At 42.6% G+C, this 72,089-nt stretch overlaps 2 protein-coding genes and 1 long non-coding RNA gene across 3 annotated transcripts; all 3 read right to left on the minus strand.

The window, feature by feature from the left end:
- Positions 1 to 13,938: 13,938 nt before the first annotated feature.
- Positions 13,939 to 35,143, minus strand: LOC120942789 (pancreatic secretory granule membrane major glycoprotein GP2-like). The gene is made up of 12 exons (XM_040355715.1): positions 35,056 to 35,143; positions 34,954 to 34,986; positions 32,960 to 32,992; positions 32,222 to 32,254; positions 27,795 to 27,818; positions 27,417 to 27,509; positions 25,469 to 25,677; positions 24,606 to 24,766; positions 22,255 to 22,494; positions 19,199 to 19,361; positions 15,784 to 15,874; positions 13,939 to 14,009 (listed from the first exon to the last, which is right to left on the minus strand). The coding sequence occupies exons 1-12, from the start codon at positions 35,141 to 35,143 to the stop codon at positions 13,939 to 13,941; spliced, it is 1,239 nt and encodes a 412-aa protein (XP_040211649.1).
- A 9,368-nt stretch (positions 35,144 to 44,511) lies between these two features.
- LOC120942790 (pancreatic secretory granule membrane major glycoprotein GP2-like) lies at positions 44,512 to 51,807 on the minus strand. Its single transcript, XM_040355716.1, has 4 exons — positions 51,709 to 51,807; positions 47,419 to 47,637; positions 46,577 to 46,739; positions 44,512 to 44,604 (listed from the first exon to the last, which is right to left on the minus strand). Exons 1-4 carry the CDS (start codon positions 51,747 to 51,749, stop codon positions 44,512 to 44,514), a joined length of 516 nt encoding a protein of 171 aa, XP_040211650.1. The 5' UTR covers positions 51,750 to 51,807.
- Positions 51,808 to 62,550: 10,743 nt separating this feature from the next.
- On the minus strand, positions 62,551 to 63,328 carry LOC120942551. The gene is made up of 2 exons (XR_005750190.1): positions 63,102 to 63,328; positions 62,551 to 62,752 (listed from the first exon to the last, which is right to left on the minus strand). It is a non-coding gene; the product is annotated as an uncharacterized LOC120942551 (long non-coding RNA).
- Positions 63,329 to 72,089: the final 8,761 nt, after the last annotated feature.

Here is a 72,089-nt window from a genome sequence, read left to right on the forward strand (position 1 = left end):
ATAGGGATGGACCTGCGAACCAGTAGCTGAGATTGGTGATGCTGGTACAGTAATGAGCCGAGAGCCAGAAGGTCAACCAGAAGCTGAAATACGTTAGGAAGTAAATGAATATATTTCTAAATATGTAGACTTCCTCAATTTGTTAGACTGCAGGAGAAAAGACATAGAACATTCCCTGTAGACTCATCACACACTGGAGGAGAATATTCACAATTCCCTTCCCCAGAAAGATCACATCGGAGGGACTCAACTTCCCTTTCTTTCTGATGATGTCCAGATTGCCCATCACAATACAAGTGTTAGAAGGGATTGCCAAGACCAGTCCCAAGACTGAGGAGACTAAACAATACATGGAGTGAGGAGTCAGCATTTTTGTGTCTTCGTTGTGTGAGCCCTGGACAGAGATGACGGGACGGGCTCAGTGAAAGCCGACAGATCGATGGATTTGAATTATGAAAATATTCTTCAGAGATCCTTCCCTTGATGGACTTTGCATGCACAAGTTGGATTTCATTTCAATGCCGACATCTAAATAACTTAGCAAAGTGTACAAACAATTTTACAAACAATGCTGTTACACCAACATATTCAACGCAGTCATTTACAGCTACTGAGCCAATCAGGAGAGAGAGAGAGGGGTTGGGGCCGAGCTGCGGCTCTGTGTATAAATGGACATGCAAAGCTGCAGCTTGGAATTATGCCGGCTCGGGTGCTCCCATTGCAAGCTACTTGGTCTGGGGGCACTCGGCAGGAGGGAGGGGCTAAGAGCATTATCTGACAAAACACGTCTGTCGGACAATTGTTGTTGGAATATCCGATCGTGTGTACGAGGCTTGATGATTAGAAACAATACCTGAGGAATCAACTGACAGACTATGACATTTAATTTCTCATAAATTTGAAAACAACAATTAAGAAACAAAATAAATCATATTATGCAAACACATCGAAATGTTAAAAAAAAAAAAAAGGACTTTGTATTCTTGAATTTAAAAAAAAAATAACATTGAAATTGGTTCCATCGGTCTCGTCCGGTGACGTCCAGTTCTGGGCGGTGACTACAGAGATTGTATGAGGATGATCAGAGCCGGGATAAGGAGAGTACAGAATATGTGAGCGTCTGGGAAAAAAAATCCATAATTAATATTATTTTTATTTTCTAAGACAACCTGCGGCAGAGCCTGGTCTACATTGGCCGCCGTGCTGGATGAATCTCCATGAAATCAAGTGTGAATACGTAAAACACATAAAGTGGTTCCTTTAATTGGCGCATGAAGACATAAAATTACATTGTGAATTTGTTTCTACAATGACAATAAATCTTATCTTAATAAGGTATCAGATGTGTCCTTCTAAGCCAGAAAGTCGGACCTTGGCCCTGGTTAGAATTTTTTTTTTTTTTTTTAGGGAGGGTGTGATACGTACTTATTGTCACTCACTGTTACTTATATAGTCACACAACGTTCATACGTTCATACGCAAATTGCTAATGATCCTAAACTGTTTAAGTCTTTAAGTCTGTATATTTACAGACAATTAGCTGAAATTTTTTTTTTTTTTTTTTTATATATAGTTCGATTGGGTATACAAGGAAACTTGCACTATAAGATTAATGACACTAAATATTCCACTTTGAGGTTTTCTCTTCTTGCTTTAGGGAGAGGGAGAGGGGGTAGGTGGTGGGGGAGGGGAGAAGGAGGGGGACCCTTCATTTTCTATAAAGGGATGGGGGGTATTTGGGGTATAGAGGGTGTTGCTTTGAATTGATTGACACTTTATTGACATTTTTTTAGTTGTATTATGCTTATTCATATATTATTAGAGGTTCCAGTCTGCCTGAGCCACCACATACACGGATAATTGGTTTACCCAACTAACTGGGGGGTGGGGGTGTACTATGTTCACTTTTATTACGCTAATGATTCCATTTATGTAGGTTGGGTAAATTGGACTAATTGGAACAACTGTGGTGTCCCCCTTCCTCTTCCCTCTTTTTTTTTTTCCCCCCCCCCCTTTTTTTTTTTTTTTTTTTTTTTTTTTCTCCTTTTTTTTTGGGGGAGGGGGGGAAGGCAGATATTCTCTTTTTTGGCCCTGAGAGATGGAGGCTCGGAATTTGAATTTGACTGGGGGATGGGGGGGAGATGAGAGGCTCTCGCTCCTCTGCTGAGGGAGAGAGGTGAATAAGTGTGAGAATGGGAGGATGGTCGCGGTTAGGTGAGGGTGGTGAGGTCACAGGTGAAGCCCTATGGGGAAGCCCAGGTGGGCAGGGGGGAGGGGGGATTGGGGAGGGGGGAGGTTGGGAGGGGGGAGTGGAAAAGTGGGAGGGAACTTTGGGGGAAAGAGGTATCTTGGTCATCATAGAGGAGAGGAGAGGTCTTGGTTTTGATAAGTGGCAGAGAGATGGGGAAGGGGAGAGAGAAGGGGATGAGAAAAAATTGGTTGCTCTATGCTATGTTATCCTATTTTATGTCATTGCTACTTTATTTGGTCCATGGCTTTGAGGATTAAATCTTGGAACGTACGAGGGCTAGGGGACCCCACTAAGAAAGCACTGGTGCTGGCTTCAATGGAGGGAAGAGGGCCAGGGATACTCTGCTTACAGGAGACACACCTGACCAAGGACACGATGACCCAGCTGGGTCTACGAAAATTCCCGTTTCGCTACCATTCTGTACACTCCTCATATTCGAGAGGAGTGAGCATAATGGTGGGGAAAGGTGTGCCATTTACATGTGAGAGAAGTTCGATAGATGAGCAGGGGCGGTATGTATTCCTGGCCTGCTCTATTGAAAATAAACAGTATATTATAGCCAATATTTATATCCCCCCCCCCATTTAAGTTTGATGTCTTACAGAAATTAGTGGAATTTATGTTGGACAAAACTGACATTCCCTTAATAGCAGTGGGTGACTATAATGAAGTGCTAGACAGAGCCTATGATAGATTCCCCTCGACATACGATCCAAATATGGAACAAGGGAGCCGACTGGCCCATTTTCTGGATGAGATGGGATTAAAGGACATTTGGCGTACTCGACATCCTTGTATCCGACAGTATTCTTGTCTATCTAGCTCCCATGCTACTTTGTCCAGAATCGACATGGCCTTGGGAAACGAGTTGGCTCTGGGCATGGTTGAGAAGATAGAATATGGGCCAAGGGGAATCTCAGACCACTCACCATTGGACTTAGTGATTAGGAGGAGTAAGAACACCTCTCTAAGAGAGTGGAAAATTAGTCCATACTGGCTTGAGCTGTTGGGAGACTCACAGGAGCTGTTAAATAGCTTGAAAGAATATGTCGAAATAAACACAGGCTCGGCAAAGCCTGGAGTGGTCTGGGATTCGCTGAAGGCTTACTTGAGGGGTTTGCTGATCCAGAGAGTGGCAAGAGTACAGAGAGAGTCTAGGACATGGGAGGAGGATCTTAGAAGTGAAGTGATGCTAGCTGAACAAAGATATATTGAGACCCCGTCCCCAAGCAGGCAAAGAGAGTGGCTCGACAAACAGAAGGTCTATAAAATGGCTACTATGAGAAAGGCAGAGAACCATCGAATATTTCAAAGACAAACCCAATTTGGGGAGGGGGAGAAAGTGGGGCGAGTCTTGTCCTTGCTGACTCGGGCCAACTCCCCCTCTTCAAATATTTTGGCAATTAGGTCCTTAACAGGTGATATTTCTACAGATGGTAGTGAGATAAGACAAATATTCCATGGCTTTTATAAATCTCTCTATAAATCAAGGGGAGGAAACAAAGGAATGGAAACCTTCTTCCAGGGAATTCCAGCTCCAACACTGTCAGATAAAGATAGGGAAAAGTTGGATTCTCCAGTTACATTGGAAGAACTACAGTTGGCAGTAGCGGGGATGTCCAGCCACAAATCACCCGGCCCGGACGGGCTCCCAATAGAGATCTATAGGCGCTTTGGTGAAGCTTTGCTACCAGAATTGCTTCAGACATTGAAAAGTGCTTTTTTAGAGGGGCAGCTTCCCTCCTCTATGATGGAGGCAACGATTGTTGTAATCCATAAAGAGGGAAAGGATAAACTAGACCCGATTTCCTACCGCCCAATATCATTGCTCTGTACAGATGCAAAAATCCTTGCCAAAGTACTGGCAGATCGCTTAAAAGGGTGTATTGAGAGCCTTATCCACTCTGATCAATCAGGATTTATCCCAAACAGGTCAACTAGCAAAAACATCAGAAGAGCCTTCTTAAATATACAGATTCCCATTGACAATGAGGGCCCTAGAGCTCTGTTGGCTTTAGACGCCGCTAAAGCTTTTGATAGCATCGAGTGGCCATACCTATGGAAGGTATTAGAAAGCTTTGGATTTGGCCCAACATTTATTAAGTGGGTCAAACTCCTATACAGCGAACCACGAGCAAAAATTAAAATTAACGGTGAAGTCTCAGATATATTTGAGCTCGAGAGAGGGACGAGACAGGGCTGTCCCCTTTCACCGCTTCTGTTCGCACTTGCTATGGAACCTCTTGCTATCAAAACCAGATTAAATAAAGACATACAAGGGTTTAGAAGAGGTATAGAGGAGGACAAGATATCGCTTTTTGCGGACGACGTCCTGTTTTTTATAGGAAATGTGGATAGTTCGCTGATTACAGTGGTCCAAATGGTTAAGGAGTTTGGAAGATTCTCGGGGCTAAGTGTTAATTGGGATAAGTCGGCCCTACTCCCATTAGATCCGCTGGGGGATCAGACAATTGCCGAAATGCCCCAGCTGAAAATATCAACAAAATTGAAATATTTGGGGGTTTGGATCACTAGTGAAGTTAAGGAGTACACCACCAATAATATAGCTCCACTATTGTTGAGACTGAGATTAAAGAAGGATGTCTGGGGCCGCTTCCCCCTCTCTGTAGCTGGGAGATGCAACCTGATAAAAATGATCTGGCTACCCCAGATACTGTACGTTCTCCACAACTCTCCAATTTGGGTGAACCAAATATGGTTCAAACGAATGGAAACATTATTCAGGGAGTTAATGTGGAAGGGAGGCCAGGCCAGAATTAGATTGCAGACTATGCAGCTCCCGGTGAAGGAGGGGGGGATGGCGGTCCCACACCCTAGAACATATTTTTTGGCATCTCAGTTGCAACACATTGTGGGTTGTGGTATTCAAAATCCGGGTAATAACGACTTTAGATTAATCCTATTAAGGTCCCCACATAAAATCCTAATAGAAGCCCTGGAGGCAAACTCATTCCATCATCAGTGCCCAACTGTAAAGCTAATCAACAAGGTGTGGCAAACTACTAAAGCTTTGCTGGGATATACTGGTGTAACTGAGTATGCCCCCCTTGGGCACAATGAAAATTTGACAGAACTCAAAGATATCGAAATCCCTAAGATCTGGGAGAATCAGGGGATAACACGGGTATTACACTTGTATGAGGGAAACTTAATTAAAACGTTTTCGAAATTGAGGGGTGAATTCAACATACCAAACAAAACATTCTTTAATTATTTACAAGTCAGGCACGCCCTCCAAACCCAGTTTAAGATCCATCCGATGGTTAGGACCCATACCCCTGCGCTCCTTAAAATGATTCAGACTAACATGACAAAAGGTCAAATCTCTGTACTGTACGGGAAATTGGGGGCTAAAGCCATAAGTCAAACCGGGGTCTCTAAAAGCCGAGAAAGGTGGGAAAGAGACATTGGATTGCTAACCTCTGAGCAGTGGAGCCAAATCTTACAGAGAGGAACATTGGTGTCAATTGCCCCTGCACAGAGATTGTCCCATTTATTCCTACTGCATAGGGTCTATCACACCCCTAAAAAAATGTTTGTACTAGGCTGGAATGCAAATGATGAATGCCCCAGATGCAAAGCAACAGGGGATTTTATCCACATGTTCTGGAGATGCCCCAAGCTTTTTAGATATTGGATAGAAGTGATAAATAGGATTAATAAAATCTTTAAGACCTCTTTAGAGCCGGAGGCCAGAACTTGCCTCCTAGGAGACACGGAAGACCATAGAATCCCGGCAGGAGCATTGGAAAGCGTGCTTAGGTGCCTTTTCCAAGCTCGAAAGCTAATAGCACAGAGATGGCAAGCGCATGTTCCTCCAACAGTCGAGAACTGGGTTGAAACCATCAATGCTCTGATTTGGTGCGAGAGGGTGGCCTTTATTAAGCAAGGAAACTACAACAGGTTTAGAAGAGTGTGGGAGCCCTGGCTGACAGAAATGGGAATACCCGTGGAGAGATAGTCTCTATAGGGGGACCACAAACCCTCCCCTTATCCCAGTAGATGATAAAGCCGAACGACAAGGATAAATTAATCCAATAGCGCTCTATCCAATTCTGGATATGCTGGATTCCCTTTCCAGGTCTTCGAGATTAGACCTTTTCTCCCTTCTTGTGTTCCTTCTCTCTCTTTTCGCTCTCTTTCTCAGTCTATTTTTTTTTTTTTTTTTTTTCTTTTACCCTTTTATTTTATCCCATGTCAACCAATCAAAAGACAATCTAGACCAAGATATCTGCCTCTATTTTTTTATAACAAATTCATAATATTAATAGGGAGGGTGGGAGGGGGGAGAAGAGAGGGTGGGGATGGGGTAAATTAAGGAATTCAAATAATATTTGCTTGGCTATATGTAGAAATATAATGTAACTGTACCAGACAATGTAAACTATAGTCATGTAAACATATAAATCTGTAGATATGTCTATTCTTTGGAAAACAATAAAGAAAAATTAAGATAAAAAAGAATTTTCTATCCCCCTACTATCCCATAATACCTTAAATCAGGGGTGCCCAACCTTTTGAAGAACAAGGGCCACTTAAGCAACTTGGTAACCACAATGAGCAGAGGGAGCAGATGACAGGTCACAGCTACTCTATAGGTCCTCCGATCCGATTCGCCCAGATGGAAGGGGACGAATTCCCTTCTATTTTTTTTTTAGAGGATCGAATTGGAGATAGGCGGGGGCGTAAACGGATTAAAGTCTGTTTACATCTGCCGCTCTGTAGAGGTGAATTGAAAGTCCAATTGGGTTGGGCCGATCGTGTGAAAAGGGCCTAAGACTGCTTTCTCACTGATGTGCTGTGGTTTACCCACACCGCGGGTGCAGAGTAGTGCAATTGTGTCTATCCTGCGGGTTAGCTGAGCCTTGCCAAATACTCCGCTTTGTGGCAAAATCCGACGCTGTACAGCAAGCATCGGCTTATGGGGCTCTACTCCGCAGACGCTTTCTTCCTCTACCACTAGCTTCATTCACAATATTGATGTTGTGGTATGACGGGTCGGCAACCTGCGATCTGGGGTTGCCAACCCCCCATTCCAGAGCATGGGGTTGCGGGCCACATCAGAGGGCCCCACGGGCCACATGTGGCCCCCAGGCCACTGGTTGGCCACCCCTGCCTTAAATTATCATCCTATTCTTATAATTACCCCCCAATTCATATTTATATTTGAATATTGATTTTATATGATTGATTTATTCTTTATTCAATGTCTATTACTTCCAATATGGTAAATCTAATATTGAAAAGCATTATTTAATATCCATTCTATCTTTATATAATCCTGTATGACTTTATTTGACAAATCTTTCTGCAAACGAGAAGCTTTGTTGTATGTTTTGACTTCATATTGTAAAAATATGTTGTTACGATACTGATTTATTCTGACTTGTAAAAACCAATAAAAATTATTTAAACAGATATGTGTCCTGCCCCGGACCATTATGCAGGTAAAGGACCTGGCTCCTTTTTGCGATTCGGCACTGTGTCGCTTTAACTGATAAATGCGCGGTCGTGCTGACATGCACCATCTGTCCACAGTGTACCTCAAAATCTGTCACAGTATACCAGTGCACAAAAACATTTTGTGAGTGTAAAAGAAAATAAAGAAACCGTGTAAAATAAAAAATAAAAACTCACTTACTCATCTATTCAAAGAAATGTAGCAGTATAAAGTTTGATCAAAATGTATGGAGACAAATTACTTATTTGCAAAATTGTATAACAGCAACTAAGAAAAATATGTTTTTTCTCAAATTTTGGGGTATTTTTTCATTTATAGCACAACAAAAAAAACTGTGGTGATTAAATACCACCAAAAGAAAGCTCTATTTGCATGAAAAATATGATAAAAATGTCATATGTGTACAGTGTTACATGACCGCGCAATTGTCAAGTGTGAGAGCGCTGAGAGCTGAAAATTGATCTGGACAGAAAGGGGGTGAAAGTGCCCCCCGGTATTTAGGTAGTTAAATAACAAAATGATTGTCAGATTACTCTCATTCCCTATTTATAAAAACATTTTAAAGAAAATACGAAAACTTACTAGTGATGGTGGAAGAATCGGATTCTGTAGCGAATAAAAACAGATGACGTGTCAATGGGATATACATTTTATAATTTACAGTACATCATATTACCAGACATTACACAACTGATCAGTCCAATTATTCATGAAATGATCAATGAACTCTTAAGCCCTGTACACACGATCGGATATCTGATAGAATCTAATCCGATGGATTTTTTCGTCGGATGTCCAATGAAGCTGACTTTCATCAGTCTTGCCTACACACCATCGGTCAAAAATCGGATCGTGCCAAAACGCAGTGACGTACAACACTACGACGTGCTGAGAAAAATTAAGTTCAATGCTTCCGAGCATTCGTCGACTTGATTCTGAGCATGCGTGGATTTTTGACCGATGGACTTCCACACAGACGATCGTTTTTTTCTAGCGTTTTTTTATCCATAGGAAAAATTTAAAACACGTTCTATTTTTTTTTTGTTCACCGATGGGGCCCACATGCGATTGGTTTGTCCAATGAAAACGGTCCATCGGTCTGTTTTCATCGGACAAACCGATCGTGTGTACAGGGCTTAAGACACTATACCGTATGACAGGTGTAAGGCATGATTTATGATTCAGACAAGTGTGAAAAATTACATGTCTGCTCATTTCCAGACAAGACTCCCACCATTGTCATTGACCACTGGTAGTGGCAATTTTTAGACTTTCTCCAATAAAAAGGAAAAGAGTGAATTGTTACACATAATGATTGGGGAAGAGAACCAATTGTGGATCCAGCTGTTACAGCCTAATTAATACCAAGGAAATGGTTCCGATTTACCCAGATCACTTGTTGGACCCCAAAGCCTTTCTCATATCTTGCAGAGCGCTAGGATGGTCCATAAACACAATGCTTTAGTATACATGTTCCTGTGGTTCAGAGCTCAGGGCTGTTTCTTCCTGTCTCTCACATCCTATTGGCTCATATATATAAAGAGCAGCTTCATCAACCAATTAACAGGGGCAGGGAAAGGTCAGCTCCAGGGTCTTGTAGACATTGGCCTATTATAGTAACCTGGGGGTTGGGGGTTTTCACAAGGTCTCTGCAAGTTATGAGTCTTCATGCAGGTATAGAACACACTTTGGATAAAACAGCCCATACATATTTTTTTTTGTGGATTGAACATAAAAAAAGGCCTGATTACCCCATCCACACATTGGCAGTGGATGAGGGAATCCTGATATTTTGTATTCTGACAACAGGAACACCTGCAGGTATAATCATCACCATATATAATGTAAAAAAAGAGCAACCAATCAATGATATGATCATCACATTATATTGTACAAGTATAAAATAATCCACAGGACTTCCACCATTGTGATCTGAGAGAAGAATAAAACACTTACTAGGAGTGGTGATGGTGGTGGTAGAAAACGGACCTGGAAAATAAAATAAAAATTATAAAATTAATACATATCATTAGACACTTTGAGATGATTTGTTGTTACTTGTATGTCCGGTTGGAATGTCTGAAATTGGGGGGGGGGGGGGGTGGGGGGTTTGGGAATTTGGGATTGAAGCAAATGTGATAATCACTGTACGTCCTCATGGATAGTCCCCCAACTTTATCCATCCCTAACTATTATCATTCACCTGTCCCTTCCCTAGACATAACACTTGGCCCACCTGTAACGTTTAACCCTTAACAATTAAAATGCTTCCCTGACCTCAGGGGTGTTCCTTCCTGCCTCTTACATCTTATTGGCTCATATCTCTGAAGGGAAGTTTTATCAGCCAATTGGCAGGAGCGAGGAGGAGTTGGCTCAAGTGTTCAACTTCAGGGTCTTGTAGACATTATGTAGACATAAAATAATCAGAGGCTGGGGTTTTCATGAGGTCTCGGGAAGGTATGTGAGTCTTCATACAGGTATAGAACACACTTTCCTCTAGAATATTCCCTTTAGGAAACTTCTCTAGATTTGTATTGAGGGACAAAAATAGGGGAACAGTGTACGGAATGTTGGATGGTTTTCTCCTCACCATATATAATGTTCAACAAGAGCAACCAATCAATGATATGATCATCACATTATATTGTACAAGTATAAAATAATCCACAGGACTTCCACCATTGTGATCTGATAGAAGAATAAAATACTTACTAGGAGTGGTGACGGCGTCGGGCAATGGATCTGGAAAGTAGAAGAAATTGTCAGACATGTTGACATGCTTCATTGTTGGGTTTGGAGAAAATATGATATTCACTGTAGGTCTTCATGGCCCCCCATTTTGACCCTATTCCTAACAATTATCATTCACCTGGCCTATTATAGCAACTGCGGGTTGGGGGGCTTAATGAGTCTCTGCAATATAAGTGAGTCTTCTGTGTATTGAGGGACATTTTTTTTTTTAAAGTGTACGGAATGTTGGATGGTTTACTCCTCATCATATATAATGTACAACAAGAGCAACCAATCAGTGATATGATCATCACATTATATTGTACAAGTATAAAATAATCCACAGGACTTCCACCATTGTGATCTGATAGAAGAATAAAACACTTACTAGGAGTGGTGATGGTGGGAATTGGATCTGGAAAATAGAATAAATAACATGAAATGAATACATCTTATCAGACACATTGATATCCCAGATATCAAGGATAACTTGCTTCAAATTTGTGGCAGTGATGAATTGTAATTCCCCATACACACGATCGGAAATTCCGGCAAGAAAAGTCCAATGTGAGCTTTTGAACGTCAATTTTGACCGTGTGTAGGCTCCATCAGACTTTTGCTGTTGGAATTTCTGCCAAGAAAAGATTGCGAGATGGTTCTCAAATTTTCGTCTGTAGCAATTCTGACGTGTAAAATTCCGATGCATGCTCAGAAACAATTTGATGCATGCTCGGAAGCATTGAACTTAATTTTCTCGGCTTGTCGTAGTGTGGCACATCACTGCGTTCTTGACGGTCAGAAGTTCAGAGAACTTTTGGGTGACCGTGTGTATGCAAGCCAAGCTTGAGCAGAATTCCCGTCAGAAAAACCATCCAAGGTTTTTCCGACGGAAAATCCGATTGTGTGTATGCGGCATAAGTCTGGTAACTTTCTGCACGTTTCCCTGGTAAGTTGTACACTTGCAGAGCACTTGAAGCACAAGTTCTAGTTGACACTTTTGTGTGGCAAGTCTCTAGAAACAGCAACGTTGCAGTGGTGAGTCTACAGCAAGAGCTCTCGAAGTCTACAGCTTTAAAAATTAGCCACAGTGCCCCCCTGTGGTGGAATGACTATAGCACAATATAACTGAACCAGAACTTGCAGCAGACTTGCAGAATGTTTGCAAAGAAAGTTAATCTGGAGTCATGCAATGTGGCCCTGTGGTGTTGGCCCGTGCAGTATGGGTGGTCATTGACTCGGAGAAGCCCGGGCTATGGGGATAGATGGAGAGGAGGAGGCAGTGTTTAATCTTAACCAGTTCAGCAGGGACTGCCTAAGATACAAACTGTCTATGGGCAGGCTGATTAATTAATCAACTTGGGTACAACCAGTACAACCAGTCCCTAGCTGTGTGTTCTCCCAGAAAGGACGTCTTCCTCTGCCCCCCACTGGAAGAACACAATAGCTCCACGGGAGGAATTACCCCACTGTGTTGATGGGGGAATTGGCCACAACTGGATATGGTTTGGCCACATCTGGAGTACTCCGTCCAGTTCTGGTAATCGGTCCTCAGAAGGGATGTGTTGGAACTGGAGTGAGTCCAAAGAAGAGCAACAAACCTAATACAAGCAGTCCCCAAGTTACGAACATCTGACTTGCGAATGACTCCTACTTACGAACGGGAGGCGGCGTGATGTCTCTGCCGTTCTGCGCATGCGCAGCCACTTTTCAATGGCTGGCATTTTCGACAGAACATCGGAAATGACGCCTCTGCCGTTCTGCACATGCTGTTCCGACTTACGAACAGATTTGACTTAAGAACAAACCTACAGTCCCTAGCCTGTTTGTAACTCAGGGACTGCCTGTGAGGGGACTGGACACCCTAAATTACGACTGCAAGCACTAAATGTATTCTCTCTGGAGAATCAAGGCTTGAGAGGGGATATTATAGTGATCTACAAATACCTCAATGAGGATCCCAGCATTGGAAAAAAAAACTATTCAGTCTCAAGGAGTGTAAGAGGACACACAATGAGATTGGAGGAGAAGCGGTTTAAACCTTAAACTGTGTAGGGGGGTTTTCACTGTCACGGCAATAAGGAAGCGAAACCCTCTTCCACAATTGGTGGTGGCAGCAGGGGGGGGTAAGGATATTCTTAAAAATTCGGATGGAATTCAAATTTGAATCAATTCAAATAGTTTTCAAATTTCATTTTTAATAGTTTTCAAGTTCGAACAGTTTTTGAATTCAAATAGTTTTCCACTTTCCAAAGAAAATAAAATAGAATAGAAAATAACAGAATAGAATAAAAAAATAGAATAGAAAAGAATTAAGCAGAAAATAAAAGAATATAAATGAATAGATTAGAATAGAATACAAAAATAATTGAATAAAATAAAGAGTATAACCATCTCCTTCGACTTTCAAATAGAATAGATTCAAATTTGAATAAATAAGAAAAGAAAAGAATAGAATAAAAAAAAGAATAAAATAGACTATAGTAGACTATAATAGAATAGAAAAGAATAGAATAAAAAAAAAGAATAAAATAGACTATAGTAGACTATAATAGAATAGAAAAGAATAGAATAAAAACAAAACAAAAAAACAATAGAATAGAAAGAATATAACCATTTTCCAAAATTCATATAGAATCAATTAAAATGTTAATAGAATAGAAAATAATTGATTGGAATAGGAAGATGGTTATATTCTTTCTATTATATTCTGTTGTTTTTTCTTCACTATTCTGTTATTTTCTATTCTATTTTAATATATTCTTTTCTATTCTAATTAAATTCAAATTTCTATTCTATTGTTTTTAGAATTATATTCTTTCTAGTCTATTCTTTTATATTTGACTTTCAGAAGATGGTTACATTCTTTCTAATTTATGCTTTTTCTTTTTTTATTATATTCTATTTGTTTTTATTCCATGCTGTTATTTTTTCTTACTATTCAATTCTGTTCTTTTTTTACTCTGTTATATTCTATTCTTTTATTTTCTGTAATTTTTTTCTATTCTAGTCTTTTTATTTTCTGTTATATTTTATATTTTCTATTCTATTTTTTTTATATATTCCATCCCTTTATTTTCTATTCTATTTTATTCTCTTTGGTAATTGGAAAACTATTTAAATTCAAAAACTATTAGAATTTGAAAACTATTCAAAATTGAGTTGAAACAATTTGAATTGATTTGAATATGAATAAACAAACTAATTACGAAAACAAATTAAATTGGTTAAAAGAATTTAACGAAATAAATTTATGTAAATAACGAATCGAAGGGAAATTAAACTAAACACATTTTTTCATTCTGCAAATGTCTAAATGCTTTATGAACAGTGACTGATGTGAATGTATAATATATATTTGTAAAGTGCTGCATAAATTCTCAGTGCTTTATAAATACCTGGAATAATAAATAAAGTACTCCCTGTCAGGGTTTTCATTTCCTGCTCACTGATTGGTCTAATGTCCTAATCTATTTTATCATGATAAAGAATGAGTGATGTCCAGGAGACACAGAACAAGCTCCAAGTCCTCCGGGGATAATCTCTGTTCTAGAAGGAGTTTAGATATAATGGTCACTTATTTATATTAACCACTTCATTACTGGGCACTTAAACCCCCTTCGTGCCCAGACCAATTTTCAGCTTTCAGAGCTGACGCATTTTGAATGACAATTACAACACTGCACCCAAATTATATTTTTATCATTTTTTCCCCACAAATAGAGATTTCTTTTGGTGGTATTTGATCACCTCTGCGGTTTTTATTTTTTGTGCTATAAACCAAATAGACAGAAAATTTTGAAAAAAACACAATGGGGTAGATTCACGTAGATCCGCGTATCTTTGCGGCAGCGTAACGTATCCGATTTACGTTACGCCTCCGCAACTTAGTAGGGCAAGTGCTGTATTCTCAAAGCACTTGCTCCGTAAGTTGGGGCGGCGTAGCGTAAATCGTCCGGCGTAAGCCCGCCTAAATTCAAATGTGGGACAGGGGGCGTGTTTTATGTTAATGTTGTGTGACCCGACGTGATTGACATTTTTTTCCCGAACAGCGCATGCGCCGTCCGTGGAATTTCCCGGTGTGCATTGCTCCTAATATGCAGCAAGGACGTCATTGGTTTCGACGTGAAATTAAATGACGTCCAGCCCCATTCACGGACGAATTACGCAAACGACGTAAAAAATTCAAAATTTGACGCGGGAACGACGGCCATACTTAACATTGGTACGCCGCACTTACGCCACCATATAGCAGGGGTAACTATACGCCGGGAAAAGCCTAACATAAACGGCGTAAATGTACTGCGTCGGCCGGGCGTACGTTCGTGAATTCGCGTATCTTGCTGATTTACATATTTTGACGCGTAAATCAGTGTACACGCCCCTAGCAGTCAGTGTAAAAATGCAGTTACGATCCAACAGCGTAAGAGACTTACGCCGGTCGGATCTAATAGAAATCTATGCGTAACTGATTCTATGAATCAGGCGCATAGATACGACCGGCCAGACTCAGAGATACGACGGCGTATCTGGAGCTACGCCATCGTATCTTGTCTGTGAATCTACCCCAATATTTTTAACTTTTTGTTATAATAATATCCCCAATTTAAAAATAAAAAAACGATTTTTTTCCTCAGCTTAGGCCGATACGTATTCTTCTACATATTTTTGGTAAAAAAAAAAATCGCAATAAGCGTTTATTGATTGGTTTGCGCAAAAGTTATAGCGCCTACAATTTTTTACTGGTAATGGCAGCGATCTGCGATTTTTGTCAGGCCTGCGATATTGCGGCGGACACATCGAACACTTTTGACACTATTTTGGAACCATTCACATTTATACAGTGAACAGTGCTATAGTATTGCATTGATTACTGTATAAATGTGACTGGCAGGGAAGGGGTTAACACTAGGGGGCGAGGAAGGGGTTAAATGTATTCCCTGGGAGTGATTCTTACTGTGGGGGGAGGGGAGTGATTGGGGGAGGTGACCGATGCTGTGTCCCTATGTACAAGGGACACAGATCGGTCTCCTCTCCCTGACAGGACGTGGATCTCTGTGTTTACACCCCATCATTACACACACAGAGATCCACGTCCTTGTCTGTGTAATGGCCGATCGCGGGTGCCTGGCAGACATCGTGGCCGCCAGGCACAGTTTTTCCCCGCTGCGGCTCGCGCAGTAAATACATATAAAGGGATGTCCACCCGGCAGTTGGGAGACGCGCTGTGGTCGTCTTTCGTCTACAGCGCGGGTCTCAAGTGGTTAAGCGCATTAAAATCATGAAGCATGAAAATAAAGTAAGTATCCAATCACAAGTTTACCTGATCTTCTAATTGGTCCAATTGTCAGAGCACCATCAAAACTCTGTGGGGTTCTGGTTCCAACACTTCGACTTCCTGCTCTGCAGTAGCACTAGAAACAGACAAGGCCATTAAGAAAACAGTTTAAAAAAAGGGGGATAAGGTTGCGCTAAATGAGAAACGTGTGATACAAAGTGATAATTAAATGTGCATAATCAATTGAATAAATATATACTAACATTTTTGGCCCCTGCAGAGATTAGGAGATCCTGGCCCGGATTCTCAGAGGACTTACGACGGTGTAGCGCCATGTACGCCGTCGTAAGTCCGAATCCGAGCCGTCGTATCTAAGCGCCTGATTCTTAGAATCAGTTACGCATAGATTTCTATTACATCCGACTGGCTTAAGTCTCTTACGCCATCATTTTTACGCTGGCCGCTAGGGGCGTGTAAGCTGATTTACACATCGAATTATGAAAATTAGCTAGATACGCGAATTCCCGAACGTACGCGCGACCGACGCAGAAATATACACCGTTTACGTTAGGCTTTTCCCTGCGTAATGTTGCCCCTGCTATATGAGGCATAACTGCGGTGTACCAATGTTAAGTATGTTCGTTGTTCCCGCGTCGAAATTTGAAAAAGTTACGTCGTTTGCGTAAGTCGTCCGTGAATGGGGCTGGACGCCATTTACGTTCATGTCGAAAACAATGAAGTCCTTGCGGCGTACTTTGGAGCAATGCACACTGGGAAATTCCACGGACGGCGCATGCGCCGTTCGGGAAAAACGTCGATCACGTCGGGTCACAGTACATTTGCATAAAACACGCCCCCCTGATCCAAATTTGAATTAGGCGGACTTATGCCGGCCGATTTACGCTACGCCGCTGCAACTTACGGAGCAAGTGCTTTGAGAATACTGCACTTGCCCGTCTAAGTTGCGGAGGCGTAACGTAAAGCGGATACGTTACGCCCGCACAAAATTACGCCGCTGGACGAGAATCTGGTCCCCTGTCTTTCCAACATACAGAGGAATGTTACCAAAGGCTAAGGAGGTGATCAAACACTGGTCCAGTGACATCTTGGGATCATCACAAGACCCTGCAGAAGGTTGTATTTACATGCGCTGTAGACCACTAACGGAGGTCCATCTTATCTGATTAAAGTTTGTTTTCAACCTCTGAAAAAAAAGTGGTTACAGCAATTCAAAGATCGAAACTCATTGGAATTGTTCTACTTTGATCTTCATTCTGTAGTTTATATTACAGCATGCTGAGTCCGAGTCTAGGAATGGATCGTTCTTCCATTAGAGGGTGAGATCCCACCCAAGGGAGACAACGGACGGGACACACGCAGCTGCTGGGAACAGACAGGAGTGGAGCGACGCACGGCTCTGGGATTTCTTGTCACCCCCGCAGAGGGTCATCTGCAGGCGCATACGACCTTGTCTAATAGGGGGTCCAACATTTCTGGTAAGGGCATATACCTATTCCCCTTTCCGGTGCACTTGTGAGGAGCAGTTGTCTTCCAATTACCTTGGTGGTGGATTCACTCATTTAACCATGTCTGACGGCCCAACATTCACCAGCCTTGGACTTTTATTTCCTGCATTTATCTTTTGGACTTGGTTCACTTGTACAACTCATCATTTTAGTATATATTTATTCAATTGATTATGCACGTTTAATTATAACTTTGTTTCACACATTTATCATTTAGCGCGACCTTATTCCCCCTTTTTTACACATTTTTTACATGAATATCGCATGTTTTTAGGTGTCGCAGCTTTGTATTCACCAACACTTCATCATTTTTTATTTACCTTTAGCGCACTATAGTACCTTTTGTGGATCCATTAAGAAAACAGGGATGAATGTTGCAAGTTTATCAGAATAAGATGTTCTCTATGAAGTCATCACAGAATTTACAGGGATAATCCGATAAGCTGATTCAGTGGAGCTCATGTCACACCTTATCACTTTCATATATGAAGAAAATCATTGGTACCATTTGATGTGGAGGAATTCAAGTGTCCTGTACAGAGCCCCGACCTCAAACCCACTGAACACCTTTTGAATTAATTGGAATGCTGATGGTGAGCCTGGTTTTCTCCTCCAACATCAGTACCTGACCTCACAAATGGGAAAATAAATTCCCACAGACTCCCTCCAAAAGGTGAATTGCGACACTGTAGGGTAGGGTTGAGGTCAGGGCTATGTATGGATGAGGTCAGGGCTCTGTACAGGACACTTGAGTTCCTCCACACCAAACTGGTCACACCGTGTCTTTATGGAGCTGGCTTTATACACAGGGGACAATCATGCTGGAACAGAAAAGGGTCTTCACCAAACTGTTATCATAAGGTTGGAAGAACAATTTTCTACAATATCTTCACCCTCCTGCCGATCAGTGATGTGCTGTGTACGGGTGACACAAGCGCATCGGGATCACGCCGCTGCGCAGGCATGCATGCGCATGATCCCTCTCCTTCTGAGGGACGTTCCTGAACATCCATTCAGAAGGAGGAAGCGCCCACCCAGCAGTATATGTACAGTGGCCAGGTGGGAAGTAGTTAAAGAACTGTATGATGATTGAAACTCTTACAGATTGAATGCACTTAGGCTGGGTTCATACTATTGCAAATTGGAAGCGGATTCCCTGCATCCAATTCACAATAGCAGGAGATTTTGACCGGCTCTCTATGGAGCTCTCTATGGAGCCGGTTCACATATCTCCCGCTGTGGTTCTTGTGTGGATTTGCACAGGGACCCTGTACGTCTATTGGTCTGTTTTAGGGCTTCAATCGACCTGGAATGGTGAACAGGGGACGCACCGGACCCTTGCAGGGAGCCGTATGCGGCGATAGTATGAACCCAGCCTCAGACAATAAAAGCCATCGCTCTGGAGGAGAGGCCGTTTTGAGTGTATGTCTAAGGCCCCATACACACGATAAAATTTATCCGCGAATACGGTCCAGCGGACCGTTTCCGCGGATAAATCCTCTCGTGGATTTCGGCGGATTTTCATGCGATGGTGTGTACGCGCCGTCGCCGCGATTATGACGCGGCGACGGGCGCGACGCTGTCATATAAGGAATTCCACGCATGCGTCAAATCATTACGACGCATGCGGGGGATCCCTTCGGACGGATGGATTCGGTGAGTCTGTACAGACCAGCGGATCCATTCGTTGGGATGGATTCCAGCAGATGGATTTGTTGTGCATGTCAGCGAATATCCGATCTGCTGGAATCCATCCCAGGGGAGAAATATCCGCGGATAAAGATCCGCTGGCGTGTACACACCATAGGATCTATCCGCTGAAACCCATTCGCTGGGATTTATCTGCGGATGGATTCTATCGTGTGTATGGGGCCTTATTGTTGCAGGTGTAATTGATGTTCTAACCCTTCTTCTATAGGTGGAAACCGACTTACATGGCTAGAGGATCCAGAACTGATGTCACACAGGCTCACAGCACAATGTATATACGCGTGGTTGCTGTCTCCAACATACTTGAACAACGTCACAGAAAACCGTCCTTTGTTGGAAGAACCTCCCTCGTCAATAGATAAAATGGAATATTTCAACTTAGGACAACTAAAGAAAATAAAAGTGAGAAAAATTATATTTTACTGATAATCATTTCATACACATTGTACTGAAATACTTTATTCGGGAAACTAACAATGTATATAATGGTTTATATGTAAAGAGAAAGGCCAATCAGATCCGGTACTTTAGTTGTGGATGGACACCGGTGGGTTGAATCATCTAGAAGCTTCTCCTGTCTCTGGACACTGGTAGAGAGATCTCTGCACCCATGTTTCCAATAGTTTCCTCCTTTTTCATCTGTTATGGAGATCCCAGTCCGCTGTCCGTGTTTTATGGGAGTAAGCCGAGGTTGGTTCACAGATCCCTCATCTATCACTACTGGTCATTGAGAGGGAAATGCCAGGTACAGTACCTGACTGCGATATTGTATAATATCGCGGCTCGGCAGCAGCAATATTGGCCCCCCGCGACCCCCCTTGTGGGAGCCATCGCTGAGCTCTGTCGCTGCTCCGGCTTGCCGCCCCCAATCGTTTTCTATGGATGCACTGCATCTCAAGGGGGCGGCGAGCGTGAGAAGCACAGCCTCGCAGCGCCGATTTCCAGCACAATCCCATCGCGCTGGAAATACAAAATCGGCGGCACCCACTGTATCAGTAGATGGCAGGGAAATGCAGTCAGGGGAGGCAGGTGAGACAGATCCTCAACTGCCATGAACATAAAAAACAAAACAAAAAAAAAAGGCGATCAAGCTTTGAGGGTCGTAGCTTGGCAACCTGGCATCACAGAGACCCCACATTTGGGCAGCTGAAGTCCTACCCCACAGTGTTAATTTTTTTGACTAAAACATTTTAGTCAACTCAATTAGTACTATTTTAGACAACTAAAATCAATTGCAGAAGACTAAAATTGGACTAAAACTAAAATGCTTTTTTTTCTGCCAAAATGAACACTGCTACCCCATCACTGGGACTCCTACAACCTATGGTTCCGGAGATACGGGGGTCCTTGTGCAGCCTTTTAGAGGCTCCAAACAGAGCGGCCAGTATAAATACAAGCTGACACACTCTGTTTGCAGCAGACTTAGGCCGCGTACACACGGTCGGACCAAACCGATGAAAACTGACTGAGGTTCAGTTTCATCGGTCCAAACCGACCGTGTGTACGGCCCATCGGACTTTTGTCCTTCAGACCAAAGTTTTAGAACTTGCTTTAAAATCGGACTGATGGACGCCTGACCGTCGGTCAAAACCGATGGTTAGTACACAAAAGCATCGGTTCAAAACCCGTGCATGCTCAGAATCAATTTGACGCATGCTTGGAAGCATTGAACTTCGTTTTTTTCATCACGTCATGGTGTTTTACGTCACCGCGTTCTGACACAATCGGATTTTGAACTGATGGTGTGTAGGCACATCAGACCATCAGTCTGCTTCAGCGGTGAACCGATGAAAACGGTCCGTCGGACCATTCTCATTGGATGGATCGACCGTGTGTACGCGGCCTCAGAGGATGAGCTCACTGTGCCTCTCCTCACTTCTTGTCACTGAGCTCAATGGACAGCTTGGAGCCTTGGACCAATTGTAAAGCACCATTGGTCCAAGCTGTCCAATAAAAATGCTGAAATGGAGGCACGCCTCTCACTGCAGTTTCATAGAAGGGGGTCGTGTCTAAAAGACAAATACTCCCTTCCAGCCCCGCCCTCTTAAACAGAAGGAAATACATGTGTTTATGTGTGTAAGATTTACCCACAATCCCGTGGTTCTTCTCACACAGTTATGAGGGAGAATGAGAATCTGCTGCTACTGAAAAGGTACAAGATAAATCATATATTATTATGCTATATGTTATAAGATAATAATTTATTATTTATCTATTTATTAGGAAATTACTGGTTGGAAGTTATAACTTCAAACTTCAGTAATTTGTCCGTTAACCCTCCTGCTTAAATACAGATTTAGAAAATATTGAATTACCCTAAAACAATATATAATAATTATTTGTATATTACTTATGGTAATTAATCCCTTGCCACCCAGGCCAATTCTGACACTTCTCTACTACATGAAAAAATCATAATTTTTTTGCTAGAACTCCCAAACATTACATATATTGTTATAGCAGACACCCTAGGGAATAAAATAGCGGTTGTTGCAACTTTCTATGTCACGCGTTATTTGCGCAGAAATTTTTCAAATGCGTTTCATGAATAAAAAATAAAACAGTAAAGTTACCCTGATTTGTTTGTATATTGTAAAAGATGATGTTACACCGAGTAAATAGATACCTAACATGTCACGCTTTAAAATTGTGCACACTTGTGGAATGGCGCCAAACTTCAGAACAGTGGAACCTCGGATTACGAGCATAATCTGTTCCAGAAGAATGCTCGTAATCCAAAGTACTTGCATATCAAAGCGAGTTTCCCCATAGAAGTCAATGGAATGAAAATAATTTGCGGCCAGAGGTGGGGGGGGGGGGGGGGGGCGGAGACCCTTGGAAACAGCCGGAAAGGCCCGAGGACAGCTTTGGAAAGGCTTGGGAACTGAGTATTTCTGTGTCTTATCGAGCATTTCCAAACGGCGCCCCCCCACCTCAGGCCAAACGCGGTACTGTACACCGCTTTGGCCTAAATCCCTCTCATTTTGCGAGACAACACTCGCAAACCGAGTCAGGATTTTTTTAAATATAGGACTCGTATTGCGAAATGCTAGTTACCCATGTTACTCGCAATCTGAGGTTCCACTGTACTTAAAAATCTCAATCGGCGGTGCTGTAAACTTTTTTACAAGTTACAGAGGAGATCTAGTGCTAGAATTATTGCTCTCGCTCTAATGATCATGGTGTGTAACCTGTGTGTATCTGGCTCTGATACTAGCCAGTGCCTCACCAGCCACTCACCTCCCCTCACGTCCCTGGTAGATGGATCTTCTAAGCTTACCTGCTTTGGAAGAAGTGGTATTTCTGTGGGTCATTCATATCATTTGTTGCGGTGGCGTAGCATTTGTCCATCACCAGAATGAAATTAGATGTGTCTCCAAGAAAGAAAACTCCGATATACAATATTTCCTCTGAGGACAGGACAGCTTCGGATCCCGTGTATGGAGTCGTGTAGCTGCCATTATACAAAGACATGTGGACCTTGAACTCTCCTTTCCCCGAAACTGCGATAGTTATAGATCTACATTTCAAAATAATGATAAACAACAATTAATTATATAACACTAATAATGTAAATGACAGATAAAAGGTAAACTTTACCAATGGTAATGATAGAAGGAGGGAGTCTTAATCATAGTTACAGACAATAAAGCAATACATGACGGGTTCTCTACACTACTGGAGGCCTAAATACAGATCATACCACACAAAAATGACTGACATGCAGTGGCGGCTGGTGTTTTTTTTTGGGGGGGGCGGCAAACACCCCCCTGCGGCGCAACACGGCACTGCACTTACTCCCCCCTCCACCACCCACTGTCCTTACCGTGGATGCGGTGAGAGCAGTGGTCAGAGCTGCTGTGGCCATCTCCCAGCGTGGCGGGCTCCGGTGTCCCCTCCTCTCCTCCCGGCGCTAAGCGTCCAATTGGATCGCCTGATGTTTTGGCCAATCAGGATATGGGTTTCATACCTGCTTGCCGATTGGCTGGGAGGAGGATCAGTGTTCATTCGCTGTTGCAACACACCTGGGTGGGCTCAAGATGCATCCTCAGCGTCCTAAACCCATGCTATGTTGAAGCCTATTAGGGCCTCTAGCTCTAATCAGGTGCTTAAAAAAAACTGGCCTCTGTAATTCATGTGCCTGGTGCCCGAAAGGGGCCAGACACATGAATAGGGGGCGGCCGTGGATATATTCATGCACATAAGTGGTAGAGAGGAGAGAAGGGGCGGCGCCCGGGCACCCCTAATAGACGGGTCGCCCCTGGTCACATGACTATCCTGAGCCAGCATGTCTGCCACTTTGTTCCCAGAATCCCCAATGACTGGAAACAGATAGTCCTTTGCAGGTGGTCGGGGAGTCAGAGAGGTTTTCTCTCCTTCACACCATGTGACAGCTGGCAGGAGTATCATGGGATGGGTATGAGTAAGGACTAATAGGCAAATTGCTGTATGATAGTCATGAAATGGTGGGCACTGTCATGGGAGACATGTATCATTGAAGAAAATAAGTGTCAAAAATACCATGCCATTGCTGGTTCCGATCATAGAGCTTTAAGGGCAACATTGAAAATATTCAAATCCTTTATGTACCATGGTTGGGGGTTTCCTTAAAAACTTCAATGACAGGTGGCACTGATGGGCAGCACTGATGATGAGGTACCGATGAGGTACTGACAGAGTTTAGTGCTGGGCACTGATTGGCAATGTAATGGGCACTGATTGGCACTGTGGAGGGCTCTGATTGGCAATTAGGAGGGCTCTGATTGGCAATTAGGAGGGCTCTGATTGGCAATTAGGAGGGCTCTGATTGGCACTGTGGTGGGCACTGGCAGACTTTATTATTGTGGCACTGCTGGGCACTGATGGGCACATCTGATGGGGCTGTGCTGATAATCAATGTGCTGATTATCAGCACAGACCCCCCCTTCGGACAGGGAGAGCTGCCGATCGGCTCTCCCTGTCAGCGTGAACTGAGGAATGCACTTCCTGGTTCACAGGATTGGTCACAGCTGATCACATGGTAAGAAATTCGTAATTTCGTAAATTGGAATTTGTTTAGTTTATTCAAATTCAAATTGATTCAAATTTTTTTAAATCCATTTGAATTTGAATCGAATTCCATTCACATTAAATTCCATTTGAATTGCATTCATATCAAATTCCATTTAAAATCAAATTTATTCTGTTTGAAATTCGAATTTTGTATGATGGTTACATTATTTCGATTCTATTCTATTCTATTGTTTTTTCTATTCAACTTTTTCTTTTCTATTCTGTTCTTTTTTTTATACTCAATTTTTTTCTATTCTATTCAAACTGAATTTATTTATTACAAAATTCTAATTCATTCTAGTTGAAATATAAATTTTGGAAAACTATTATATTGTTATACTATTTCTATAATATCCTTTTATATTATTTTCTATTGTTTATTCTATTCTTTTCTAAATTCTTTTATTTTCTAATTTATTCTTTTCTACTCTATTAAAAATTTCAGAAGCTGGTTATATTCTATTTTATTCTATTATATTCAAATTTGTATTATATTCTATTCTATTACTTTATTTTCCATTCTATTTTATTTTTTTTCCGATCGTGAGACTCACATTTTGATATTTTTTTTCCTTTTACCTGATGATTGGATCGGGAACGGTATTCAGACTGGATATTATATCCAACGTGTGGGAACACTGCAAGGGTACGATCAGGGTGTTTTTTTCTGGGGTGTTTCCAATGGTGTCCACATCAATGATGATATTAATCTTATACATGATATGAGTTTTGTTTGTTTCCTTTACAGAAAAAAAAAAAGAAAAAAACAATTATTAAAAAATAAAATAAAATAAAATGTTGATGGTGCCGGCACCTATGTCCTCCTCTCCAATCACCCACACCATCTGCCATATAAAGGCCAAACAAAGACCATGGAACTTCAACTATTGCATAGAGACATGGGATTTTATTTTACCACCTGTCTGAAGGATTTTTTTAATTTATGCATTTTCACGGATAGATTATTATAATATACAGTGGAACCTTGGATTACGAGGATAATCCATTCCAGGAGAATGATCGTAATCCAAAGCACTCGCATATCAAAGCGAGTTTCCCCATAGAAGTCCCCTGATGTAGATCCATCACCAAGCATGGCGCCTGCCACATCGCTGACCCAAACAAAGAACAAAAAAAAGTTCGCTCCCGGTCGGCCTGCTCAACCATGTGACATATAGTGTATATAGGGAAGAGGAGGGGCCACCTGATGACGTCACCTGGTGGCCATGCTCCCTTATGGATCGGTGCATACTGGGTCGGTGACATCACAAGGAATGGATCTAATATAATGCATGAAATAATTTATGCAAATGAGTCACGTGACTGTGTTATCACATGCGGTAAACGTTAGTGAATTAACCCCTACGATTAATAATATCCACAGATAAATATTTTGGGTAACACGCACTTTAACAATAATATCAGCATTGGAGAACACTTACATAAGCCAGGGCTTTGCAACCTCCGACTTTTAGAGGGACCAGGACTGAGAAGGTGTTTGTGACGGGGTCATCCTGGAAGTCATAGCAGGCGTTATCCTTCACATGACTCTCGTTGAAGTAAATACTCAGATCATTGAACTGACATTTATGGAAGGCGGCTCTCATCTCGAACGATCCGCAGGTCTTCTCAGGAACCACCTGTGATAAAGCTTTAAATGGAACATGGATTTACTTTATTATCTTTCAGGGGCCCCCCGTTGTGTAATCCCAACAAAATGACAGAAAACATGAAGAACTCACAGGATAATGGAAATAAATGGGGAAAAGGGCTGATGGTAATGAAGGAGGAGCTGAAAAGTTTGAAATAACTTGGGAGATTACTTCATATTATTGCATAGTACGGTTAGAGAAATTAGATGCTTATGTTATAATCATTTATGAATGCTTGCAAAATCATTGCTTAGAAGTAGAATGATTCTATAAATATACAGAACGTCTTAGGCCGCGTACACACGGTCGGTCAAAACCGATGAGAATGGACTGAGGTTCAGTTTCATCGGTCCAAGACGACCGTGTGTAAGGCCCATCGGTCTTTTGTCCTTCGGACCAAAATGTTAAAGCTTGCTTTAAAATCGAACCGATGGACCGCTGACCGATCAGTCCAAACCGATGGTTAGTACACAAAAGCATCATTTCGAAATCCACGCATGCTCAGAATCAAGTCGACGCATGCTTGGAAGCATTGAACTTCGTTTTTTTCAGCACGTCGTGTGTTTTACGTCACCGCGTTCTGACCCGATCGGATTTTGAACTGATGGTGTGTACACACATCAGACCATCAGCCCACTTCAGCGGTGGACCGATGAAAACGGTCCGTCGGACCATTCTCATCGGAGGAACCGGTCGTGTGTACGCAGCCTTACAGTCATAAGCTTACTAGGTGTTCTTGAAAGTGTATCAGGATGGTTCATTTTAAGTTCAACAATTAGAGAAGGAACATTTTGACAACAGTTAAAATGCATATAAATCACAGAGATAAGATAAGAAAGTCTTCAAGAAGAAGTAATAAAACTCCTTATAACAGGCGGTTTAAAATAATTATGTGGAACATGGGGAAGTTATGTACAGTACATTAATTAAGTTCGACAGGGCCAAACAAAGGTCTACTTGTGCCTCATTAAAATAGTTAAAGTACATCGAATAAGAAAACACTTATGTGTATGTATGTCGATATTGATAGACAATATTGAATGGTGTAGTTTTGCTATATATATATATATATATATATATATATGATGTAAATGAAACAGTATCTTTTTGGGGAACCAATATATATATATATATATACCGTATTTATCAGGGTATTGCGCGCTCCAGCGTATAGCGCCCACCCCTAAGGTGGACCTGCATTCCTGTGGAAAAAAGATTTTTGTACTTAGTTTTGGTGTCTTGTGCAGCGTCCATCGGCGGCTTAGTCGGGTCCGGCGTCCGTCTGCGGCTTCGGGTGTCCTCTTCGTCGGGTACTGCGCTCGGTATATGCCGGCGCAGTACACTCGTGTATGGTCGGGCAGGCTCGGCTACTCTTGCGCTCACGTCCTGTACGTCCAGGACGTGAGCACGAGAGGAGCCGAGCCTGCCCGACCATACACGAGTGTACTGCGCTCGGTATATGCCGGCGCAGTATTCAAACTCGGCGCGGGAAAGCGGGTATCGGCATATATCGCGCACCCACAATTTTGCCCTGATTTTTAGGGCAAAAAAGTGCGCGGTATACGCCGATAAATACGGTACATATATATATAAATACATACATAAAGAATTATATAGTGAGACATAGCGCATAAGGTGGGGTTATTGAAAGTTCATTCTCACAAAGTCATAAAGCTCATAAAGCTCTCAGCCTATGCTGACAATGTCTTATTCCACTTTCAAACTCTTGTATACATACTGGTGACTTTATACGGATCTTTGCAAAAACATCCATGTCCTTTGTCCCGCAGCTGCCATTCCTCGTCCGCTTTACATATCTGTGTTGAAGCATCTAAAGGGAGCAGAGGATAAAGATCAGATAATATTAGAAGTACAGAGAAATATGGAATGTATCATAAGATGTGTGAATTTGTTTGGGATCCCAATGAATCTGCAAACTGGGAATTTTTTCGAATTCTTCTGTGTAAATGCAAACACTTTCATCTAGTGTGCTGAGAATTGTACAAATTCAATTTCCCGTTACCTTCCACCAAACCAAAAACTGACACATTCCTGGGTTGTGACTCATTCAATGATTAATCACCATTGTGATCGGATAGAATAATAAAACACTTACTATGAGTGGTGATGGGCGATGGATCTGGAAAATAGAATAAATGATATGAAACAAATTATCAGACATGTTGACATCCTTCATTATTACTTGTTTCTCCAGCTTAGACGTCTGATATTTGGGGCTGTGTATTTGGGATTGACACAAATGTGATAATCACTGTAGGTCCTCATTGTCCTCCAACTTTAACCCATCCCTAACAATTATCATTCACCTGTCCTATTATAGCAACCGTGGGTTGGGGTTTTCATGAGGTCTCTGCAATGTATGGGGGCACGGGATCTGGGGGTCCCCTTGTTAAAGGGGACTTCCAGATTCCGATAAGCCCCCTGCCTGCAGACCCTCACAAGGGTAGTGGGGATGAGGCCCTCGTCCCCATCAACGTGGGGACAAGGTGCTTTGGGGGTCACAGACCCCCAAAGCATCCTCCCCATGTTGAGGGCATGTGGCCTGGTATGGTTCAGGAGGGGGGTGCTCTATCACCCCCCCTCTTTTCCTGCGGCCTGCCAGGTTGCGTGCTCGGAGATGGGTCTGGTATGGATTTTTGGGGGGACCCCTATGCCATTTTTTTTAAATGGTGCAGGGTTTCCCTTAATATGCATACCAGACCTGAAGGGCCTGGTATGGAATTTGGGGGACCCCCACGCAATTTTTTTATTTTGGTTCGTGGTTCCACTTAATATTCATACCAGACCCAAAGGGCCAGATCCACATAGCCCGGGCGCAACTTAACGTTCCCGATTTAAGTTACACCGCCGCAATTTTTCCAAGTTAGTGCCCGATCCAAAAAAAAAAATTACCTGGAAATTTGCAGCGGTGTAACTTAAATCCGTCCGGCGCAAGGCGGGCTCAATCGAATGGGGCGAGTCCCATTTAAATTAGGCGCGCTCCCGTGCCGCACGTACTGCGCATGCTCCGTCGGGTAAATTACCCGACGTGCATTGCGCTAACTGACGTCGCACCGACGTCATTTGCTTAGACGTTAACGTAAATGGCGTCCAGCGCCATTCACGGACGACTTACGCAAATGACGTTGAGGTTTAAATTTCGACGCGGGAACGACGGCCATACTTAACATGGCTTAAGAAAACTAGGGCTCAGCCCTAGTTTTACGCGGCGTAACCCGACGGAAACTACGTAGATTTAGATCGACGGGCCGTTCGGGCCGTTCGGGGATCGCCGTAAGTCTTCATTTGCATATTCTACGCCGGCCGCAATGGCCTCGCCACCTAGCGGCCGGCCTAGAATTGCATCCTTAAGATCCGACAGTGTAATTCAATTACACCTGTCATATCTTAGGGCTATCTATGCGTAACCTGATTCTATGAATCAGTCGCATAGTTAGAAACAGAGATACGACGGCGTATCAGTAGATACGCCATCGTATCTTGTTTGTGGATCTGGCCCAAAGGGCCTGGTAATGGACTGGGGGGGAACCCATGCCGTTTTTTTTCAACGACTTTTATTTGTATTGTCGGGACCCGAAATTTCATTATAGCCGTGATCAGTTTTAAATGACTTTTTTTCCTTTAGAAATGTCATTTTGTGCAGGGACTGTTCTAAACACGGGAAACATGCGCCAATTTACAGGAATACTATAGACACCTCCCAGGTACGATATTTAAAGAAATATTTCATTTTTATTGTTTCACTTTAAGCATTATTAAAATCACTGCTCCCGAAAAAACTGCCATTTTTTAAAACTTTTTTTTTTGCATTGATACATGTCCCCTGGGGCAGGACCCGGGTCCCCAAAAACTTTTTATGACAATAACTTGCATATAAGCCTTTAAAATTAGCACTTTGGATTTCTCCCATAGACTTTTATTTGCCACGAACACTGCAAATTGTTCACTATTCGGTGAACAGGCGAACACCCTTAGTTACTTGTATGTCCGGTCCACTTAATGCCCTCTGCTGGTTGATTGATTGGCTGACCATTTTGCTGAAACCGGGACTACTTCTAACTTCCACTTTTGACAGATAGCTTGGCCGGTTACAGGAAGAGGAAAAACAATGGATCTACTGACAGGATCAACAGGTCATAAAAATGTGTTATGGGTGGACTTAGGAAAACAATACCTGCTGTGATGATTCTACTGATATATTGTCCTGTATATGTCATTTCTTTTGTCCATGGTTCCTCTTTAAGCAACCTAACCCAACACTTCATTTAGTCAAAACTTTATTACCATGAGTACATTTACAGTACAACTTCGACTAGTCCGATTTTTCATAAAATGATTACTGATGCTCTATGACATCATAACGTATGACAGGTGCAAGGCTTGCTTTACGATTCAGACAAGTGGGGCAAATCCCATGTCTGCTCATTTCCAGACAAGTCCACCAATGATGACATGTGTCTGTGGTTAAGAGCTCAGGGCTTGTTGGAAAGCAACATGTTTTATTTCATAATACAAGATGTGTTTGAAAAAAGAACTCTTGAGTTTTCGCTCTGGTTGTTTCAACCAGGTGTCTGGAATTTCACTCCCTGGAGGATACAGGCAGATGGCCCCCAAGTTGGAATGTAATCAGTTAACATCAAAGCTTTGTAGCGTATCAGAATCTGCATCTGAAAGTTAGCAAGTTTAACAAGGGCTTGGCTCAAGCCAACCTGGTGTGATATGTGTGATTACAGGCTTCAAAGCGAACAAGGGCTGTCTAACATTGAAGACGTCCCAGTGCTCATAGACAATGCTGGACAATGCTGCCCCTAGAGGCCAATATAATATATTAAAATGACTACCTCTTGGCAATACACGTGGGGGTGATTACGAGTGGGTGTGAATGTATGTGTAAAAAACGGCACACAGAAGAGAAATAGTCCCTTGTTCTGGCTCCTGGCCTGCTTGTGAGAGCCTGATGGCTCTTTCTCTTTTGCCATATTGAGCCCAGCCCAAAAAACTATTGCCCTGTACACACGAGCGGAATTCCCGTCGGAAAAAAGTTGGATGTTTTTTCTGACAGAATTCCACTCAAGCCTGCCTTGCATACACACGGTCACACTTAAGTTCGGTGAACTTTTGACTGCCAAGAAGGCGGTGACGTAAAAGACTACGACGAGCCGAAAAAATTAAGTTCTATGCTTCTGAGCATGCGTCGATTTGTTTCCGAGCATGCATTGGAATCTTGTGTGTCTGAATATGTACACGCAATAGGAAATTCCAATCAGATTTTTTCATGACGGGAAAATAGAGAACCTACTCTCTATCTTTTTCCAGCAGTTTTTCAGTTGAAAAAAAAGTCTGATGGAGCATACACATGGTCGGGATTCCCGACCAAAATCTCTCATCTGGCTTTTTCCAATGTGAAAACCAATTGTATGTACGGGGCATCAGTCTAGAGGATTGTGATAAGTATTTTTGATGTTCTGTTGTTATACTATTTGATGTTAGCATATTCCTATATTCTTTGGGAAAAAATGAAAGATATTGTTTTACTAATCAGTGTGTTTACTTTCATAGATAATCTTATGTCATTGTGCTTATCAGAGTCTTAATAGACTAGATAATTATAGGTATAGACAAGTTAATACATCTATGCAATAGATAGAGGGAATCCGTAACCACCTTTCGGAAGAATAGTTATATAGTTTATTTATTATATATTATTGTAGCGTTTACTTCAGGGCTGTTCCTTCCTGACTCTTGTATCATAATCTCTGAAGGGCAGATTCATTGACCAATTGGCAGGAGCAGGGAAGAGTTGGCCTGCTATAGAAATCTGGGGTTGGGGGTTTTCATGAGGTCTTGGGAAGGTATGTGAGTCTTCATACAGGTATAGAACACACTTTCCTCCAGAATATTCCCTTTAGGAAACTTCTCTAGATTTGTATCGAGGGCCAAAAATAGGACAAAAGTGTACAGAATCTTGGATGGTTTACTCATCACCATATATAATGTACAACAAGAGCAACCAATCACTGGTATGATCATCACATTATATTGTACAAGTATAAAATAATCCACAGGACTTCCACCATTGTGATCTGATAGAAGAATAAAACACTTACGAGGAGTGGTGGCGGCGGTGGTGGAAAACAGACCTAGAAAATAAAATACTAATTATAAAATGAATACATATTTTTAGACACATTGAGATGATTTATTGTTACTTATATCTGTTTTGGATGGGGGATGGGGTCTTCATGAGGTCTCGGGAAGGTATGTGAGTCTTCATACAGGTATAAAACACACTTTGCTCTAGAATATTCCCTTTAGGAAATGTCTCTAGATTTGTATTGAGGGACAAAAAAAGAACAAAAGTATACAGAATCTTGGATGGTTTACTCATCACCATATATAATGTACAACAAGAGCAACCAATCAATGATATGATCATCACATTATATTGTACAAGTATAAAATAATCCACAGGACTTCCACCATTGTGATCTGATAGAAGAATAAAACACTTAAAGCACTTACGAGGAGTGGTGATGGTGGTGGTAGAAAACGAACCTGCAAAATAAAATAAATATTATAAAATGAACACATATTATCAGACATGTTGAGATGATTAATTGAGACTTGTATGTCTGGTTTGAATGTCTGAAATTTGGGGTTGGGAATTTGGGATTGAAGTAAATGTGATAATCACTGTAGGCTCTCATGGTCCCCCAACTCTAACCCATCCCTAACAATTATCATTCACCTGTACCTTCCCTGGACATAACACTTAGACGACCTCTAAAGTTTAAAACTTTAACACTTAAAAATCTTCCCAGAGCTCAGGGCTGTTTCTCCCTGACTCTTACATCTAATTGGCTCATATATCTGAAGGCCAGTTTTATCAGCAAATTGGCAGGAGCAAGGAGGAGTTGGCTCAAGTGTTCAACTTAAGCCAATGTCTACAAGACCCTGATTATAGAATCCGGGGGTTGGGGGAGTTTCATGAGGTCTCGGGAAGGTATGTGAGTCTTCATACAGGTATAGAACACACTTTCCTCTAGAATATTCTCTTTAGGAAACTTCTCTAGATTTGTATTGAGGGACAAAAATAGGACAATAGTTTACGGAATGTTGGATGGTTTACTCATCACCATATATATAGCGTACAACAAGAGCAACCAATCAGTGATATGATCATCACATTATATTGTACAAGTATAAAATAATCCACAGGACTTCCACCATTGTGATCTGATAGAAGAATAAAACACTTACTAGGAGTGGTGATGGTGGTGGTGGAAAACGTACCTGGAAAATAAAATAAAAATTATAAAATTAATACATATTATCATAACCTTTGAGATGATTCAATGTTACTTGTATGTCCGGTTTGGATGTCTGAAATTGGGGGTTGGGAATTTGGGATTGAAGCAAATGTGATAATTACTGTAGGTCCTCATGGTTCCCCAACTTCATTTATTACAATTACCTTTCACCTGTCCCTTCCCTGGCCAAAACACTTGGCCCACCTCTAAAGTTTAATCCTTAACACTTAAAATTCTTCCCGGAGCTCAGGGCTGTTCCTTTCAGCATCTTACATCTTATTGGCTCATATCTCTGAAGGGCAGTTTTATCAGCCAATTGGCAGGAGCAGGGAAGAGTTGGCTCAAGTGTTCAAACTTCAGGGTCTTGTAGATATTGGGGCCTATTATAGTACCCTGGGGTTGGGGGTCTTCATGAGGTCTCTGCAAGATATGTGAGTCTTCATACAGGTATAGAACACACTTTCCTCTAGAATATTCCCTTTAGGAAACTTCTCTAGAAGTGTACAGAATGTTGAATGGATTACTCATCACCATAACTAATGCAAAACAAGAGCAAACAATTAATGATATGATCCATTATATTGTACGTATAGGGCATTGTTATCAGCCAATTGGCAGGAGCAGGGAAGAGTTGGCTCAAATGTTCAAATTCAGGGTCCTGTAGACATTGGCATATTATAGCAACCGAGGGTTAGGGGTTTCATGAGGTCTCTGCAAGGGGTTACCTTACCGGCAATGGTGGCAGCACCCGACAGGCGATGGAAGCAACGGCTGGAGTGACGACATCGCTGTAATCCAGGACAGTTAAAGTGGAGTTCCACCCATAAATATAACATTACATCAGTAGTTTTAAAAAAATGTCATTAGTCCTTTACAAATTTTTTGTTTTTTAGATGCCTTCAAAGTGTTGTTGCTAGGCAGAATAGTTAATCTTCCCACTTCCTGCATCTAGGTGCTTAATGCTTCCTAACCTACACCGCACAGACTCCTGGGAATGTAGTGGGTGTAACTTTCCAGGAGTCTGTGCACTCCCCAGTCTCAAAGAATCATGTGACTTGGACAGCACAGGTGCTGAAACCTGATCTGACACTGCTTGTGCAGCACTGAGCATGTGCGAGATCTGGAAGGCTGAAATCCAGGAAGTCATACAGTCTGGCTTCATGATGCCCATACTTAAGATGGCCCCAGTCAATTTCTATTTTATAAAGTGTCTAAATGCTGTAACAACCTAACAAAACAGACCTTAGTTTACAGACTAACTTTACTAGAATACATTAAGCTTGTGTATTACAGGGGTATTTATATATAAAAAGTGAAATTGTGGCCGGAACTCCGCTTTAAGTGTTCCAATACTACTACAGTATGTGTAGCTGCTGACTTTTAATTTTGTAGGGGGGGACAGAACACCGCTTTAACTCCAACACCAACTCTTAACCTAACTTTAAGCAATAACTCTAATCCCTCATAGTCCCCCAACTTTAACTCATTAAAATCTAAACTTTTTTCCATATTTTAGGGATGTTCCTTCCTGACTCTAACATCTTATTGGTTCATATCTCTGAAGGGCAGTTTTATCAGCCAATTGGCAGGAGCAGGGAGGAGTTGTCTCAATGTTCAACTTCACGGTCTTGTAGACATTGGCCCTTTTATAGCAAACGGGGGTTGTGTTTTTTTATGAGGTTCCTGCAAGGTATGTGAGTCTTCATACAGGTATAAAACACACTTTCCTCTAGAAAATTCCCTTTGGGAAACTCCTCTAGATGTGTATTGAGGGTCAAAAAAGGAAAAACGTGTACAGAATCTTGGATGGTTTACTCCTCACCATATATAATGTACAACAAGAGCAACCAATCAATGATATGATCATCACATTATATTGTACAAGTATAAAATAGTCCACAGGACTTCCACCATTGTGATCTGATAGAAGAATAAAACACTTACGAGGAGTGGTGATGGTGATGGTAGAAAATGGAACTGGAAAATAAAATAAAAATTATAAAATTTATACATATCATTAGACACATTGAAATGATTTATTGTTACTTGTACTGTATGTCCGGTTTGGATGTCTGAAATTTGGGGTAGGGAACTTGGAATTGAAGCAAATGTGATAATCACTGTAGGTCCTCATGTTCCCCTAACTCTAACCCATCCCTACCAATTATCATTCACCTGTCCCTTCCCTGGCCATATGGCAGTATTCAGACCCCCATACCCCTTTTATGGCCAATTACTTGCATATAAGCCTTCAAGATGGGCTTTCCTGTTTGGCTCCATTAGACTTCAATGGGGTTTGCTGTTTGGATTAGAACATTTCCCCTGATTGGGAGTTCTGTTGTGAATTGAACAGGGGGCGTGTTAGGCCCATCTCTAGTTATTATGTGCTAGTATGCAGCACATACCAGCACATTATGTGCAACTTACCTTAAAATTAAGCCCTCCAGCGGCTCGCTGTCACGGCTGACATGGTTTCCTTCTTCATCCGGTTTTTCTTCCGGGTTTGTGGGCCCTGATCCTGGGAATGGACTAAATGTGCAAGGGTGTCGCTGTTCACGACATAGAGCTCTGAAGGAATGGCACGGGTATGCCATTCATTCAGAGCGCAGGCGCCGGTAATGTAACCAGGCCTTCGCAAGAGATATTTACTGTACCTATAGGAAAGCTTTATTATAGTCTTACCTATAGGTTAAAAAAAAAAAAAAAAGGGAATTTACTCCCACTCAATGAAACTTCATCCCTGACCTTATCCTGAAAGTAATCTTGCCGGGAGCCGACAATTCATTATAGCCGCAAGTGATTTTAAATGACTTTTTTTCCTTCAGAAATTACATTCTGTGCAGAGACAGTTCTAAGCACGGGAAACAAGCGCTGCTTCACAGGCATACTATACAACCCTCCTAGGTACGAAATTTAAAGGAATATTTCACTTTTATTGTTTCACTTTAAGCATTATTAAAATCACTGCTCCCGAAAAAACTGCAGTTTTTAAAACTTTTTTTGCATTGATACATGTCCCCTGGGACAGGACCCAGGTCCCCAAACACTTTTTAGGACAATAACTTGCATATTAGCCTTTAAAATTAGCACTTTAGATTTCAAACTTTCGAGTCCCATAGACTTTAACAGGGTTCTAAAGTTCACATGAACATTTGGTGTGTTCGCAGGTTCTGGTGCGAACCGAACGGGGGGGGGGGGGTGCTCATCCCTAATCCCTAACATTTATCATTCACCTGTCCCTTCCCTGGCCATAACACTTTGCCAACTTCTAATGTTTAACCCTTAACACTGAAACATCTTCCTGATTCTCAGAGCTGTTCATTCTTTAACCCTTTTAGGTCATATCTCTGAGGGGCAGGTTTATCAGCTAATTGGCAGGAGCAGGGAAGAGTTGGCCCAAGTGTTCAACTTCAGGGTCTTCACTGGCCTATTATAGCAATCAGGGGTTTGGGAGTTTCATGAGGTCTCAGGAAGGTATGTGAGTCTTCATACAGGTATAGAACACACTTTCCTCTAGAATATTCCCTTCAGGAAACTTCTCTAAAAAACTTCTCACAAAAAAAGAACAAAAGTGTACAGAATATTGGATGGTTTACTCATCACCATATATAATGTACAACAAGAGCAACCAATCAATGATAAGAGCATCACATTATATTGTACACTTACGGGGAGTGGTGATGGTGGTGGTGGAAAACTGACCTGGAAAAAAAAATGAACTCATATTATCAGACACGTTGAGATGATTTATTGTGACTTGTATGTCCGGTTTAGATGTCTGAATTGTGGGGTTGGGAATTTGGGATTAAAGCAAATTAGATATTTACTGTAGGTCCTCATAGTCCCCCAACTTTACCCATTCCTAACAATTATCATTCCCCTGTCCTTTCCTGGCCATAACACTTGGCCCACCTCTAAAGTTTAATCCTGAACACTTAAAATTGTTCCCTGAGCTCAGAGCTGTTCCTTCCTGCCTCTTACATCTAATTGGCTCATATCTCTGAAGGGCAGTTTTATCAGCCAATTAGCAGGAGCAGGAAAGAGTTGTCTCAAGTGTTCAACCTCAGGGTCTTGTAGATATTTGCATATTATAGAAACCAAGGGTTGGGGGGTTCATGAGGTCTCTGCAAGGTATGTCAGTCTTCATACAGGTATAGAACACACTTTCCTTAAGAACACTGGTTCTCAACCTCAGTCCTCAAGTACCCCTAACAGGCCATGTTTTTAGGTTTTCCTTTACTTTGCACAGCTGCTTTAAATCAATATCAAGCTATAGCTACTATAGCTATTTAATCTAAGGGAAGTTCCCAAAACATGGCCCGTTGGGGGAACTTGAGGACTGAGATGGAGAACCACTGCTCTAGAATATTTCCTTTAGGAAACTTCTCTAGATGTGTATTGAGTGACAAAAATAGGAGAACAGTGTACAGAATGGTGGATGGCTTACTTGTCACCGTATATAATGTACAAGAGCAACCAATCAGTGATATGATCATCACATTATATTGTACAAGTATAAAATAATCCACAGGACTTCCACCATTGTGATCTGATAGAAGAATAAAACACTTACGAGGAGTGGTGATGGCGGTGGTGGAAAACAGACCTAGAAAATAAAATGCAAATTATTAAATGAATACCTATTTTTATATTATCAGACATGATACAAAAAAGATTCACTGGCGCTCTATGGGTTAACACTATAGTCCAATATAATATTTAAGACCCTCGTATGGGCTGTAAACGATCCGTGCTGCAGAAATCCAGGTACCTAGAAGCACCACCAAAATACAGTTACAACAAAAAGGAATTCTGCGCTCATAAAGGTTTACCATTCTAATTCCACATAATGTTTGTGAGGAATAACATTCAGTAGATCTCAGTTTGTTCGGAAGAACCAGTTCTTTATGTATGAAAATCTTTTCTTGATATTACTAAGACCTAAGTCAGTAATATCAAGAAAAGATTTTCATTTATAGTCGCCATTTACAACTTAATTTTTTTTTCCTCAATGCAATTTGCACTTTGTCCACTGGAGGGCGCCTAACATTCGGATGAACTTTTCTCTGCTGCTTGTCAGCACGTTCCAACAGGAAGATTGTCTCTCCATGGCTGTCATCTCTGTGCTGCGCTCCTAGCAGCTGCAAACATTGAGGCTGGAGCACGTTTGGACACATACAGGAGAGTGTACAGGAGCCCAGATGCCAGATATTAACTAGGAAGTGACATCAAACGCCATAGTGACGTCCTGGGTAATGTACTCCAATTACAATCTGCACGGTTGTTTTCTATGAATGCAGCTGGAAACAAAATTGCAAAATTTTAACCCTTGAAGCCCTGAAAGATTGTGTGTGTGTTCATGCAGGCACTGGGAACATTTTTTTGCGTTGTGCTGTATACATTTGTTTATCTTTTCTACATAAAGAACTGGTTCTTCCGAACAAACTGAGATCTACTGAATGTTATTCCTCACAAACATTATGTAGAATTAGAATGGTAAACCTTTATGAGCGCAGAATTCCTTTATATTATCAGACATGTTGAGATGATTCTTTGTTACTTGTATATCTGGTTTGGATGTCTGAAATTTGGGGTTGGGAATTTGGGATTGAGGCAAATGTGATAATCACTGTAGGTTCTCATGGTCCCCCAACTCTAACTCATCCCCAATAGTTATCATTCACCTCTCCCTTGCCTGACTATAACACTTGGCCAACCTCTAAAGTTTAACCCTTAACACTTAAAAACCTTCCCCGACCCCAGGGCCATTCCTCTCTGACTCTTAATTGGCTCATATCTCTGAAGAGCATTTTTATCAGCCAATTGGCAGGGGCAGGGAAGAGTTGGTTTAAATGTTCAACTTCAGGGTCTTGTAGACATTGGCCTATTATAGTAACCTGGGGTTGGGGGCTTCACAAGGTCTCTGCAAGGTATGTGAGTCTTCATACAGGTATAGAACACACTTTCCTCTAGAATATTCCCTTTAGGAAACTTCTCTAGATTTGTATTGAGGGACAAAAATAGGAGAAAAGTGTACGGAATGTTGGATAGTTTACTCCTCACCATATATAATGTACAACAAGAGCAACCAATCAATGATATGATTATCACATTATATTGTACAAGTATAAAATAATCCACAGGACTTCCACCATTGTGATCTGAGAGAAGAATAAAATCACTTACGAGGAGTGGTGATGGTGGTGGTGGAAAACGGACCTGGAAAATAAAATAAAAATTATAAAATGCACACATATTATCAGAGATGGAGAACCACTGCTCTAGAATATTCCCTTTAGGAGACTTCCTTAGATGTGTATTGAGGGAGAATAGGAGAAAAGTGTACGGAATGTTGGATGGTTTTCTCCTCACCATATATAATGTACAACAAGAGCAACCAATCAATGATATGATCATCACATTATATTGTACAAGTATAAAATAAAATAAAACACTTACGAGGAGTGGTGACGGCAGTGGTGGAAAACAGACCTGGAAAAAAATATACAAATTATAAAATGAATACATATTTTTAGACACATTGAGATGATTTATTATTACGGTACTTGTATGTCCGGTTGGAATGTCTGAAATTTGGGGTTGGGAATTTGGGATTGAAGCAAATGTGATATTCACTGTAGGTCTTCATGGTCCCCCAAATTTAACCCGAACCTAACAATTATCATTCACCTGTCCCTTCCCTGGACATAACACTTAGCCAACCTCTAAAGTTTAAACCTGAACCCTTAAAAATCTTTCCGACCTCAGGGCCGTTCCTCCCTGACTCTTACATCTAATTGGCTCATATCTCTGAAGAGCAGTTTTATCAGCCAATTTGCAGGAGCAGGGAAGAGTTGGTTTAAATGTTTAACTTCAGGGTCTTGTAGACATTGGTTTATTAGCAACCAAGGGTTGGGGCTTCCTGAGGTCTCGGGAAGGTATGTGAGTCTTCATACAGGTATAGAAAGGAAAGGAAACTTCACCACTGACCTAATCCTGAAAATAATCCTTAACATTCAATTTACCCCGATACTTAACTCCAACACTTAACCCTTAACCTAACTTAAAAAATTAACTCTTATAAATTACCTAACCCCAACACTTAAAGGAGTTGTAAAGGCAGAAGGTGCATTCTATGCATTAAGGTAAAAAACCTTCTGTGTGTAGCAGCCCCTTCCCAGAACCCCCTCCCCCCAAATTACCTACCCAAGCTCCTTCTCTCTCCAGCGATGTCCACAATTGCCTCAACCATACAGTACACTCCTCCTGATTGGCTGAGACAGAGCAGTGGCACTATTTGCTACTGTGGCTGTCAATCAAAGTCAATCAGCCAATCAGGGGAGAGAGAAGGGGTGACAGCTCAGGGCTCCATGTCTGAATGGATGCACGGAGCTATGACTCAGTTTGGGTGACCCCTGTATCAAGCTTCAGGCTGAGGGGGGCACTCAAGGGTGGGGCCAGGAGCAGCCAAGGGCGGACCCGAGAAGAGGAGGATCTGGGCTGCTCTGTGCAAAACCAACTGCACAGAGGAGGGAAGTATAACATGTTTGTTAACCACTTGCTGACTGCTGCACGCACTTATACATCAACAGAATTGCACTCCTGGGTAAAAGGACGTACATGTACGTCCCCTTTAAGGAATCGGCATTTCGGACTCGATCGCCGCAGGGATACCCACGCTCGTCTCACGGAGAGATAGAGCGGGGAGATGCTGATGTAAACAAGCATCTCCTCGCTCTGCCTAGTGACATTGACAGTGATCACAGCTCCCTGTAATTGGAAGCATTGATCACTGTCTTGTCACACATAGCCCACCCCCCTACAGTTAGAATCACTCCCTAGGGAACACTTAACCCCTACAGCGCCACCTAGTGGCTAACCCCTTCCCTGCCAGTGTCATTTTCACATCTTTATAGCACTAATCGCACTAATCGCTGTAAAAATGACAATGGTCCCAACAATTTGTCAAAAGTGTCCGATGTGTCCGCCATAATGTTGCAGTCATGAAAAAAAAATCATAATTCGATGCCCTATTTTTGTAGACGCTATAAATTTTGCGCAAAACAATCAATAAACGATTATTGCAATTTTTTTTACCAAATATATGTAGAAGAATACGTATCGGCCTAAACTGAAAAAACGATTTTTTATATATTTTTTGGGGATATTTATTATAGCAAAAATTTAAAAATATTGCATTTTTTTCGAAATTGTCGCTCTATTTTTGTTTATAGCGCAAAAAATAAAAACCGAAGAGGTGATCAAATACCACCAAAAGAAAGCTCTATTTTTGGGAGAAAAAGGATGTAAATTTTGTTTGTTTGTTTGTCAGTTAAAGCGACGCAGTGCCGAATCTCAAAAAGTGCTCTGGTCTTTGGCCAGCCAAATGGTCCGGGGATGAAGTGGTTAATTAAAAAGAAAAAAAAAATAACAAGCCTTTACAATCGCTTTAAACTTCTCCCTACCCCCTAAGTGTAAAGTATGTGTAAACCCCAATATTAAAGTTGTATAATTATCTCCCATTGTATGTTGTAATTGTAGTTGTTTTCAGGTTTTTATATTAGCTTGAGAAAACCTTTAACAAACATCTGTTGGTCTCATCAGTTTCTGTACCCTCTTATGCCCTGTACACACGATCGGTTTGTCTGATTAAAACGAACCAATGGATTTTTTCATCAGATATCCGATGAAGCTGACTTTCATCAGTCTTGCCTACACACCAACAGTTAAAAATCCGATCGTGTCCAACGCGGTGACGTAAAACACAACGACGTGCTTAGAAAAATGAAGTTCAATGCTTCCGAGCATGCGTCGACTTGATTTTGAGCATGCGTGGATTTTTGACCGATGGATTTCCCCACAGACGATCGGTTTTTTAACCATACGAAAAATTTAAAACAGGTTCTATTTTTCTTTCACCGATGGGAAAAAAAAATGATGGGGGCCACACACAATCGGTCCGTCCGATGAAAACGTTTTCATCAGACAAACCAATACTGTGTACAGGGCATTAGGTCTTCCAATGGTAGAGTGACCACCAGCTTCCAATGATGCAGAAGCATAGTCATTTAATCATTGCCCCCTGCTGGTTGATTGGTTGACTAACCATTTAACAGCCAAGTCTGTGATTTTTTTGTTACTATAATTGTATATTTTTATGAATAGCCTGGTCTGTTACAGGAAATGGAAAAACAATAGATCTACTGGCAGGATCAACAGGTGATAAAACTATGTTATGGGGTGGGTTAAGAAAACCAATACGTGTTATGTTGATGCTACCGAGAGACGGCATTATATATTTAATATAGTTTGTCTTTAAATAATCTAACCTCTACATTTCACCTCCGAAACCCCAACCCAAAGCCCAATGATAACCTAAATCTTTTCTTTTTTAATCCCCAAATACTAAACTTTCACCTGATTCATTGGGCTGATATAGGCCAATTATGGCCAGATAGTTCCACGCTGTCTCCTTCTCAAATTTTAGATTTGGGTATACTTCAGTAGATTCAGCTGTGGTACATCTGTCTGGTGTGCTCCCTAATCAGGGTTCCCAGTTCCTCCCCCTTCCTGCTCACTGATTGGTGCGTGTCCTAATCTTTTTTACAGTGCAGAGAATCGGTGATGTCCAGGAGACCTAGGACAGCCTCCTCTATCAAAGTCCTCTGTCCTCCTGGAATAATCTCTGTTCTAGAAGGAGTTTTGGTACTATGGGATCATTTGGGGCTTATCTCCAATAGGAAGGAGCAGAGAACACCGCTCGGGTGAGTAGATCCAGGTGAGTGAGTAAATTAATAAGTTAATAAGGACTCCTCCCAATGGTGCAAGCTACGGCTCGTTTGCCATATAGACTGCAAAAGAGAAGAAACGGCTACACACCAGGATAACTAATATGAGTCCTTTATTCTTTATTCTTTATTCTTGATCCATAAATCAAAGTGACACACCACAGGAAAACAGCAACCAAAAAGAAGGTAAAAATCATCAAGCATAAAAATAATATAACTCTCCAACAACAAATTTACCTGATCGCCTAATTGGTCCAATTGTCAGAACACTGGAAGAATCAAAACTCGTGGGAATTCCAACACTTTCACCTATTGCTCTGGAACAGACCTAGAAACAAACAAGGCCATTAAGAAATGAGGGACGGGTGACACGGCTTTATCAGAATAAAATGTTCTCTATGAAGTCATCACAGAATTCACAGAGCTAAGTTACTGTCTCACACCTTATCACTTCCATATATAAAGAATATAATTGGTAAATGTTGTGCACTATATAGCCATATATAGGGAAGTGGGTGGAGTCATGTGAATCATGAATGATTTATATTGCTTCTCCCACTGAGCTCCTTGTTCTTGGGTTTGTGACGGAACTAAAGATGTCTAAATAACTTCTGTTTTAGCCGGGCCCCCTACTCTCTCCTTATTCTGTTGGGCGTTCGGTCCATGACCGAACGCCCGACTTTTCAGAGAGGGGTGACACCAAAATGACTTTCAGTTATTTTGGTGTCATCCCAGTGCGGGCCGCACCCCATGCACCCCCCTTGTGATGCCACTAATAAGACTTATAAAGAAAGTTCATAATTCTTACTGGGGGAGTCCCACTGACACCAAGGCAATAATGGGAAAATGCATTTAAGTTATAATTAAAATGATGAACAGTGGCCCTAATAGTAGTTTGATCAAGTTTATTCTTAAGGTCTTAGGAACATCTGCACCCTTGAACCTGGCATTGCTCCCCCTCTCTTTGTGCTGAAATTATCCTAATGATTATCCTAATAGCAAACAGAAATAGAAAACAGTGCAAAACAGATGCCAGTCTCCCACTCCCTTCCTACCTCATGTCCAGACTCCAGAGCCTCCTCATGTGCCGAAAAGGATGTCCCTTCACAGGCGTGCTCAAGCGTTATGCCCCGCTCACTCTGCTCTCTGCTCCTGCCATATGTGACTGCATGTGTCGGGATACGGCTGGACTCACGGTGCCCAGGAGGCTTAATAGTGAACTTACATTCCTCATCCTCACCGGGTACCACTCAACTGCGGGCCCCATAGCGCCCGCGTGGGTCGCTATGGCGGTAGTCCCCCCCCCCCCGGTGAAGACCTTTTTCTGTTCCAGCATGACTGTGCCCCCCCTGTGTACAAAGCTAGCCCCATAAAGACATGGTGTGACCAGTTTGGTGTAGAGGAACTTGAGTGTCCTCTACAGAGTCCTGACCTCATCCTTACTGAACACCTTTGGGATGAATAGGAATGCTGATGGGTGAGTCAGGTCTCTTCTCATCCAGCATCAGTATCTGAGCTTACAAATTGTCACAAATTTACACAGACACCCTCCAAAATCTTGTGGAAAAATCTTTTCAGAAGATTGGGGGATGTTAGAGCTACAAAGGGGGCCAAGCTGCGGCACAGGAGTTTTTTTTCACCATAATGCATAGAATGCAAACGCTGAGACTTTACATGAGAGGAAGAGCTGGGTTCACACCGCTCAAAGCCACCTCTAGCGATCTGATAAGCTGCTGGAAAGATCCAGGTGTTTGCCTGGTCCGCAGCCAGAGAAATCAAAAGGAAACAAGGAAAAATGGAGCCACATCTGGAAGTAAAATCAAAAGAATTTATTGGAAGTCCATAAAATCAAGAGAACATGACAACATCAAGCCAAATAAAAGGTGCTCAGTGGGCGCGTTTCACACAGATGTGCTTACTCATCACTTGATGAGTAAGCGCGCTAGTGTGAAAAGCGTCCACTGAGCACCTTTTTTTGGCTTGATTTTGTCATGTTCTCTTGATTTTATGGACTTCCAATAAATTCTTTTGATTTTACTTCCGGATGTGGCTCCATTTTCTTTGTTTAATGAGAATTTACACTCTGATACATTCCTGATTACCGGTTCCTGATCTCAGCTTCCATTTGACCCTGCTTATGCCTTTGTAATTCGCTGTCCGCCTATTACCGAACCCGGCTATCCCTGCTCCTGCTCTCCGCCTGGCTCAAACATTGCCTCAGAATGCCTGTGCTGGCCGCCTGTTGTCTCAGTTCTCCTGGGTCCTGTATCCTCCTGTCCTCTGATTTCAGGAAGTTCTGGCAAGCCACAAAACCAGAACCTGCAAGTTGGTTGGAACTCCCCTTAAAGTTGAGGTTCACCCTAAAAAACATCTATATACCATTACATCCAGCATACTTCCGACATGTACAGTATGCTGGTATTTTTTTTTTTCGCTGTACATAGCGTCTTATAGTTCTTTTTCACCAGGCTTCTGGGTTCTCACTCCCGCGGGGAATAGGCGTTCCTATGAAGAGGCGTAGATGATTGACGTGCGGAAAAGGCGCATCACGCGTTCCGAAAATAGCCGGACTGGGACTGGGCTCTATACGGCGCTATACGGCGCCTGCGCACAGACTAGGAGCCGTGTAGAGCTGACTGCGCAGGCGCCGTATAGAGCCGAGTCCCAGTTTGGCTGTTTTCGGAACGGTCACGCGCCTTATCCGCACGTCAATCATCTACGCCTCTTCATAGGAACGCCTACTCCCGGCGGAGTGAGAACCCAGAAGCCGGGTGAAAAAGAACTATAAGACGGTATGTACAGCAAAAAAAAAAAAAATACCAGCATACTGTACATGTCGGAAGTATGCTGAATGTAATGGTATATATATGTCTTAGGGTGAACCTCCGCTTTAACATTGGCTGATCCACCGTGCATTACTCTAGCTCCGTGCCTGTTGTCCTGCCTGCGCCACCGAGCCTACAAATCCATCGGCAGGCTACACCTACAGGAACTAGTGTCCCCCCTTACCCTAGCCACCATCTGTTCCACCTTCAGTGGGGCTTGGGCTGGAGATACAAGAGAGGTCAACCTCGTCATATCAGACTCCTACCAGGTACCTGACAGGAACTCTGCTTCAAAGTTGTGTTTCTCAGATCCACAAAGAAATACTCAGGTATCAAAAAACAATGCATTGACACATTTGCCAGTTTTTCTTACCCCTGTTGATGGGCAAAAGTTATAAAAAGCAAATCAGAGTTTTTTTTTATTAGGGTTTTTTATAATTCTGAGTAAAGTTTATTGTTTGTGAAGTCTCCACAATTGAAGTGGCTACTCAGTTCAGTAATGGAGACCACACAATCGATCATGATCATCCTTTTAATTGTATTCCCAATAAAAATAAGATGAGCTTATGGAGTCCTGGATTGGACACGCTGGGGAATTTCCAATGTTTTGATTCTGCTGACTATACAGTTGCAGGATTGTTCAGTAGGTGGAGAATCATAGAGAAGATTGTGTGACAAAGTTCAGGAAATTCAGTGATTATCATTTTTCTGATTCCGTCATCACCAATAATCAATAAACACTTCATTTCTAAAACTGTTGTAAAAACTCATCTGAGCTTCTTGAAAATCTTACAGATTGAATGTACTTAGACAAAAAAAGTCATCACTCTGGGGAAGGGGTCATCATTTTGAGTGTATGTCTCATTGTTTCTGGTGTTCTGGTTATGGACTTTGGGACTAGACCGGCCTACTGATCTGCTCTAACTCTCTTTTTATAGCTGTAACCCTACTTACAGGTCTACAGGATCCAATAGCGATGTCACACAGGCTGACAGCACAGTGTAGATACACCTCATCATGGCTTCCAACAAACTTGAACATCTGAACAGAAAACCGTCCTTGTCTGGAGACACCGTTCTCTTCAACACTCATAGTTCCATCATGTATGTTAGGACAGCTAAAGGAAGTAAAGGTGAGATAAAAGGACATTTTACAGATAATCATTTAATACACATTGTACTAAAAGACAGACAACTAAAAATGTACATGCAGTGGAACCTCGGATTATGAGAATAATCCGTTCCAGGAGAATGCTCGTAATCCGAAGCACTCGCATATCAAAGCGAGTTTCTCCATAGAAGTCAATGGAAATGAAAATAATACGTTCCACATTGACTTCTATGGCATACAATACCGCATGTGGTCAGAAGTGGGAAGGGGGGGGGGGAGAGGCTTGAATCCTGCTTGAATCATTAGACAACACTCGCAAACCAAGTCAGGATTTAAAAAATAATTGCTCGTATTACGTGTACCGTGTTACTCGCAATCCGAGGTTTCACTGTATTGGTTTATATATATATAAAGGGAAAGGCCAAACAGATCTTTAGTTGTGAATGGACACCGGTGGGTTGAACCATCCAGCAGCTTCTCCTGTCTCTGGGCACTTGTAGAGAGATCTCTGCACCCATGTTTCTAATATTTTCCACTTTTTCATCTGTTATGGAGATCCCAGACTGCTGCCAGTCTTCTACGGGAGTAGATCAATGTTGATTCACAGATCCCTCATCTATCACTCCCGGTCATGGAGAAGGAAATGTCAGGTGTCAGTAGATGAATCTTATTACATCTAAATTTACCTGTTTTGAATGATGTAGTATCTCACAGGGTAGTCGGCATCATTTGTTGGGGTAGCGTAGCAGTTCTTCATCACCAGGACGGCATTTGATGGGTCTCCACCCAAAATGAAGACTCCAACATACAAGAATTCCTCGGTGAACAGGGTGACTTCCGGCCCTGTGTGTGGAGTTGTGTAGTTACTATCCTTGTATAGAGCCATGGTGGTGTTGTATGATGGGCTGCATTTCAAATAGTGAAATAATGATAAACAATTAAACATACAATGCTATCATCTCACATGACAGCTAAAAGGTAAACCGGTAAAAAGTGGTGAGGATAGAAGGAAGCAAATTAGAAGGGCTTAATCCTAGTTACAGACAGAAAAACAATACAGAGACCTAAATACAGATCATACCACAGTTAAATGTCCATCACATGACTAGCCTAATAAAGCTGCCAATTTCCCATAATCCCTTATTACTGGAAACAAGTAATTAGTCCTGTGATGTTGGTAGACAGGTGACAGGACCTCTTGGTCTGATTATGTAGTCAGAGAGTCAGAAAGGTTTTCTTCTATTTCACAAGAGTTCTTTTTACCATGTGACAGCTGGCAGTAGGGTCATGGGGTGAGTCTGGGGCCAATTCATTGATTGTAGGTAGCAGACTGGATAAAAATGTACATTGTATGGGCAAACATTTGTTAAAGCATTTCACCATAAATGTCCGCTCGCGGCGATCGTATGTTTTTAGCTGCTTCATCGAATCTTCATGTCTCTATAATGTCGAATCTTTTCTCTTTATGGAGAATAATATTGGACTAATAGAGTTAAGGTATAGGCACATTCTACCGCAACAAAACGAAAATAAAGCATTTGTTTATGTCGGATCTTTTGTTTTTCGTTTTCTGTGCTTTCGTTATCGTTTGTTAAAACAATAACGAAAATACCTGAATTTCGGACGAAAATGCATTCGGATGAAAACAAATTCACATGTCTATTGATTCCATGTATTTTCTAATTCCCTCTTGCATCCTCTATAAGGCCCCGTACACACGGTCGGTTTGGTCCGATAAGAATGAACCGAAGTATAGGCTATCGGTCTGTTTTCCTTCGGTCCAAAATTTCAAAACATGCTTCAAAACCGAACCGATGGACCGCTGCCCGATCGGATCAAACCAATGGTTAGTACAGAAAAGCATTGGTTCAAAAGCCGCACATGCTCAGAATCAAGTCGACGCATGCTTGGAAGCATTGAACTTCGTTTTTTTCAGCACGTCGTGTGTTTAACATCACCGCGTTCTGACCCGATCGGTTTTTGAACTGATGGTGTGTACACATATCAGGCCGTACAGCCACTTCAGAGGTGAACTGATGAAAACGGTCCGACGGGCCAGTCTCATCGGTTTGGTCCGACCGTGTGTACGCGGCCTAACTGTTACATCTTATCTCTTGTTACAAAGACATAGGCCCGTATTCACATACATCGGCGCATATTAATGCCACCGTAGCGTATCTATTTTACGCTACGCCGACGCAGCGCAGAGAGGCAAGCACTGGATTCACAAAGCACTTGCTCCCACTCGCTCTTAAAGATACGCTGGGTTTCCTCGGCGTAAGCCAGCGCAGGTGGAAGTGGGCGTGAGCCATGCTAATGAGGCGTGACCCCATGCAAATGATGGGCCAAGCGCCATAGTACTTAAAATGAACGGCGCATGCGCCGTCCCGTGGCCGCATCCCAGTGCACATGCTCAGAATCACGTCGAGACAACTGCCTAAGATACGTCGAATCACTGCCTACGACGTGAACGTAACCTACGCCTAGTCATATTCACATACTACGTAAATGAAAAAAGATACGACGGCTTGTGTTCCCTGGTCTATACCTTTGCATGAGTTGCGCTTCCTATATGGGGAATAACTTTACGCCGGATGTACAACTTACGCAAACCACGTATATTATGCGCCGGGCGCAACTACGTTTGTGAATCGGCATATCTCCCTCATTTGCATATGTGCATAGAAAATCAATGGGAGCGGAAAATGCGTCCAGCGTAAATATGCGCCCACGATACGACGGCGTAGGCAAGTTATGTCAGTCGTAGGAAGCCTATTTTTAGGCGTATCTCAGATTATGGGCACGGCGCATAGATAGGAAGGCGCATAGTTACACTTACGCGGCGTATCTCGAGATTTGTCGGCGTAAGTGCTTTGTGAATCCGGGCCATAGATATTTTCTGTTTTCTTCTGCTCCATCTAGTGGCTATAATGCAGAATATTAATGATGCCCACAATAAAAAAATCATTCAGAAGATAAAATAACCTAAAAGACTTTTGTTTTTGCCCAGTTCACACTGAACAAATGTACATGAAGATTTGCTGGATGAGTGGCTATGAAAATTATTTGCAACAAGACCCCCATGATACAATGAAGGCGGCCACTCCAGTAACATTGGAAGCATTCTTTATTGGCTACAGCAGTAACTACTGACACGTTTCGGCCAAAGCCATGCACACTAAATAGACCCAGTGGGCCAGATCCAGAGAGAATTGGATCCGCGCAGCGTATTAGAGATACGCTACGCCGCCGTACCTTACCTGGCGGAATTTCGAATCCTCAACGATTTCGCGCCCGTAAGTTATGGCGGCGTAGTGTATTTCTGGCGGCGGAATTCAAATCGGCAATCAGGGGGTGGGTTTCGTTTAAATGAAGTGCGTCCTCACGCCGAATGAACTGCGCATGCATCGTCCAGAAATTTCCCGCCGTGCTTTGCGCGAAAAGACGTCGCAACGACGTAATTTTTTTAACTTAGACGTGAGTTGCGTCCATCCCTATTCACGGACGACTTACGCAAAAAAAAATTCAAATTTCGACGCGGGAACGACGGCCATACTTAACATGGCAAGTCTATCTATACGCCGCAAAATACCAGCTTTAACTATACGCTGGAAAAAGCCGACTACAGACGACGTTACAAAATGCGACGGCCGCGAGTACATTCGTGGATCGTCGTAAATCGCTAATTTACATACCCGACGCGGAAAACGATACGAACTCCACCCAGCGGGCGCCGAAGTATTGCATCTAAGATCCGAAGGCGTACGAAGCCGTATGCCTGTCGGATCTTACCCAGATGCCGTCGTATCTTGGTTTGAGGATTCAAAACAAAGATACGACGTGGGAAATTTGAAAGTACGCCGGCGTATCAGTAGATACGCCGGCGTACTCGCTATGTGAATCTGGCCCAGTACATTTATTCTCTGTTGTGATGCCTTAGTTCTAGTGTCTTCTCTAGCTCTGGAAATTAAAATCTAGGTTTGATCCATCAGATTTGATGTTTCCAGTGTTTTCCGCTTGTTTCATCTATTATGAGGATTAGACACGTGCACTGCCAAAAAATGTCTGTTTTCATTTCATTTGTTTTTATTTATTTATTTTTTGTAAATTAGAAAATGCATAAATTGTAAAAATTTGTAAATTAGAAAATTCGGAAATCGTCAATTCATCAATTAGAAAATTTGAAAACTCGGAAATTCAAAAAAATTTGTAAATTTGAAAATTTGTAAGTTTAAGAAATTCGGAAATTTGAACATTTGGAAATTCGGAAATTTAAAAATGCGAAAATTCCCAAATTCAAAAGATCGAAAATCTGAAAATTTGAAATATTAACTAACTAATAATAACTCACTATTAAATTTCCTTTCAAATTTGGCTGTTAGTGAACGTAACAAATAGGAATTTATCTTGAGTTACGAATTATCTAAAATAACGAATGCCAAATCTAAACAAATGGAACAGAATGAATTCATAATAAATAATAATAATAATAATAATAATAATAATAAAAAAATATATAATTATTTATTAGAATTTTTTTCACTAACAGCCAAATTTGAAAAGAAATTCAAATACCTATTATTTAATAGTTAGTAGTAGTTAAGTTATTATTAGTTAGTTATTTTCTGATTTTCGTTCATATTTTCAGATTTTCCAACTTCCAAATTTCTGGATTTCAGAATGTTCGAAATTTAGAATTTTAGAATATTATAATTTCCAAATATTCAGAAAAAATTGGAAATTTGTAGATTTCAGAATTAACAAATTTGTTGAAATTTGTTAAAAAAACTAATTTGGAACTAATTGCACATGTCTAATGGAGATCTAGGTCTGCTGCCCGTATTTTACAGGAGTGAAGCAAGGTTGGTTTACAGAGCCCTCATCCATCACTCCAACCAGAACCCAAGTTACTAAGAAGTCGGCCTTTAGACATTTTCCATTATCCTTAGACTCACATTTTGATTATTTTCTCTTACCTGGGGATAGGATGCAGAGTCTTCTGCAGACTGGTTATCATATCCAACCCATAGACACACAGCAGGGTTATGCGAAGGGTGCTGCTTCTTGTGATTTTTGCATTGCGTTCCTCCACATCAATGGTGATAACAGCCTTATACGTGGCATGGGTATCGTTTGTTTCCTTTATAGAACCAAATAAAATAAATAATAATAATTAAAAAACAGATAGTGTGGGCGCCAATTCCTCCTCTCCCATCACATACACCAACTGCTGTGCAAACGCCATGGAATGTCAACCAGCCACATGGGATTGGGATTGTGAGATGGGATGTCTCGTGTAACAGCAAAACTTCATCATCTGCTTTACAGAGCCCTCATCTATCACTCCAGCCAGAAGCCAAGTTACTAAGAAGTCGGCCTTTAGACATTTTCCATTATCCTTAGACTCACAGAGGCAGGATGTGATTGGGAGGTGGTGTGTGTCAGATGCAGGATGTGATTGGTTGGGAGCATGTGCCAGAGGCAGGCTGTGATTGGGAGGGGTGTGTATCAGATGCAGGATGTGATTGGTTGGGAGCATGTGCCAGAGGCAGGCTGTGGTTGGGAGAGGGTGTGTGTCAGAGGCAGGATGTGATTGGGAGGGGGTGTGTGTCAGAGGCAGGCTGTGATTGGTTGGAGGTGTGTGTCAGAGACAGGCTGTGATTGGTTTGGGCCTTTGTGCCAGAGGCAGGCTGTGATTGGGAGAGGGTGTGTGTCAGAAGAAGGATGTGATTGGGAGGGGGTGTGTGCCAGAGACAGGCTGTGATTGGGAGGGGGTGTGTGTCAGAGGCAGGCTGTGATTGGGAGGGGTACATGTCAGAAACAGGCTGTGATTGGGAGGGTGTGTGTGTCAGAGACAGGCTGTGATTGGGAGGGGGTGTGTGCCAGAGGCAGGCTGTGATTGGGAAGGGAGTGTGTGCCAGAGGCAGGCTATGATTGGGAGGGGTGTGTGTCAGAGGCAGGCTGTGATTGGAAGGGGTGTGTGTTAGAGGCAGGCTGTGATTGGGAGGGGGTGTGTGCCAGAGACAGGCTGTGATTGGGAGGGGTGTGTGTCAGAGGCAGGCTGTGATTGGGAGGGGGTGTGTGTCAGAGGCAGGCTTATGATTGGGAAGGGGTGTGTGTCAGAAGCAGGCTGTAATTGGGAGAGGATGTGTGTCAGATACAGGTTGTGATTGGGAGAGGGTGTGTGTCAGAGACAGGTTGTGATTGGGGGGGGGGTGTCAGAGGCGGTTTGCGATTGGTTATGGGGCATAGTGACGGAACAAAACTGCCCAATCCAGGCATGCTGTGTGTCTGCACAGTGTCCTCTACCTCTGAATGGGCAGCCAATGGATGACAACTGACCACCTAACACAGATTAGCTTCTGTATTTTGTGTGGTCAGTTTAGGACAAGGAATAAATGTGACTGGCAGGATCAACCAGATACATCAGATGGAAGAAGTCCATTAAAATGATTAAGTCTCTGATTTCTAAAATATACATATGTGATTACACACAATGAAAAACAATAAATATTCAGAGGAACACACATTTTAACAATAATAGCAGCAATAGAGAACACTTACATAGGACCCGTCTCCACAACCTACGATTTGTAGAGGGACTCGGACTGAGAAGGTATTTGTGGCGGGATCATCCGTGAAGATGAAGCAGATATTGTCCTTCACATGAGTCTTGTTGAAGTAAATGTTCAGATCATTAAACTGACATTTATGGAAGACGGCTCTCATCTCGTACAATCCACAGGTCAGCTCAGGAACCACCTGTGACAAATCTTTCAATGGAACAAGAAAATCTTTTATTATCTTTCGGACTCCCCAATACTTATTCCACAAATGACGGCCAACATGGAGGATTTCCAGGATAATGGATTAAATTGAGGAGGGGCTTTTGGGAAATGAAGGTGGAGCTGGGAAGACTGGAAACGGCTTTTGGAATGGCTTTGTATTATTAAATAGAACACGTTAAAGCTCACAGGAGATGAGATATTATTGGTTGGATTTCTATTTACTGTAAGAACTAGGAGGCGGTGAAGCTTAAAAAACGTCATGGAGGAACGTTGCTTCTATCACTCCGTACCATAAGACATAAGTATGGCACTTTCCAGAGGCTGCAGCTACCCAGATTCTTTGCCAATCCTTACCCCCAGCAGCACCTCCATATGGCTCTTGTGCCATATCCAAATTTCAGGGTTATTTTTTGGATATAATTTGGATTTACAAAAGGCTTCTGGGAGAAAAGAACCAAACGCTGCTCTAAAGGCTGTTTCTGACTTACCGGTATATCTCCTTTTACCGTTACCTGGGCATCTTTAGCTTGCTTGCCAGTCCCACCAGATACCACCCTTCATTAGCTTAACTTCCAGGCCCACCAGGTTCCACTCTTTCTTAGACTACTTCCAGCTCCACCAGCTTGACTGTCACCTTATCCTGACCGCCGACAGTCCCACCATATCGGACTGTTTTCTTATCTTGATTACCAGTTCCACCCAGCACCCCTATTCAATCGAAAGTATTTCTGGTAGGGACTAGGAAGTGCCTTGGGCTGTGTTTTGGCCTTATCATCCCATAGTGCAGGACCAACAGAAGTTTCCCAAACCATTTTGCCCAATTTTACTTTTTTGCTTTCTGAACACTGATTTGGAAATTCAAAATTTTGGAAGTTTGAAAATATTGAAAATATTTTGGCCAAAGCACAAATTATCAAATGTTTCAGAAGTTCTCTCATCTCTACTCTCCAGTGGTTTTACAAACAGGAGCAGCCAGTCCATAAGGGGCACCGCCCACCCCCCCTAGTTTGCATGTGGGGATGCATGCAGGGCGCTGGATGCATAGTCTCTTTTTTTTTTCAAGCCACATGATTAAAGTTGGAGGCTCTAATTGGCTTGAAAAAGTTTGGGCTCAGGCCACACCCACTTGTGACACTAGTGATTCAATACTCGCTATTTTCTTACAGTTTCTCCTCCCGGCCAATCAGGACAGGAGGCGAATTGGTTTGGCCGGGAAGAGAAGTCGAGGAAGACGTGGAGGGGTGAGTGCGGACCTTGGTGGGGGGAGAGGGGTTTGTCGCCCCACCAAAAAGTTTAGCACCAGCCACCACTGGTTACAAACAGCAAAAAAATGCTGAGGTTAAACTTTAAATGGTTTGCCAAAAAAATCTGAAAATGCTCGATGACTTCAACGATGAAATAGTGAGAAAAACTGGAGCGGCTCCTCAAATTCTTGCATACATACCGGTGACTTTATACGGATCTTTGCAAAAACATCCATATTGATTGTTCCTCAGCTCCCATTCCTCGTCCGCTTTACATGTCTCGGGTGAAGCATCTAAAGAGAGACAAGGATAATGATAGGGACCAATCAAACTTGTGGGATCAGATAATATAAAAATGTACCAAGAAGTATGATGTGTATCGCTAAAGTAACATCAGTCTCTCTGGACCATGAGACAGAGATCTGCCTATTAGGATTAGTAGGGGAAAATAAGGCTTCTATAGAAAGGTGAATACCGGTGGGCCTGTTACTCTACTATGCAAGGAAGGCAATAGTGTTAAACTGGAAGAAGGTTGAAGCCCCCTCGTTGGCACATTGGAAAAAATTGGTGAATAGTAATTTACCACTGTATCGGGAGACATACTGTAATAGAGGAAATGAGGAGAAATATGAAAGAATATGGGCAAATTGGATAGAGAATGAATGCTATGATGGCATTTAGGGTAGGGGGGGGGTATGGAAATAGGGCAAACCATATCACTGAAAGAAAGGGTTAAGGAAGGGAAGAAATGTATAAGTGTTTTTGTGGTTGTGATGAAATGATTATTAATGTAATTTTATGGAAGCTCCTGAGAGAGTAGACAAATGTAAGTTGTGAAATGTATATTTGGATATGGAAATAATTAATAAAGAGATAAAAAAAAAATGTACAACAAGAGCAACCAATCAATGATATGATCATCACATTATATTGTACAGGTATAAAATAATCCACAGGACTTCCACCATTGTGATCTGATAGAAGAATAAAACACTTACCTATAGAAATGGGGGGATCCAGACCTGGAAAACAGAAGAAATGATATGAAATGAATACATAATATCAGACATGTTGACATTCTTCATTGTTACTTGTATGGCTGGTTTGGAGGCGTGGCATAGAAATAATGTAAATGATCCAATCACAAGTTTACCTGATGGCCTAATTAATCCAATTGACAGAGTACCATCAGAACTCTGGGCTTTTCCAATTTCATCGATTTGACTCCTTCCTAGGGCACAGACCTAAAACAAACACGGTCATTAGGAAATGAGGGGCGGGTGACACGGGTTCATCGGTATAAAACGCTTTCTATGAAATCATCACAGAGCTAATCTGACGAGCTGACTGAATGGAGCTCAGATCACATCTTATCAGTTATATACTGTATAAACAGTGCCTTGAAAAAGTATTCATACCCCTTGAAATGTCCCACATTTTCTCATGTTACAACCAAAAACGTAAATGTATTTTATTGGGATTTTATGTGAGAGACCAATACAAAGTGTCACATGATTGTGAAGTGGAAGGAAAATTATAAATGATACAAATAAATATGTGAAAAGTGTGGATCGAGTTTCAACTTCCTTCAACGCACCTTTTATATTATTATTTTTATTATTGTACAGGGTTTATTTAGCGCCAACATTTTACGCAGTGCTTTAGAATGTAGAGGGAGGACAGCACAATTACAGTACACTACAGGAGGGACAGGAGGGCCCGGCTCATAGAGCTTACATTCTACTGGCAGAGATCTCCTCTACATCTCGGTGCCCAAGAAGATCCGGCGTGGTGGTCGGGACTTCTCCCACCAGGCTGCCGTATTATGGACTAGCGTCCCTATCGAGCTCAAGGAGGCCCCTACTATCCCGGTCTTTCGCAGGCTACTGAAGACTTGGCTTTTCACGCAAGCCTTTCCTGCATAGCCTCTCTCTTCCACACTTTCTGACGCTCTGTGCTGCTTTTAGTTCCTGGGTCCTCTTTTGCCAGGAACTCTGCTATGCGCGTTGGGACTCTTCGGGGGAAGACCGTGCTATATTAAGATACCTCTCAACTCAACTAAAGGGAGGGGGTGGTGGTACAAAAGGTAATAGATGGGAGGGATGGTCTGATGGAGGTGACTCAGGGACAGTTGTTAGGTGGGTGTGGGATAGGCATCACTGAATAAATTAGTTTTCAGGGATCTCCTAAAGGGGGAGAGGGTAGGTGCTGATCAGACATACTGGGGCAGGGAGTTCCAGAGGATGGGAGAGGCTCTGGAGAAGTCCTGAAGGTGAGCATGGGAGGAGGTAACAAGGGGGCTAGAGAGCAGGAGGTCCTGGGAGGAACGGAGGGGACAATTTGGGCGATATCTGCAGATGAGGTTGGTGATGTAGTGTAGTTTAGTGGTGTTTTATATTATAACCAGGCGCTTTCCTACACAACTGCTGCCAGGATGCTTCATAAAGATTCTGGGCCAGATTCTCGTAGAATGGCGTATCTATGCGGCGGCGTAACGTATCCGATTTACGTTACGCCGCCGCACGTTTTTCAGGCAAGTGCTTTATTCACAATCACGCGGCGTAATTCAAATTTGGCAGGTAGGGGGCGTGTATCATTTAAATGAAGCGCGTCCCTGCGCCGAACGAACTGCGCATGCGCCGTCCGTAAAATATCCAGGGTGCATTGCTCCAAATGACGTCGCAAGGACGTCATTGGTTTCGAAGTGAACGTAAATGACGTCCAGCCCCATTCACGGATGACTTACGCAAACGACATAACTTTTTAAATTTCGACGCGGGAACGACGGCCATACTTAACATTGGCTGCGCCTCATATAGCAGGGGCAACTTTACGCCGGGAAAAGCCTAACGTAAATGTCGTAACTTTACTGCGTCGGCCGTGCGTACGTTCGGGAATTTGCGTATCTAGCTAATTTGCATACTCAATGCAGATTTCGACGGAAGCGCCACCTAGCGGGCCAAAAAAAAAATGCACTTAAGATCCGACGGTGTAAGAGACTTACGCCTGTCGGATCTAATGGATATCTATGCATAACTGATTCCAAGAATCAGGCGCATAGATACGACGGCTCAGATTAGGACTTACGACGGTGTACATGGCGCTGCGCAGTCGTAAGTCCTTTGAGAATCTGGGCCTCTGTCTATCTATGATTGATAGTCTGCTTAACAAATGCAACTACCCTATCTCAGATATTTACAAATCATTCCTTTCAGACATTAATACCAATACGGCCAAAATTACTCTAAGAAATGGTACAAGGACCTTCCAGAGGATGATTTGAGAGACTAAATTCTGGAGGACTATCTGAAAGTCCATAAGTGCATTGTCAATGAAACATGGAGAGTAACTCAGTTCAAGTTTATCCATGGAGCCTTCAAACCGTTTCTTTCCTCAAACTCACCATCACACTTGGCAGCATGTCCACAATGTGGATCCACAAAACCCTCGCTATTCCACCGCTTTTGGCCTTGCCCTCCGATCTCCACCTTTTGGGAACATATCATCACCTTCATACATAGAATCCCAGAATTACTCATTCTCAAGATGCCACAGCTGTTGCTATTTAGTTACAGCTCACCCAAACAGCCACACCCTGAAGAACCCAGGATATGTATATCTCAATGGACCCACCTCTGCCTCCTGGCGACCCGTAAAAATATTTTTCAGTGTGGATATCTGGTGCAGCTGTAGGCATCATTCAGATATCATTCTTTTCTGCCAGCGATTCTGTGCACTCTAAGGGACAATCATAGCGGCAGTTCCGCCACTTGATTGTTCTTACAGGCGACGGGAGGGACAAGGGAGGGACATCCCCCCCCATCGACCACCCTCCGGTGCTTGTATGGTCTCTCCTGTGCCATCAGGGACCCATAGAAAGAATACACCACCGCAGGATGAAGAGCATAGAGATTTCTGGTAGCCAAATGGTCACCAGTCATCTCTATGACCGTCGGAGGCCCAGGCGCTAAGTTATGACGTCACATCCGGGCCGTGGATGTCAACAAAGCGGCGATCTTGGCTGGAAAGCATCAGATCTGTCTTTTTTTTTTCCGATCTCATGCTTTCAAGCCTGGAGGAGAGATGTGGGGTCTTATAGACCCCATATCTCTCCATAAAGAGGACCTGTCACACACCTCTCATATTACAAGGTATGTTTACATTCCTTGTAATAGGAATACAATAAAAGAAAAAAGAAAAAGAAAGTAGTTTTTTTTTTTTTTTACAATAAAATAAACAATAAAAAAATAAGCATCTCTATCCCTGTATGCTCACGCACAGAAGCAAACACACACATAAGTCCTTCCCGCATATGTGAACACCATTCAAACCACACATGTGCGGTATCGCCGTGTGCGTTCCAGCGAGAACCACAATTCTAGCACTAGAACTCTAAACATGTAACCTGTAGAAAAATTTAAAGCGGCGCCTATGGAGATTTTTAAGTACCGGCCTTTTTGCGCCATTCCGCGCTTGCGAGCAATTTTAAAGCGTAACATGTTGGGTATCTATTTACTCGGCGTAGCTTCATCTTTCACAATATATACAAAATTTCAAAAACAGCAATTTTATTCTCTAGGGTGTCTGCTAAAAAAAATACATATATATATATATATTATTTGGGTGTTCTGAGTAATTTTCTAGCAAAAAAAAAATCATGATTTTCACATGTTAGGAGAGGAGCGCCAGTAGAGGCCCTGTATGGAAGTGGTTAAAGATTGACTGTACTAAGACAATAAATGCCACCACTCTGAGAAGGGGGGGGGCATGATTTTTAATGGATGGCTCATTGTTGTAGGCATCCTGGTTAAGGACTTTGGGACTAGACCGGTGCATTGCCATGAAATGCGATTTGCCATGAAATGTGATGGTCCGCCTCCATCACATCCCATTGGCTCACTCATGTCATGTGACATATAGACACGTCATCAGTCTCAGCTAGGCTATCATAGGGAGAGGATCTCCTCTCCCTGTGATAGCTGAAGCTGCACGGAGCTGTACTAGTAAATGTAGCTTACTCGCACACCCAGGGAGGTCAACCCCCGTGCAGCTCTTCAAAGGGCTAAGAGAGAGGAGAGGGGGGCAGGCAGATGGGAGGCTGCCCCATTATACAGGCTGCCCATGGTGGTGTGTGTGTGTGTGTGTGTGTGCTGCTGGCCACACAGCCTGAGAGCAGGAGGAGGGGAGAGGCAGCCTATAGATGTGTGTGAGATCATTGTTTCTATACATTGTTACACGAGCAATGCACTCACTGCAACACAGGCTGCTCCTCACAGAGCTGTGCATATCACACTGGCTTCTCCTTCCTAACAGTATATGTAACACTACTGCACTGCCTGCTCCCAGTTACAGGCTGTGCATGATGTATATACCTCGACACACAGCCTGAGGGGCTTTCTCCTGCCTTGATAGCCTAGCTGAGACTGATGACGTTTAAATATGTCACGTGACAGGAGTGAGCCAATAGGATGTGATGGAGGCGGACCATCACATTTCATGGCAAATCACAATTCATGGCAATGCACCGGCCTCATGATCTGCTCTAACCCTCTTTCAATAGCTGGAAACCTACTTACAGGTGCACAGGATCCAGTATGGACGTTGCACAGCCTCACAGCACAATGTAGATACACTTTGTCATAATTTCCAGCAAACTTGAACATCACAGAAAACCGTCCTCTACTGGAGACGCCGTTCTCTTCAACAGTTATAGTTCCATCATTATTGTTAATACAGCTAAAGAAAGTGAAAGTGGGATAAAAAGAGACATTTTACAGATAATCATTTTATATACATTGTACTAAAAGACTTTATTCGGGGAACTAACAATATACATTGTGGTTTACATATTTAACCACTTAAGGACCGAGCCTGTATTTCAGACTCTGGGCTAGATTCAGGTAGAATTGCCTATCTTTAGGCGGGTATAGCGTATCTCAGATACACTACGCCACCGTAACTTAGTGAGGCAGGTACCGTATTCACAACGAACTTGCGTCCTAAGTTACGGCGGCGTAGTGTAAATGGGCCGGCGTAAGCCCACCTAATTCAAATTGTCCAGGCAGTGGGCGTGTTGTATTATAATGAGCCTTGACCCCACGTAATTGACGCTTCTAGTGGGATACGTAATTGACGTATCCCAGTGTGCATGCTTGAAATCACGTCGCAAATAGTCAATGCTTTCGACGTGAACGTAACTTACGCACAGCCCTATTCGCGTACGACTTATGCAAATGACGTAAACAACGGGAAATTCGACGCTGTCCCGACGTCCATACTTAATATTGGCTACGCCTCATATAGCAGAGGTAACTTTATGCAGAAAAAAGCCTAACGTAAACGACATAAATCAATGCGCCGGGCGGACGTACGTTTCTGAATTGGCGTATCTAGCTCATTTGCATATTCTACGCGTAAATCTATCGTATGTCCTTTATGAATCCAGCCCTCTGTGTTTACAAGTTAAAAACATTTTTTTTGCTCGAAAATTACTTAGAACCCTCAAACATTATACATTTTTTTTAACACCCTAGAGAATAAAATGGCGGTCATTGCAATACTTTCTGTCACACCCTATTTGCGCAGCGGTCTTACAAGCACACTTTTTTTTGGAAAAGAATGACTTTTTTTAATAAAAAAATAAGACAACAGTAAAGTTAGCCCAATTTTTTTTACATTGTGAAAGATAATGTTACGCCGAGTAAAATACCCAACATATCACGCTTTAAAATTGCATCTGCTCGTGAAATGGCGACAAACTTTTACCCTTTAAAATCTCCATAGGCGATGTTTAAAAAATTCTACAGGTTGCATGTTTTGAAATACAGAGGAGATCTAGGGCTAGAATTATTGCTCTCACTCTACCGATCGCGGTGATACCTCACATGTGTGCTTTGAACACCATTTTTATATGCAGGCGCTACTCACGAATGCGTTCGCTTCTGTGAGCGAGCTTGTTGGGACAGGGCACTTAAAAAAATAAATCTCACTTTTACCTTCTATTACAAGGAATACAAGCATGACAGGTCCTCTTAAATATGAGATCTGGGGTTTAAAAAGATCTCACATCTCATATTTGGACTTAAATGCAAAAAATTAAAAAATAAATTGTCATTTGAAAAAATGACAACAAAAAAATGTCCCTTTAAGACGTATGCAGTGATATGGAGATGGGGGGGGGGCATCTTCCCCTCACTTGTATCTATACCCAGCAAGGGAGAGGACCAGACGGCTCCGGTAAGCGGCGGAGGGCACCGGAGAGTGGCAGGGGGGGCCCTCTCCTGTCGCTGATAAAAGTGATCTTGCGGCGTATGCGCTGCAGGGACCACTTTTATCTTGTAGCGGACCGCTCCCTGAAGAAGAGGATACTGGGGTGATGGTAGCTAGCTGCTGCCATAACAACGGTATTCCTCTTCAAACAGAGGACGTAAAACTGCGGTGGGCGGTCCGGAAGTGGTTAAAGGGAAAGGCCAATCAGATCTGGTACTTTAGTTGTGGATGAACACAGGTGGGTTGAACCATCCAGAAGCTTCTCCTGTCTCTGGACACTGGTAGAGAGATCTCCGCACTTGTGTTTCCAATATTTTCCACCTTTATCATCTGTTATGGTGTTCCCAGTCTGCTTTCCCTTTTTTTCAGGAATAAACCTAGGTTGCTTTATACAGCCCTCATCTATCCCTCCCGGTCATGGAGAAGGAAATGTCGGGTGTCAGTAGATATATCTTTTTACATTTAAATGTACCTGTTCTGGATGATGTAATATTTCAGAGGGTCATTCACATTGTACGTTGGGGTGGCGTAGCAGTTCCTCATCACCAGAACGAGATTCGATGGGCCACCCAGAGAGAAGACTCCGACATACAAGAATTCCCTTGTAGAGAGGGTGACGTCTGCTCCCGTGTACGGAGTTGTGTAGCTGCTATCCTTATACAAAGCCATCATAGCCTGGAACTGTCCCATCTCCGGAACTGTGATATTTATAGACCTGCCTTTCAGATAGAAGAATAATAATAAATAAATGGACAACGCCAACAATTTAAGGGCGTTATTAGTCTTCAATAGTTCTTAAAGTGTTAGGAAACTTTCTTTGACTTTTCCTAGACCTGCCCTTTAACCAGTAAGAAATACAAATTTGGTGAAATTTTGCCAAAAAACTATTAATTTTCATCAATATTGCTGCACTTGTACCTAGTCAAAAGTTGGGCCCCCATGTAGAGCCTGAGCCTAGGATCCAAGAGACAGATATAACGGTGAGGTGGTTGGAAACATCGCAAAATACGGCTCTGCATTAGAAACGTTTTAGGTTCACTCCCTTGAAATATTAAATAGGTTACATACCTGGTGCTTGGCCAGCTGTGAAGGTCACCACTGATGTGCTGGACAAAAGCAGCAAGATTACGAGGGGTTTAGACATGGTGGTTGTTTTCTAGTAGAATCGGACTCAGCAGTGACGGTTCCTGGAGAGTCTTCCTTTACCTGAGATACCAGAGATACAACGGCTTGTGATGGCTCCTGGAGTCTTCCTTTACCTGAGATACCAGAGATACAACGGCTTGTGATGGCTCCTGGAGTCTTCCTTTACCAGAGATACAATGGCTTCAGCTCACCCACGTTATCGTATGAAATGTAATTTTAGAACTAAAAATTCAGAAGGTCATTTGATGCTGATCACCAAGTTTACAGACACACCTCCTTTTTTTTCTATTCTATAAACTTACAAAGATTGAATATGCCCAATTATGTGTGTTTATTACCTCTGGTTATCTATTGAAAGTTTTGAGTTTATAGAAGTTTAGAAATTATTTTGTAGGTGTCGTCCCATGATACTCTTGTTTACCTTAAATAGCCACAATGAGAAGAAAGGCCGTGTGATTTCTATAACGACTTGGCTGCAATAAATGGCATTTTATTTGCCTTTTTTCTTTTTTTTAAGAGACAGTGGGAAGGATTGTTCAGCATTGCCTCATTGCCCAATAAAATGAAGCCTAGATGAAAGACTAAACTGTTTAGTATAGTTACATAGTTAGTCAGGTTAAAAAAAGACACAAGTCCATCTAGTTAAACCATAATCTGGAAATGAAATATTCACTAGTTTATTTTTCATATCTTTTATTTTATTTTATCAAAAAGAGGAAAAGAAAAAACATACAAAACGGAATACATATTCCATAAAATTCATCGTCCATCAAATACAAATGTAAACACATCTATATACACATTTGTGCCTGTTCCCCCTACTTCATTCAGTCCGGTCAACATAATCAATCACCCTATCTATGCTTTATATATCCCCTTTCATTCCATTTGTATCCTTCTCTCCCTCTTTCATTAACCTCTTATCACTTAACCAAACCCCCCCCCTTCCTACTCCCCCCAAAAAAAAAATGGGAACCCCCCCCCCTCCAAGATGTAGGACTCCCGGGCTCATATAGTCCCTTATACAGTTATATCAATATTCACCTTCAAATGAATGTATCACTCTTCAAGCATTTTCTTCCCTTCCTCTGAGCTGAAAAGTGAATTCCATCCTGTCCAAATTTCATCATATTGTTTCCTTCTGGGCTGAGAGGACCAGATCCTCCATTGCTCCTATCTCCTGAGTCTCATTAAGCCATCCTGCGATAGAGGGAGGTCTAGAGTCCCTCCACCGCAGGGTGACTCCCACCTTTGCCACATTAATCAGATGACACACTTATTTCCTTATAATTCTGAACCGGAATCTGTGAGCAATGGAGCACAAAGAAGGCAGGGTCATCTGGGATCAAATATTCTGTGAATTTTTGGGATATTCTCCGAACCTCCCCCCAGTAGTGCCTCATTTTTTCACAGGACCAAAATATATGCAAGAGTGTTCCTTTCTCTACTCCACATCTCCAGCAACTTTCCGAGGTTTCCTTAGCAAATTTATGAAGCCTTACTGGTGTGTAATACCATTGTGTGAGAAGTTTATAATTGGATTCCTGGGATTTTGAACAGACCGATGAATTCAATGTCAAAACAATTATTTGTTTACGTTGGGTTGGGGTGAAAGTCCTCCCCAGGTCCTTTTCCCAATTACTAATACCTGGCATCACAAAATCTTCAGTAGTTTATATCCGGTGTTCCTCCTGTTTGAAATGGTACACGTCCTCCCCTTACACATGCGGCCTCTAAGAGGCCTTTCCACAAAAGTTCCCTCATTCCCCCTTCCACTCTTGGAGTTCCCCCTTTTCAAGATGTCTTCAGGCCAGTCACATGACACGTTAAGTTCTCTTTGGATCTAGTGGGCGCTCCTCAATCTTTCCTCACAGAATCCCCTCAGTCTCCCAGGGAATAATGTTGGGAATCACTCATCCAGGTGTGGCCCATCTATTAAGGGCGTACGGGCGCCGCCCCCTCTGTCGCGCCGTCCCCTACAGTATATAACAAATAGATAGATTCATGCATTACATTGCATAAATCTATCCATGGCTGCCACTCCCTATTTAGGCGACTGGCCCCTTTTTGGATGCCGGGCGCATTAATTCCAGTGACAGGGGTGCATTTTTAAAGCACCTGATTAGAGCCATAGGCCCAGATTCACAGAGAGCGGGCGCACATTACGTCGCCGTAGCGCAAACAATGTACGCTACGCCAACGCAGCGCAGAGAGGCAAGCATGGAATTCACAAAGCCAGTGCTCCCAAAACTGCGCTGGGTTTCGAAGGCGTATGCCGGCGTAGGTGGAAGTGGGCGTGAGCCATGCAAATTAGGCGTGACCCCATGCAAATGATGGGCCGAGTGCCAGACAGATACGTATCATGAACTGCGCATGCGTCGTGACGTGGACGCATCCCCCTGCACCTGCTCACAACCACGTCGGAACTACTGCCTAAACTACACCGGATCACTGCCTACGGCGTGAACATAACCTACGCCCAGCCAGACACACGTCCAACGTAAAATACGTAAAATACGCATGCTTGTATTCCCTGGTGCAGACCTCTGCTGGGTTGCACCTCCTTTATGGGGAATAACTTTACGCCGGACGTATAACTTACGCGCACTGCCTCGGGCGCACGTATGTTCGCGAATCACCGTATTTTCCTCATTTGCATATTTGAATGGCTGATCAATGGGAGCGCCACCGTGCGTCCAGCCTAAAGGTGGACTAGAAGCACAGAGCATTGCGCTCGCAGTCCACCCAGGCGTGTTAGAAAAGCAAATTAATATTTAGCAAAGGGCTGATTTACACAGTAATCAGTCAATTTTTATATCGCTAATTGCTGTATAAATGTCACTGGTCCCAAAAATGTGTCCGATCTGTCCACCGCAATGTACCGCTAAGAATCGCTGATCACCGCCATTACTAGTAGAAAAAAAAATAATTATAATAAAAAAAGCCATAAATCTTTTACATATGTAGCGCTACCCCCGCAGGAGCCCCTGGATAGAATAGGGATGGCGTGTTACCGCTGTAAGCGTCTAGGGGTATGATGATGATGATGATGATGAGAGCAATACTGGAATGTTCAAGCAGCAGGTGTCTTTTCTTGTGCTTTATTTCACCCAACACGGTAAAACAGTAACTTGAGGTAGGATAGGAAAAGATGGGTGAAAAGGAGAGTTGCAGATTCAGGCTTGAACAATTTCAGAAGAAGTCCTGCTTCTAGCCGCACTTAATTACTTTGTCGCCACTCCAGTCGGAGAGAGTATAGTGTACCTGGACAGGCCTCTCACACCAACCTGGCAGTCAGAGTATCACTTGGAAACTTGAGGAGAAAATGAGTCAGTCTCTGCCACAGACTTAGTAGAAATAAAAGGGTCAGAACGGGACCTCTGCCACAGGCCCCTTCTCCAAAATGTAGATCGTGAGGTAGATTCTCCTTAATGCATTTAGTGGTGCCTGAATCTTCCTCAGGTAGTCTTTCAACTGGTCACCGACTGACAGGTTGCCAACAGACAAACTCTCAGGCCGGGTACACACGGACAAACATGTATGGTGAAAGCGGTCCGTCGGACCGTTTTCACCATACATGTCTGCCAGAGGGCTTCTGTACGATGGTTGTACACACCATCGTACAGAAGTCCGCGCGTAAACAATACGCGGGGCGTGTCCGCGGTGTCGCCGCGTCGATGACGCGGTGTCGCCGCGACAATGACGCGGCGACGTGCGCGGCCCGCCTTTAAAATGCTTCCACGCATGCGTCGAAGTCATTCGACGCATGCGAGGGACGGCGGGCGCCTGGACATGTACGGTAGGTCTGTACTGACGACCGTACATGTCCGAGCGGGCTGAATTCCAGCGGACTGTTTTAAAACAAGTCCAGGAATATTTGTCTGCTGGGAAAAGGCCCGGCGGGCAAATGTTTGCTGGAATTCGGCCCGCTCGCGCCCACACACGACCAAACATGTCTGCTGAAACTGGCCTGCGGGCCAGTTTCAGCAGACATGTTTGCTCGTGAGTATGGGGCCTCAGTGTCCGGTCACCTTGATCCCCAGTGGATTGTCGAGGCCCTATTGGATTGCCTGCCTCCGGGCTCTCCTCAGACTGACTCCCCACCGAACAGCACAACTCGCTTGGGATCTTCTCTCAAAGTTGGGGGACCCAGTAGATGACTGGGGCCCCCGCCATAGCTTCAATTGCTCCGGGCCAACAGGGTCCCGGAACCAAGAACGCCGCGTTGCACGCGCCCCCTGGCATGGAAGGCCATATCGCCGGGGTGCCGTGATGTGTGGTCACCCAGAAGGTGGATGCCACACCCAGAAAAAGACTCCTGCCACAAGGCGTCTGTCACTAAAGTATCCTCCCCCTCCTGATTGGCTGCTGGCAAGAAGCACTCCTCACTGAACAGCACTGCTGTCAGCTGTTCCCTCCGGGGTGGAAAGGTACCTCAGGAACGCAGAATGAACTGACAGTACAGCCCAGCTAGAACAGAGGCCCAATTTACATAAATTACCTGGATGAGAGTTAACTAACCCTCTCATCCCCCTTTAAATTTGAAATAGCACCTGGACTGAAAGTACACAGGAGCTACACATAATTTGTAGACACTAACATTTTTATGCAGACCCATCAATATACGCTTAATGCAATTTTTTTTATTACCAAAAATATTTAGAAGAATAAGTATCGGCCTAAACTGATGAAGACATTTAAAAAAAAAAAAAAAAATGTTGTGAATATTTATTATAGCAAAAAATACAAAATATATATATATATTTTTAATTAAACACATTTTGTTGTTAATAGCCAAAAAATAAAAACCGCAGAGGTGATCAAATACCACCAAAAGAAAGCTCTATTTGTGGGGGAGAAAAGGACATCAATTTTGTTTGTGTACAACGTCACACGACCGCGCAATTGACCTCTAAGCCGACACAGTGCCGAATTGTAAAAAGTGCTCTGGTCAAGAAGGGGGGGGGGGATCTTCTGGGGCTGAAGTGGTTAATATACTCTGGGGCAGATCCACAGAGATCTGCACCCGTGCAGCGTATCAGAGATACGCTACGCCGCCGTATCTTACCTGGCTTTAGTTCGAATCCTGGAAGAATTTGCGCCGTAAGTTACGGCGACGTAGTCTATCTCTGGCGGCGGAATTCAAATCGGCAATTAGGGGGCGTGTTTCATTTAAATGAAGCGCGTCCCTGCGACGAATGAACTGCGCATGCTCCGTTTCTAAATTTCCCGCCGCGCATTGCGCTAAATGACGTCGCAACAACGTAATTTTTTTTAACTTAGACGTGAATTACGTCCATCCTGATTCACGAACGACTTACGCAAAAAAAAAATTCGAAATAAACGCGGGAACGACGGCCATACTTAACATGGCAGGTCTAACTATACGCGACGAAATACCAGCTTTAACTATACCCTGGAAAAAGCCGACTAGAGACGCCGTAAAAAAATGCGCCGGCTGCTCGTACGTTCGTGGATCGACGGAAATAGCTAATTTGCATACCTGACGCGGAAAAGGACGTGAACGCCACCCAGCCGACGCCGAAGTATTGCATCTTAGATCCCGAAGGCGTACGAAGACGTATACCTGTCGGATCAAACCCAAATGTCGTCGTATCTTGGTTTGATGATTCAAACTAAGGATACGACGCGGGTACTAGCTCTGTGGATCTGCCCCACTGACTTTTCTTTCCATATTGTGTCGTTCATAACTCGTTCCCACTCTCTCCAGATCGGGGGGGTAACTCCGATCGGCATCTCAGTTTCTTTGCTTCCATTTGGGTATATCCAGGTTCCCCTTCCCCCTCTATGTAACCCAACACACATAACCTGGCCTCTAGGCATAAATATATCACAAATACCAAATGTGGTATTCTGAGGGCCTCTTTCCAATACCGGTACAACTTAGGGCACCTCCATATCATGTGAATGAGGTCCCCTTCCGTGTCTCCACACCTGGGGGCAATTGGCATCAGGTCTCGGACCAAACCAAAGCAGCTTTTGAGGAGTATAAAATGTTCAAATGTTCTATGTACCAAACAGGGACGTCTTTAATATTGACTGGACCCATGGCAAACATTTTTTATGTCCATACAGCATTGATGGAAGGTCCCTGGTGATAGCAGACAGAATGATCTGTTTAAAGTTTATGGAAAAAGTCTTCAGAGATCCGTCTTATGATTAACTTTCCATAAATGTGATGGATTTCATTGCAATGCCGACATGTAAAGTACAGAACATCCCGTGTAATACAAACTCTGACTCATTTCCATTCTACTGACGGGTTTAACCAATTCAGGACTGGTGGTTGTTTGCCCCTTGAACATAGTAGAAACATTTTTTTTTTTTTATCATTTTGTTAATTTTACATGGATTGCATTAAAATAAATTCATTTTTGCCAGAAAATATTCTCCAAAGAAATCCATGTTTGTCCTAAAAAGAAAATATTTTTATATAGTTATACGTTATCTAAATATAACAGAAAATGATTATCAATTCTCACCGTAATTTTCCTTTCCTGGTCCATCCTCACATCACAACAATTTACCTAAAGAGGACAACCAAGAAATATATTTTTACTATATAAAATATAGTACTATGAAAAAATAGATATTAAACTATTGTATACCTATATAAAAATATTTTTAAGACAAACAAGGATTTATTTTGGGGGATTTTGTTTGGCAAACATGAATGCATTTTTATTTTTTTATTCATACCAAAAAAACACAAAAAAAAACCACTTATTTTTTATACTTTGGCATAGAAGGAACTCAGAGAAGGAACTTGGAGCTTGATGTTCCTGGTGGAGAGCCAGACTTTGTCCCCTGGCTGAAGAGAAGGCGGTTTACGCCTGCGGCGGTCAGCAAAGCCTTTGAATTTGTCGGCAGCTGCCCAGAGGGAATCATGAACGGCACTCCAGATGGAATTGAAGGACTCCTGAGCTGAAGCCAAATCTGGGATATCCGGAGAACAGGTCATGGGAAGCGGAAGTTGAGGATGTCTTCCATAAACTGAGAAAAAGGGTGTTCTCTGCGAACTGGTATTTACGTGATTATTATGAGAAAATTCTGCCCATGGAAGTAGAGAGGACCAATCGTCATGATGAGCGGAGACTAAGGTACGAAGAAAAACCTCTAACTCCTGATTAACCCTCTCCATCTGCCCATTGGATTGAGGATGGTAAGAAGAGGAAAAATCCAAGGCAATATTGAGGGATTTGCAAAAGGCTCTCTAGAAGCGAGATGTAAATTAAACACCCCTGTCGTAAACAATATGAGAAGGAACCCCATGGAGGCAGAAAATTTCTCGAACAAAAATGGGGACCAAGGCAGGAGCAGAAGGAAGACCAGGAAGGGGAACAAAATTAGCCATCTTGGAGAACCGATCGACTACCACACGAATGACTGTATTACCGTCAGACAGTGGAAGATCGCTGATAAAATCCATGGCAATATGAGCCCAGGGCTCCTTAGGAATGGGCAAGGGCATGAGGAGACCAGCAGGAGCTTGTGTGGAGGATTTAGACTGAGTACAGACATGACAAGCCTTGACATAGTCTTTAACCTCCGAGCGGAGATTAGGCCACCAATAGTGACTGATAGGTGGCATGGACGGGCACTGATAGGTGGGCACTGATGGGCACGGATGAGCACTGATAGGTGGCACTGATGGACACTGGTGGGTGGCACTGATGACACTGGTGGGTGGCATTGCTGGGCATCACAAATTTGTTTGTGCCAGACTGGTGCCAGTTAGTGCCCATTTGTGGGCACTGATTGGCATATGTTATGCATACATTTGTACATGTGGATGGCCATGGGGACTTACCTGGCCATCCACATGTTGGGTGCTTTCTTGGTGGTCCTGGGCGGCATCCTGGTGGTCCAGTGTTGGCATCCGAGGGAGGGCTGCACTGATAAAAAATCAGCGCAAACCCCCCCTGTCAGGAGAGCCGCCGATCGTCTCTCTGCGAGTGAGGAAGAGCCGATCAACGTCTCTTCCTGTTTACATCATGATCAGCCGTGATTGGACACAGCTGATCACGTGGTAAAGAGCCTCCGCCGGAGGCTTTTTACTGAGATCGGTGTTGCGGTGTGTCTGCGCGGCGGCTGTTATCCTGCACAACATCAATAGATGTCCAGTCAGGATAACACAACCACTTCCCGGACGTCAATATGCTATTGACCGGGCGGGAAGTGGTTCAGATTCAAATAAAAAATCATGTAAATCTTGGGTGAACGCATACGTGAGCAGCGCCCGTATATGAAAACGGTGTTCAAACCACACATGTGAGGTATCACCACGATTGGTAGAGCGAGAGCAATAATTCTAGCCCTAGACCCTCTCTGTAACTCAAAACATGCAACCTGTAGAATTTTTTAAACGTCGCCTATGGAGATTTTTAAGGGTAAAAGTTTGTCGCCATTCCACGAGCGGGCGCAATTTTGAAGCGTGACATGTTGGGTATCAATTTACTCAGCGTAACATCATCTTTCACAATATAAAAAAATTGGGCTAACTTTATTGTCGTCTTATTTTCTAATTTAAAAAAGTGTTTTTTTTCCCCTTATTGTACCTTTTTAATATTTTTGATAATACAAATAACATTGATTGGAAAAAATAAATATTTACCAAATAAAATCTAAAATAAATAAGGCACTATTATTTAATGTGTATCAGCTTATCACGATACGGATACATGTGTTAAGTTCTTGGCGCGATATAATACCATTGAGATAGAAAAAGGTATCAGAATAACATTTTATTGTAGCAAAATCCCTCTGTCACGTACCTGGTGGTTGAGCCCGAATTGCAGATGGAGGCCTCTCTTACGGCTCCCACTCGTGGCCCCTGGTAAGGTAACAGGAGGCACAAGAGTGAGGAGTGGTAACGAGGGGCCTGGCAGG

Source organism: Rana temporaria, chromosome 6, assembly GCF_905171775.1.
Source record: "Rana temporaria chromosome 6, aRanTem1.1, whole genome shotgun sequence".
Lineage (NCBI taxonomy): Eukaryota > Metazoa > Chordata > Amphibia > Anura > Ranidae > Rana > Rana temporaria.

What these genes read in the sequence shown, in the direction of transcription:
- LOC120942789 (XM_040355715.1), bottom strand. Translation starts at nt 35,143, where the DNA reads ATGAGGACCTACAGTGATTATCACATTTGCTTCAATTCCAAGTTCCCT. An exon ending in CACCACCATCACCACTCCTC is followed by an intron (nt 27,819 to 32,221) that starts GTAAGTGCTTTA and finishes TCTATTTTCCAG; the next exon opens with ATCCATCGCCCATCACCACT. An exon ending in TGGACCAATTAGAAGATCAG is followed by an intron (nt 14,010 to 15,783) that starts GTAAACTTGTGA and finishes AACTCCTTCTAG; the next exon opens with AACAGAGATTATCCCCGGAG.
- LOC120942790 (XM_040355716.1), bottom strand. Translation starts at nt 51,749, where the DNA reads ATGATAACCAGTCTGCAGAAGACTCTGCATCCTATCCCCAG. An exon ending in TACTACATCATTCAAAACAG is followed by an intron (nt 46,740 to 47,418) that starts GTAAATTTAGAT and finishes TACTTCCTTTAG; the next exon opens with CTGTCCTAACATACATGATG. An exon ending in CTATTGGATCCTGTAGACCT is followed by an intron (nt 44,605 to 46,576) that starts GTAAGTAGGGTT and finishes TTTTACTTCCAG; the next exon opens with ATGTGGCTCCATTTTTCCTT.